The sequence below is a fragment of the Benincasa hispida genome, chromosome 10, assembly GCF_027475165.1.
Source record: "Benincasa hispida cultivar pf3 chromosome 10, pf3_genome.v1.1, whole genome shotgun sequence".
Taxonomy (NCBI): Eukaryota; Viridiplantae; Streptophyta; class Magnoliopsida; order Cucurbitales; family Cucurbitaceae; genus Benincasa; species Benincasa hispida.
Window position 1 is genome coordinate 2,876,301 of NC_143487.1, and position 72,089 is coordinate 2,948,389.

A 72,089-nucleotide genomic window follows, 5' to 3' on the forward strand; every position below is an offset into this window, starting at 1 on the left:
TGAACTCCAGAAATGGATAGGGTCGCTTTAGGTTTTGCCCCAATCGGATTTTTTCCTTTCAGATTGGCTGCTTGGAGTGGATCTCTAGGGCCTAAAATGGCGGGTCACACTTACGGGAGATTGTTAAGTAAGTTAATGATCTTTTGGCCAAATCAATGATGGCTAGTCGTTATAGGTGCAAGAGTCGTTCTGGTATTAATTATTGGTTAAGACCTTCTCAATTCAGATGAGGGATAATTGACCTCCCTTCGGCGGCTTTTGTCTAAACCTTTGAAGCGTCATTGCGAAACTAGATGTCACACGGGGTTCATATTAGTTTTGCTAAACCCTTGTTGGTTGTTGTTTTGTTTTACAACGGGTATTTGTTTAAAACCTAACGTAGGTCAATGTGTTTTTCTTTTCAGCAACTTGTTAGTATTTATGTTTAGTGCTTTTAATATGACCAAGTACATACAGTGGAAAGAATCATGTGAAACGTATTTCATGGCAAACGACCTCGAATTTTTTATGGTTGAGGAGTGTCCTTAAGTCTCGACCCTTGATGCACCGTGAAGTGTTCGCAATGCATATGAGGTGTGGATGAAAGCTAATTCGTTGGCTTGACTTCACATTTTGGCTAACATACCTGATGTTTTAGCCAAAAGGGTTGAGAACATGGTCATTGCACGCGAGATCATGGACTCACTATAAGATTTATTTGAATGTCAGTTCTTACTTTTTGAGCATAAAGGGATGGATGACGAAACCAATAGTGTCAATTGTTCTGAAACTGATCCCACTACTCTCCAAAAGAGGAGGAAAGACAGTAAATCTGATTTATTGGTCTTGGAGACGTGTTTGGTAGAGAATGATAATTCTGCTTGGGTTCTTGATTCGAGTGCTACCAATCATGTCAGTTTCTCTTACCAAGGATTCAGTTCCTGGTAAACGTTGCCACAGGGAGAGATGACTCTTAGAGTTGGCACTATTGAGATTGTTTCAGTTGTTGCTGTAGGCAGACTAAAGTTATTTGTTGACAAGAAACGTTATCTGTTACTGGATAATTTTTTCGTAGTTCCTCATATTAAGAGGAACTTAATCTCGGTTTCTTGTCTCATTGAACAAGGGTATATCGTCTCTTTTTCTGAGAATAAAGTGTTTATTTTCAATAATAGAATGGAGATTGGTTATTGTTCAATGGAAGGTAACTTATATATACTAAGGCCGTTAGTCATAAAAGCCTTGTTTAACAGTGAAATGTTCAGTACGGCAACAACAGCTAAAAGACCAAAGGTTTCTCCTAAGAAAGACGCCCATATTTGGCATCTAAGTTTAGGTCACATCAACCTCAATAGGATTGAGAAGTTGGTGAAAAGTGGACTTCTAAAGAGTTTAGAAGAAAACTCTTTGCCGGTTTGTGAATCATGCCTCGAAGGCAAGATGACCAAACGCCCTTTTACTGGAAAAGCTTATAGAGCCAAGGAAGCCTTGGAGCTTGTACATTTAGATCTCTGTGGTCTGATTAATGTTATAGCTCGGGGTAGGTATGAATATTTCATCTCTTTCATAGATGATTATTCAAGATACGGATATCTGTACCTAATGCAACATAAGTCTGAAGCCCTTGACAAGTTCAAGGAGTATAAGGTTGAAGTTGAAAACTTGTTAGGTAAGAAGATAAAAACACTACGATCTGATCATGGTGGAAAGTATATGAACCTCCAATTCCAGATCTATATGATAGAACATGGGATTGCGTCCCAACTTTTGGCCCCTGGTACATCCTCAGCAGAATGGTGTATCAGAAAGGAGAAACAGAACCTTATTGGACATGGTTCGGTCTATGTTGAGATATGCTCATATTTCAAACTCATTTTGGGATTTTGCAGTGCAAAATGCATGCTAAATCCTGAACAACGTTCCCTCGAAAAGTGTTTCTGAAACACCTTTTGAGTTATAGAGAGGTCGTAAAGGTAGTTTACGCCACTTCAGGATTTGGAGTTGTCCGGCACATGTGCTTGTGACTAATCCAAAGAAGTTGGAACCGTGTTTGAAGGTTTGCCTCTTTATAGGCTACCCCAAGGAACCGAGAGGTGGATACTTCTATGATTCGAGTGAGAACAAAGTGTTTGTTTCTACAAATGCTAACTTCTTGGAAAAAGACCATATGAGGGATCATAAGCCACGAAGTAAGCTCGTTTTGCGAGAGATTTCTAATGAGACTGAGACTCTTAGGGGTTTAATAAAAGTTGTTGAATTGGCTGACAGATCAACAAGAGTTGTTGAGGTCGGAACATCTAGTCAACCAGCTCAAGAGTTGAGACTGCCTCAACGTAGTTGGAGGGTTATGAACCCACCGGATCGCTGCATGGGTTTAACTGAAGCCCAAAATGTCATTTCGAATGATGGGGTCAAGGATCCGTTGTCTTTTAAGACAACAATGAAGGATGTTGACAAAGATGAATGGATTAAAGCCATGAACTAGGAAATGGAGTCTATGTACTTCAACAACGTGTGAAACCCTTCCCTACTTAAATAGGAAATAAAAGGGATTAACTAAATACAAGTTAAATCTTATGTCAAATAGTAGGAAAAATCTAAATGTTTAAATAGATTTGTTAAGTAGCTTTGAAATAATCCTTAACTAGTAAAAATTTGATTAAGTATGAATCTAAAAAGAACTATGCATTGGAGGTTAGGAAAATAGCTAAGTATTAGACAATGCGTTGGCCATTAGAATTTGAAAGGGTATTTGGGTATTGAAAGAGGCTGAAGTATGGCCTAGAGGAAAGGCTATGTGGGGATAAGCATGCGGCAACCGATGTTTGAGAGGTTAGTAAAGCATGCGGTAGCCTCAAAGTTGTGTGGACATAGGCGCAAGGCGCTGGAGATGCAAACGTGAGTTGAATGTGTATGCGGCGACGCTACACGATGGTATGCGGCAACAGTACCAGACGATGAGCTATGCAGCGATGAGATGAGCCATGATGGACGCATAATGGAATGTCTTACGTTGCTAAGACGATGAGCTATGCAGCGGTACAGAGGGTTGTTATGCGTTGACGATGTGTTATGCATTGGACATCCGAGGGTATGTGGGCGTATAGGACAAGACTTGAGCAAATAGTATGCAGTGGAAGAGGGTTGGTCATAATCCTAGTTGAGCGCATAAGGTGAAGGTAAGCCATGCGGTAGAGGGCATACGGCCAGGGATGAGCCTTGGGAGCATCTAGCATATGTGACCAAGTTGTGTTAATGGGATGCACAAGGTAAGGTTGCATTAATTGAAAATGGCATAATTGAGGTTAGTAGGTCCCGTATAGGGAAACATGCTAGGCGGCAATGGCTTGAAGGGCGTTTTGTGGAGATTTAAAGGACACCACAAGGCTGCAAAGATAGGATGGATGCATGCGCCAAGGGGTGGTGTCCGGACATAGGTATGGTGCACCAATTGGATGGACGCAAATGAAGTTGAATGGATGCATTTATGGTAAATGGCCGCATATGAGATTGAATGAACGCATTCCTTGTTGTCATCCGAACATGTGGCCTATTGGAAGAAATCTTACGCCTTAAGCAAATAAGGTAGATGCACGAGAAGACATGCAAAGTTAAGCCTTAATTGCTGGCTATGGAAGAGGAAGACACCTTAGGTTGCGTTGATAGTGCGGGGTAAAGACACATCAAACAGGCGATGGAAGAGGTTGGGAGTTGGCAGAATGTGAGGAATACACCTGGTTGTGATCAATAGAGAAGGTGTCGGGTAAAGAAGAGGGGTGAGATGCCTATAAAAGGGGCAGACGCTTCACTTCAATCCATAAATCATTTAAGTCCATAAAAACCACAAAGAAAGGGGAAAATAAGAGATATTCGTAGATTGAAGGCATTGATCGGGCGGAGGTACAAGTAAAGGTGCCAAGGAAAGCTGGGTGTACGGAAAAACGCCTAGGCTAACTTCAAACAAGAAGTTATTCCGAACTACTCGTGAAAATTAGGTGATTTTTGGACCAAAAGTTTCTAAATTAAATGTAGATTCAGTGTGAGGGACGCCTTAATGAAATTCTAAATCTAAGGCTATCAAAATTCAAGGAAAACCGAGAGGTGTTCACCAATAGGTAAACAGTCGAGCCAGGGGGGTAAACTTGAGACTCTGAACTTTCGCCAAGGAGTTTCAAGGCGAAACTTTAAGGTAATTTATTTAAGACATTTTCACACATTTTTGAAGAAGGAAATGTCTTAAGTTAAGGCCCGAAAGAGTGAGTAAACTAAGCTTAAAGTTAAACCTGAAATAAGGTCCAGCGAAAGAATAATGGAAACCGGGTGAACTGGGAAGAAATATCTCAATAGGTCACTGTGAGTGGTTTCTTCTTTTACTCTTTTAAGCATATTTAGAATTGATGTGCTGTAGTTTATATTATGAGGTGAATATGATATTGGGATGGTCAGGGGGTTTGTGGACCTAGAACCTGAGCTCAAAATAAATCCTTACAGGATGGTCAGGGGACCAAGAAGTCTAGTTCTGAGCTTTTGGGACGGAAAATCCTTGAATGAGATGGTTAGAAGGCCAACGAGCCTAGCTTCTGAGCCTATGAAATGGAGAACTATGTGCACATAGGTTGATATTTTAGATATGAAATGTTAACTATCTACCATGTGTGTAGGTAGGTTTGTGAAAAGCTTCATGGTATGTGGAGGTTTGCATTGGAACCTCGTGATAATGCTTGTGATCTGTAAAAGACTTGTACTTGTGATACCACTCACTGAGCTTTGAAAATCTCATGGTTTGTTTTCTGTGTTTCTTTCGCAGGTAGCAGAAAAGCCCAGGTTGCAAAGTTGGTCAAGGTCTGCCACAAGTTTAGAAGTAGTATTAAATGAAATTGGTAGTCGGGGTAGTGTCTCCCATGTAAATGTAACATGAATTTGTAAACTTGTTTCTAAATAAAGCATGTAAGACTTTTCCGCTACTGTATGTAAATAAGGTTATAAAAGTAAACTAGTAAGATAATATCAATAAAAGGTAGCTTTAGTTAATATCATGCCTCTCCTCGGGCTCAGGAGTGCGGGCTCAGGGCGGGGTATGACATAACGTCTGGGAGCTTGTTGATCCACCTGATGGGGTAAGACCTATTGTATTTAAGTGGATTTATAAGCGAAAGAGATGTGTAGATGGAAAGGTGAAAATCTTTAAGGCTCGACTCGTGGCAAAGGGTTATACCCAAGTTGAGGGAATTGACTATGAGGAAACTTTCTCACCTGTTGTCATGCTTAAATCTATCAGGATTCTCCTGTCCATAACCATAGTCACATTTAATGATTATGAAATATGGCAAATGGACGTCAAGACTACCTTTCTTAATGATAATCTTGAGGAGACCATCTATATGACTCAACTAGAGGGGTTCATAGTTCCAGATCAAGAGCAAAGAGTTTGCAAGCTTAATAGGTCCATATATGAGCTAAACCAAGCATCTAGATCATGGAACATTAGATTTGACACCACGGTCAAATTGTTTGGCTTTGATCAAAACGTTGATGAGTCTTGTGTTTACAAGAAGATCATCAACAACTCAATAGCTTTCCTAGTATTGTATGTGGATGATATCCTACTCATTGGGAATGAGTAGGGTATCTGAATGACATTAAGAAATGGCTAGCTGCCTAGTTCCAAATGAAATATTTGGGTGAGGCACAGTATGTTCTAGGGATCCAAATCATTCGGGATCGTAAGAACAAACGGTTAGTCTTGTCTCAGGCATTGTACATCGATCAAATGTTGATCAGGTATAGGATGCAGGATTCCAAGAGGGATTTATTAGCCTTCAGGCATGGAATCGTTTTGTCTAAGGATTAATGTTCTAAGACACCTGAAGAGGTTAAGGAGATGAGACGGATTCCCTATGCTTCAGCTGTAGGAAGCTTAATATATGCAATGTTATGTACCAAACCTGACATTTGCTATGCAGTAGGGATTGTCAGTCGGTATCAGTCCAATCCAAGATTTGATCACTGGATGACAGTCAAGACAATCCTGAAGTATTTTCGAAGAATGAGGGACTACATGCTCGTGTATGGAGATAAGAATCTGATCCTTACAGGATACACGGACTCTGACTTTTAGACCATTAGAGATTCTCGAAAATCGACATCGGGAAAATTTTCACTCTGGATGGTGGGCTGTAGTGTGGCCAAGCATCAAGCAAGGATGCATCGCAGACTCCACTATGGAAGCTGAATATGTAGCCGCTTGTGAAACAACTAAGGAGGTTGTTTGGCCAAGAAAATTCCTTTCAAATTTGGAAGTTGTTCCAAATATGGATTTGCCTATCACTCTGTATTGTGATAACAGCGGGGCTATGGCAAATTCAAAGGAGCCTCAGAGTCATCATCTGGGTAAGCATATAGAGCGAAAATACCACTTGATCAAGATGATTGTACATTGCAGTGATGTGATAGTCACGAAGATTGCATTGGAGCACAACGTTGTTGATCCCTTTACAAAGGCTTTCACGACTAAAGTGTTCAAGGGTCACCTGGAGTGTCTGGGTTTACGGGATATGCGGCATCTTGTCTCGGGCAAGTGGGAGATGATACTAGGGTATGCCCTAGTTTATTGTATATTGCACATGTTTTATAATGTATTGACATTAGTCTCCCGAGGCATTAGGACAAGTTGGAGATTGTTGGGATTAGTGTCCTAATTCTCCAAGAGTCTCATTGTTTGTAATGATACACATTGTTTTATGAATAAAATAACTGTTATTTCATTCCGGCATTTACTCATATCCAATAAACAAAGCTCCATGGTTATCTTATGTAAACTTAAGCATGTATATGTGACATACAAGTGAATCATGACTTAAGTGATAACCTAAATAGGTTTGTAGTATAAGGATTAAGGTGGGATACCTGATTCTGATAACACTACGGATACGACTCGCTTTGTAGAGGTTTGCAAGTGTTATAAACTATTACAGATGGTAGATCCTGACCATTCATGTGGTGATGTACGAACGAGGGTGTTCTATACAAAGAGTTTGTATAAGACCGGACCATGAGATGGCTAGACTCTGTATATAATGTCGTTGATACTAGAGACTTACATCTAACCTAAACGACCATAGGTGACACGACCTTAATCTTGAGTGTTTTAGGAACTCCTGCCTTTGAGGGCAGTCCTTTGATTAGTATGGGTGAGAGTGGCCAGATTACCAACTCAACATGTCTACCTTTTTGGGAACTTATCTGATCTGGGAGCTGGGAACTCACTTACACAAGATGAAATTCACTCCTTTCCCAAAGCAGGGATAAGTAGAGAGATTGCTCCCTTAAGGGCTGATTCTAGGGCTTGAACATAGTGGTCATAACTTCTCTTTGGAAGAGAGTACTTAGTCATAGTAGGATTATGATTTATGGTCATTAGAGGATTCAGTGGTACTTAAGGAGTTAGATGTAACTACAGAGGCATAACGGTTATTGGCCGAGCTGTACTTACGAGCGATCTATGAAGGGTTGTCGCACGGTTGATTGGTTAAGATAGACACATAATATATCTACGGTAAGGAGTGTTCAGTTGTCGGTCTTTAGTGGAGTGCCCTATAGTTAACGGATGGTGGATCTCGTGACTAAAGAGTTTAGTCAGTTATTCACGTACCGTTGGAGCTTCGAGCTACAGGTCCATAAGGTCCCCTTGGTAGCTCAATGGATTCAGTTGATGACCAGTTCTTGGTGTTGATTTGAAATGTTTAAATTGACAAGAGGTAATTTGATTATATATGATATGATCAGTATGATGTATGAGATACATCTATTAGAGGATTAATATAAATGAAATTTACATTAAGTACCACGGAATAGAAAAAGAGCTATGGTTTATATGTTTCATGAGATGAAATATTAAAACTATAGGTTATAAATATAATATGGTAAGTTAGTTATTATTTATATTTATAATAATATTAATTATTGGATAATTAACTCTTTTTCTTTAATAACCAATTGAGTGGGAGGTTATTGAAGGTTTCACGGTAACCGTGAAATAAAAGGAAAAATGCTCTCCTAATTTTAGTAAGCTTGAGATTTTGTGAATTTGAGATTTCCACTCTCGGAAATATTCTCATGGAAGTTGTCAAGTAAATAGGATTTACTAAGCGATATTGTTAGGCAATTTTTTATTGTGGCAGACGTAATGCCACTGCAAAAACTGATGATGTGTATGATATGTGTTGCTTAATCACGCTTCTAGATAATATATGCGATATTATGCTTTAAAATAATGTATGTGATGCTGCTGAGATGTACTCCTAATATGCATTCATGTAGTATGTGCGTGTCACAAGTTTTCTTGCGTTGGAACCAAGTATAATTCCACCGCAAGTTTCTCAGAGTGATCTGAGGTCAAACACGGGGATTGTGATGCTAGATGCGATATTGATGTGATACATGTGACCGAAAACAAAATAATATTGTGTTGTGTTTGAAAAATGAAATGCGGCGACAAACAAACAAACAAATAAATAAATGAATAAATGTGAAGTTTTGCAAGTGTATGGGGGAATGCAATGGCAAGTCTTGTGAAAGGTATGAGAATGAGAATGGGTTGGGGGAAAGGATATCGCAAGTTTGTCAATCCTGTTGAGGACGCAACTAAGGTTCCGCCTTCCCCTTGCTTACACCTCTCAGTGATCGGCCGCGTTCCCATATCTCTATGGTAAACAGGGATGAACGTTACGAACGCAAGGTTATTTCCATCTCTGAAAATACTTTTTGCTTTGATTAACGCATTCTATCAACCTTCTTTTGAGAGGTGGATTGATATCTTCACTTCTTCTCTCACAGGTGAAGATGTCGTTACGCATGCGTTAGCTAAACTTAGCTGACTTCTTCAACGTGGATTAACTTACTCGCCTAATCCTTCCCCCTTACCCTAGAGGATTAGTTACACATGGTGCGAGAAATGGAAGATGAATGAATGGTGGTGAAGAGAGATGAGGATGAACATGATAATGATATTACGAATAAAGATAGAGCGTTTGTTATAGATAGATGAATGAAAGATCATAAATGAATAACAGTTGATGAGCCGAAAGTAAGAATAAATGAGGACAGCGTGTCAATGTCTTGACACGGATCCCGATCGGAGTTGTTTTGCTTGCCGACATGTAGGAGGAATAAGATGGAGGACTTCTTTCTCAGGATAGTTCCCCAGGTAGAAATGACCCTTGCATAGAGCTTCTCTTCGAGATTGTAAATGAATTTTCTGGCTCCTGAGACTCCATTTCGGACTTGTCTCGTTATCTCCCAGACTCTCTATGAATGTCTCTTCAGACCAACCTCCTTTTTTTGGTGTTGATGTAGCTATTTATAGACCTTAGCATCTCCTTCGTCAGTGGTTCCGCTCTGAAAAGTTACTTTTTCTGTTAAGGCTTGGTGGAAACGTCTGATCTGCTCCACATTTAATTTGTCAGATCGTACAATAGAAAAGTTGTACAATTTCAGAATTCCCCACGAATGCATCGCTCTTTTTATCCATGATCGATCGCCGCATGCGGTGCAAATGCGTTGCTATTTTTGTCCATGATCAATCGTCGCATACGATACGAATGCGTTTCTCTTTTAGTCCTCAAGCGATCGTCGCATGCGGTGATACCTGTTTCCTGCAAAACAAAGACTTGGAAATCCCTTTTTTCCATCGCAATGGGGTCAGCGGGTGTGCTTCCGACATTTTAAAACTTTTATGTTTCTAAGTCAATTTCTATATTTTCGACCCAACTTTTTCCTTCTTTTTGTCGCATATTCTAAATAAGATGATATAAATAACTTGTATTTCTACAAGTTATCAGACAGTTTGGATGAGGTAAACGATCGTGGAGTGTTAGTAGGTGATAGACACTCAGCTAAGTGGTGAGCTAAACGATCGCATAGCTTTTCCTAAACGATTGGGCATCGACCTATACGATAGGTTCTGCCATCTCCCACTTGCTCAATCGTTTACAAGATTATGTTTCCTCCGTTGGTCTGCCTCAAACCAAGTCCACATAGAGCCCACCCTCTGAATTATCACACCGAGAATACCATGGTAGCCTTCTTGTTGATGTCATACTCAACTCGACATTGTCAAGGTTCTGTGGAGGCCGTTCGTGTTGTTCAGGGTGTTTGTGACCAAGGCGATCGTTTAGTTCAAGTGCGCGGTGTTCATGCAATGCAGTGGTCGTGTTGGACGAGCGTTCAGGTGTTGTTTTGTTCAAGCGTTCATGATCAAGGAGCTTTGTGATGAGTCTACAAAAGTGTGTAGCTTTTGTCCTTGATATTTTGTATTATCATGCTGTAATTTTTGTAATTAATGCATAACCGTATGTTTCAGTTTAAGATTGTAATTGTAAAGTTCATATACGATTGTAATTTGGAATGATCTTTCCGCTGCTCATGGAAATCCTCGTGTTCAATTTTCTTCACTCGTGCCCATAAGGGCGGTTGATAACGGGCAGAAATGCACGTTATTACAGCTCAAATAAGTAAAACAAAGAGGGAATGTGACGGTAAAATTATACAAAATCATGTCCAAAAGCGTTAAACCAAGAATATTGTGATCGCATGGGCCCATCGCATAAAAGTAGCTAATTTACTTATTTTATGCAGGAAAATGCGTTGGCACAAAGCAAATTGCGATCAAAGGAATTCGGCGACCGCGCGCATTAAAAGATTGCAACCGCAAAGCCATGCGATCGTATGCACTCGCGAGAATCTGCTCGAGAAGGTGGCCGCATAAAGACGGTGCATCAAGGTGAAAGCATAATAAATCATGATGGGACGAAAAACTGATGATGGTCGAATCCGAATTTAGTTGACAAGCCGTTAACGACACACTGTAGCAAGTACATTCAACATTTCGGTGACAATTAATCGGCGCATCAGACAGAAGATTTAATGACCTCCCGTCATTGCAATCATTAGAGGAAAAGCTTCTTCACCTTGAGCTTTATAAATACCGAAGGCTACCACCGATAAATGAGCTTAGCCAGATAGTTTGGCACACATAGAAGATAGATAGCCGTAGTTGTTCATAGTTATTTTTTACTTATAAGGTGGAGGCGAGTGAAGGGAAGAAGACGCCGAGAGGACATTCCTGGACAGCTCGGAAGACTGCCGAGAAGCGCTAAAAAAAGGAGAGAGGGCCAATACTTGCGGAAGCAAGGACAATCATCTAAGCAGAGTTGGAAAGAAAAGATAGTGTAAAGGCCACGGGAAGCAAGACATTGCTACCAGGCTTCTTATTTCTACATTCTATTGTTATTCTATATTCTGCATTTAATCTATAGATAATGGAAATCTTAATTCAACTTATGCTCAATCTCTCTATATCCTGCATGAGTAGCTAAAATTTCGAATGAGTTGAGAAGTACTTAGCTAGCATGACCTGATATCTTCACTTTATGCGATCATCTTGTCTTATGTATGCGTCATTCATCCTTTAGAGATGCTCGGGAGGGTGGTCTAAAGATAGAATCTAGGCTTGGGAAAGTCAGATTAGAATCTAGGCTCGGGAGAGTCAGATTAGAACCGCATAAGCAAGAGATAGAAACTTAGGAATAAGTTCTGTTTGCTATTAACGCATCGCATGCACCTTAGAGATAGGATATGATAGTATGTGGTCACCTTGTGTATGTGTGCATCATTCACCATCGCATAGACAAGAATAGAGGCTTAAGAATAAGCCATATCGACATTATCGTATACATCGCATGCGTCCTAGAAATAGGAATTATGGCATTTGCATTGGAAGATGATTTGCTGTCATGTGTGTGTAGCATGATCGCATAACTTGAACGCAATCTTAGGAAGTGTTAGCTAAATCCCTTCTCAACCCATTCACTGCATACTCATTGTTCTTCTCGTTTTCATCAACTCTTTACCCACATCCATCCCATAGTATTTACACTTAAACAAAACACCAACCAAACTTATTTGTTTTTGTCACTACAAAGGAATCAAAACTTACTAACGCATAGTATCTCAGTAGTCCCTGTGTTCGACCCTCGACTTACCAGGAAACCTAGTAAGATTTATACTTGAGTTTTACTAGGAAAACTTGCATGTGCAACGCATAAACCATCATCCCAATTATACACCATTATTTCATCACATTCATAACGCATCAGCGATCCTTTGATTTATATGGGTGAGAGTGGCTAGATCGCCAACTCAATAAGCCTACCATTTTAGAGATTCGTCTGATTGGGGAGTTGGGATCACAGCTACATAAGATGGAATTCACTCCTTCCCCGAAGCGGGGTAAGTAGATAAATTGCTCCCTTCAGGGTTGATTCCGGGTCTTGAACAATGTGACGCTACACCCTCTCCTAGTCCGAGAGGGGTTTAGTCATAGTGGGGTTATGATCTATTGTTTATTAAAGGGATCAGTGGTACTTTAGAAGTTAGATGTAACTACAGGGGCAAAAAGGTAATTTGGCCCAACTATACTTACGAGCAATTTGTGAGGGGTCATCGTACTGTTGATTAGTTATATCCCATGGACATAGAAATATATATAGTGCGAAGAGTGTAGTTGTTGATCTTCAGTGGAATGCTCGAAAATTAATGAATGGTAGATATTGTAATTAAAGAGTTTAATTAATCGTTCACGTACAGTTGGAGCTTCAAGCTATAGGTCCATAAGGTCCCCTTGGTAGCTCAAAAGGATTTAGTTGAGAATCAATTTCATGGTTAATTTGAATTGTTCAAATTAATAAGAGGGAATTTAATTAAATATGATATAATTCAATTAATTCAATTATATATGACACAATTGTTATAATATATTTGATACATTATAGTTTATTTGGAGGAAATAAATATTTGAATGGGATTCAAATATATTTTCTATGAATGTGATTCGTAGTTTTTAAATTTAATATAAATATGATTTATATCAAATGTCATAAAATAGAGAAAAGAAACTATAGCTTATATTGTATATGATACAATATTAAACTATAGGTTATGTGTTATATTTGATATAAAATATAGTTTAATATAAATATAATATGACAAGTTAGTTATCATATTTATTTATATTATTTTATTATTTTAAATAATAACTTCCTATTTTCTCTTCAACCACCTTAGTGGGTAGTTATTCAATTTTGTGGCAAAAAGAAATAAAAGAAAATTTTTTTCTATTCTTCCTCTACGTTTTTTTACACAATTGAAAGGCCTCTACACGATTGAAGTTTTTTTGCTAGACGATTGAATAGCAGAAACGTTTTGTGTTCTTCAATCTTCTTCTTCCTCCAAACTCAAAACAATCTCTTCTAACCAAAATAGTCAGAGCTCATCCCTCCTGGGTTCTCACCCTGAGAATACCAAAGGTTCACTGTGGAAGTGTCTCCGTTTGTTTAGTGAAATTCTTGAAGAAGGTCTTCAAGGATTGCCGTGTTTGAGGCTCGTGATGACAAAAGGTTCTTCAAAGGTAATATCTCTTGAATCTGTTTCTTGTTTCAAGCATGCTATAATTTAATGTGAATGCATATCTTGTATGTTTACTGTAAATTTAGTTTTTAAAAAAATGGAATTTGGACGATCCGCTTCTGCTCAAGGATCTCTTAAAAAACGAGTTCCCTCAGTTACAATTGTTGTAAAGTGCTACAAATGACCTAATCCTGATCATTCTATATAGACATGCGAGTGGGGATATTCTATACAAAGGAGTTTGTGTAAGATCGAACCATGAAATGTTTAGTCTCATTATATAACACCATTTATAATAGAGACTTACATTTCACCAGGATCACCATAAGTAACATGACCTGAATCCTAAGTGGGTTGTGAACTCCTGCCTATGAGGGTGGTCCTTTAATTTATATGGGTGAGAGTGATCAGATCGTCAACTCAATAAGCCTACCATTTTGGGGATTTGTCTGATTGAGGAGCTGAGAACACAGCTATACAATAAGGAATTCACTCCTTCCCTGAGGTCGGGGTAAGTAGATAAATTGCTCCCTTAAGGTTGATTCCAGAGCTTGAACAATGTGGCACCACATCTTCTCCTGGCCCCAGAGGGGTTTAGTCATAGTTGGACTATGATTTATTATTCATTAGAGGGATCAGTGGTACTTAAGGAGTTCGATGCAACTACAGGGGCAAAACGGTAATTTTGGCTCAGTTGTACTTACGAGCAATTTGTGAATGGTCATTGTACTATTGATTGGTTATATCCAATGGACACAAAAATATATCTGTAGTGCAAAGAGTGCAACAGTCGGCCTTTAGTGGAGTGCCCGACAGTTAAGGATGGTGAATAATTTAATTAAAGAGTTTGATTAATTATTCATGTATAGTTGAAGCTTCAAGCTAGGTCCATGAGGTCCCTTTGGTAGCTCAATAGGATTAAATGAGAATAAGTTTTTGGAGTAATTTGAATTTTCAAAATAAATGAGGGATTTAATTATATATGATATAATTAAGTTATTTTAATTATATGTGATATAATTATTATAATGTATTTAACACATTTGTGAGAGAAAATAAATATTTGAATATGATTCAAATATTAATTATATGAATTGGATTCATATTTGTTAAATTTAATAAAAATGTGATTTATATTAAATGCCATATGTGAGAGAAAAGAAACTATAGGTTATATATCGTATATGATACAATATTAAAACTATAGATTAAATGTTATATTTGATATAACATATAGTTTAATATATATATCATACGATAAATTAGCTATCATATTTACATATATTTTAATTGTTTTCTTTAAATAAATAAATTTTATTATATTATTTATTAAAATTAATTAAATTAAATTAGGGAGAAAGTTTCTCTCCACATATATAAATGGATGGTTGATATATATATATATATATATATCTACGGGCATTTGATAGGAGAGAATCTATTTTTTCATCCTGTAAGTAAGGAAGTCAGAAAAAATATACGTTATTGAATAGAGAAAAAAAAATTCTCTCGGTAATTTTCTGTGAAATTCCTTTCCCTCCCCTCTTCTCTCAGATCTTTCCCTCATTATTCCAAAAATAATCAGACCTAGCACTCCTAGGTTCTCTATCTGAGAATACCAAGGTCACCATCATGGTAGTGCCCGTTGCCAGTTCGAGGGATTCTTGAAGATTTATCTTTAAAGGTAAGGGTTTTTGAAACCCTAAGTATTTTTTTTACTGAGCATGTTGAATTCTTTTGTAAATGCATAATTAGTCTTTATTTATGTAAAAATTCGGATCTGAAAAAAAAAATGAAATTTGGGACGGTCTCGCTTCTGCTCAAGGTTCCCTTCAATGAGATCCTTCATTGTCACTCGTCGCAAATCCATCAAGTCCTTCTTGACCCCCACCTAAACTGGACCATGAACAACATTTTCTGGTGGAGGATAGGGTGGGTTTACATACCCATCTATCAAAAGGTTCAATGTACGACCAAAGTAGGTCTCTTCCTCACTGATCAAGACGACGTCATTTATATGAGCATGAATGTAAACAACAAGAAAAAAATTAGAACCCCAAACCCTAAACGCCATACCATCATATAGAACTTAATATAGTGCGACTTACCACTTAAGACCCAAAAACTTGTGTGCAACTCCATCGCATGATGTGTGGTATTGTATCGGCAGAAGCCTATTCGATACCCATCCGCTAAGGGGCGAAACTGTCTCGTATTCCCAAATCTATCAATTCAAAAAAAAAAAAAAAAAAAAAAAAACACCACCAATAAGTGCATGATAAAATTGAAGTACCAATAACAATTATGATTAAACGAAATTAAAGAACCTGGAAAGCAAATGGAAGCCCGTATAAGCTGTATGAATCAAGTGACTTACTATTCACATGCTTCATCTTGTACATTGCAACTTCCCTTTAATTGCACCTTGTAAGCTACTCAAAGTTTTCGTAAATAACATGTTGCCTCAATCATAGCTACAAAAATCCTCCTACACATCAATCAACCCCAACATGGTCCAGTCCATGTATTGCCTCCGTTCCCTTTCCATCTCATCGTAGCCAAATCTATGAAATAGAATATAGCCATCTTCACCGCATCCTCGTCACTCTCGAACTCATAATCCAAAAAATCCTTGTCCAACTCAGTCCCATTCATGTTGGACCTATCGCCCAAGTACAACTTCCTAAGCCTAAGAGTTTCATCCTATTCAAACTCAACTACACTCCTGGTCCCATATCTCAAACCCGTCACTATATCAAACTCCTCTCGCCCGAAAGAAACCTTCTTCCCCAGTAACTTAAAGCTAATAACGTTTTCCCTATCCTCTTGTACTTCCCTCGAAAGAATATAATGACACGGCTACCTATTAGAAACCAACTTAACATCCAGAAAATGACCAAAAACAGTATGCCTAAACATGTATAATTGGATAGGTGTTAATTTGTTCTTAATATTCGAGAATGTTTTCATCATATGAGAACAACAAGTCAGATTTGCCGGAAAATAGCCAGAAGTATAGATGTTAGGCACCAATGTCATCTGTCATACAAACCATAAACCAGACATTGAACTCGACATTCAAATAGGCAAAACAACAACAAAGCATATACATAAATTTGGAATATGCCTTAGATCTCGGTGTAAAACTTGCCTGAGATCGTGTGCTAATAATGAAAAACTCGAGCAATTTACACTGACACGTGCCACGAGATTAGGGTTTTGGTCCTATTCTATATAAGATCTTGAGGACGATCTTAGGCCACATTTACCTCGAGATCGTATGCAAAATGCCTAAAAATGGTCGTCCACCAAATCTTAAGACACATTCAAACTATCTATGACCCACTTCATCAAATCTCGGTCAAGATTCAAATAGATTTCAATTGAAATAAGATGAAGTATCCAGGATGTGTTTTAAAAAGTCACATAGGGGGAAATGAAGAAATATAATATGAAAAGAGAATCGGATTCTATTTGTACTGTATCTGAGATGAATCTTGGCCATTCCCGCCTTTCAACTCCCCGAGACTAGACTTTTGGATCTTATATTTATAGATGAGTAAAATAGACAAGTAAAGAAACCATCAATAACATAAAACATACAAAAAAAGGGACCAAATATTGAAAGAAAGATAATATCCAATCCATATTTGTCATATATTTCAAATCGACTCTTTAACCCTAGCCAAACTCTAATTTAAGATGAAACCATAGACTAAACGAAGGAGATAGTGAAATATATCTACAATAAGGAAGCTTCAGGATACGAATAACCGTGGAGAAGAAAATTTCAAAGTGAAAGTAGGGATATCTGAGGCGAGGTGAGGAGTTGGAATGACTTCCGTGTATATGAAGGATTTTTTAAAGCAGGGGTATTTTCGTCATTTCAAATGATTGGATAATTTGAATTCATAACGTTTCAAATCCAATCTCGGGTTTGATCTCGCCCGAGAAGGCCCAAAAAAAACCATTCTAACGAGTATTCAGAAAGCGTGCTATTTTGAAATGTGAAAAGTAAAGGGGATTATTTTGAATAGTTTTCCCTTGAAAATAGTAAAATATGTATTAATGATAATAAAACCCATGAACTATCTCAAATCTTAATATTGTTCTTCATTCAAATCCAACAAAATCAACACAATTTCTTCTTCCACAATTTACAATTTATGAAAATACTTCGTGATTTCAGTTTATGATTTATGAAATTACCAAGGAAAAGATGATTCATACGAAGAAGAAGAAGAAGAAGAAGAAGAAGAAGAAGAAGAAGAAGAAGAAGAAGAAGAAGAAGAAGAAGAAGAAGAAGAAGAAGAGGATGAGGAAGAAGAGGATGAGGAAGAAAAGGAAGAAGAGGAGGAAGAAGAAGGAAGGAAGGAAGGAAGGAAGGAAGGAAGGAAGGAAAAAAAAAATCAAGGATTGCTAATCCATACGTAGTGAATGAAAACTAAAAAAATCGAACTCCAAAATTAGAACCACACATCAGAAAACGCTTCTGAAACAAAACCCAACTGCTAAACAAAATTTGTCCACACCGGAGACCCATGTGGCTAAAAAATGCTCTGCAAACTAGAGATCCCCACGTGGATAATGTCTCTCAACCGAGACCACCATCGCTGAATACTCACGATCTTTCGAAGCCCTTACACCGAGACCCAATTGGACGACATCAACTTCAATCTCTCTCTCTCTTTCTCTCTAATTTCTTCTCTCTTTTGTGTTTCATGATGAGTGCCCTAAAGTTGGGAAAGTTCACATATTTACGAAATTGTCATCAAGCTTAATTACTTAAATGCCCTTATGTTTGAACCATCTAAATATCTTCTTATTTTCTTTATTAATATTTTCTCATATTTACAAATTTTGAATAATTGATAATATGGTTGCTAAATCCTATATTTAATTTACTATTCAATTCAACTTCCCTTTTTAAAATAAGTAAACATTGTAAGGTTAAAGAATAAGTAGAGAAAATGAACAAGTTCATGAGATAAGACAGTTATTGCTTCTAAAAATATTTGAGAGTTAATCATCTATTACAAAATTTGTTGAAATCAAATTATATAAAGATTTGAGTAATCTCCTATGATTGTACAAGCTCTCGTTTGATCTTTGTAAAAATTTTGATGATTAAGGAAGATGTGGCTTGCAAAAGATAGATGTGGTATTTTATGCATAAATTAAAGACTATGATGTAACAAGAGTTTGGAGAATGAAGTTGGATCACCTAAGTTCTTATTTTCGCTCCTAATTCATCATCAGGCCATGAGTGTGTGAATTGCACACCCCTAAGTTGAGAAGGTCTACCTCGGCTTATCCTTGATCGTGGTTGAGGTGGGCTCCATTGACACTTTGACCCATGGTTCATCTAGTCTAAAAGTCTATGGTAATTTGATAATGAATTTTGTTTTTGTCCAAGAGAGATCAAGTAATACCAAATTTAATATTTTTTTTTGTTAAAAAATAATATGTTTTTATCTGAGTCCAAATTTACCCATAATACATCATTATTTTTTTAATAAAAGAAAATGTTTATCTTTTAACTTTTCTTCTATGCTATTTGATACAAATTAAGTGGTGAGCAACATGAATTTGTTGTCCCACACTTAGCATGAAAAATATTGTTTAGAAAAATAGTATACACTGTTGAAAGTCTGGTTTTAATTTTTTGGTAAAAGGGTGAGAGCTACTCAAAAGTATTTGAATAACATCACCCAAGATATAAAGTTATTTATTAGCTTAATACAAAAAGGAAAAGAAAAAAAAAAATGCTATCCGTTAACAAGAAAGCATTGTTCAAAAGAATATTCCACCCTGCTAGAAAGCTATCTATACATATATAAAAAAGAAAGTCATTTGCGTCCTTGGGAAAAAGAAAGTAAAAAAAGAAAGCTATCCACTACTATTATGACCTCATGTAATATAAAAGGAAAATTGATAAATGTGTGGAAAATGATTTTCTTTTACTCTTTGGTTAATTAATAGTCAAATTCATCTTGATTGGACCTACTTATATAGCTTTAATAGCTATAGTTGCTTGGAATCATATAGAAGGTGAAAAGAGAAAAAGTGTTGTGGTAAAGTAATCATATATAGTATGAGTAATTAAGTGCGTTATTTCAGGTAAAGCTAACAATGGAGAGGCAAAGCATGTGAGAAAGCAATGCATTTTAATATCAAACTTTGGATTTCAATTCTCAAATATATATGTGTGAATTATCGGATTATATATTCTTCATTAAAAGATCAAATTTTGATATAATAACCTTCCATAATACTATATTCTAAATTTTATTTTTTTTGGTTGATAGTCGCTCGGTAATTAGTCACTACCATTAGAAGCTATTAATAGATTTTTTTTTTGAACCACATACCTTATGGTTATTAATACACCAATATACCAATTAACCTATGAGCGTTATGACTAGTTTAGTTGTGATTGATAGATCCAAATACTTTCAACTACAACCCACAAATTATTTACATAGCAATGATGAATTTGTGTTTACTATTTAACTTATTATATGAAGTTTGGGACTTGGTTGAGAAAAATGAGTAGGTAAAAAATAGTTTAGAATTTATGAGATTTAATCCAACTATAGGACAATATTAAACTTTTTAGAAGGGATATTTTTAAATATAGAGAAATAAACTAAAATATGACAAAATTTTAGAACTATCAAAGATAGATACTGATAGACACTTATAGACTTCTATTAGTAACTATCAATGTTGATAGACATTGAATATGTCTATCATTGATAATTCAAAAAAATTACTATATTTTGTAAATATTTTCGACAGTTTTATCATTTGAAATAATTTTCCTTTTTATAATCCTATGAACTAAGTTGAAAACTGAAATTAAAATTCAAACAATGAAATTAAAGTTTTTAAATCCATAGGAAAAAAAAACCAATAAGCCTAGACTAAAGTTAGTTGGTACGGTAAAATAGAACCATAAGAACCCCGAGTTGGAAAAAAGGGCCATCATTCTTGATGGCTTTAATTAATCAATAGTCATTATCAATGTAACGAGCTCATATTTAACATGAATTTCTGAAATTAACCAATAATTAAAAAAAAATGGTTGCAACTTTGGAAATCTATAATACATTAGATTAAATTGTGTACTTGCATAATGTTGTTGATTTCCTTTCTACTATTGTTTTACTTTCATTTATTTGATAATTGGCTAGTTCTGTCAGTATCTCACATTGTGACATTATTTAATCAGATTGCAACAAAATCTGAAATGAATTATTTAATGAACTTGCTTTGCATTATAACGACAGTTTCAATACATGAGATATGGTAGACCCATTGATTATTTGATGCCTATGATGCATTTAATTTCTTTAAATCTAACTTACACCTTCCAATTAACCCCACAAAAAAAATGTCTTTTTTCAAACATAGATCATAATATTTAATCCAGAAGCTCTAAAAAAATGACAAAGAAAATAAAGAAGAGATTTTTTCAATGAAATGAGAGTTCTTGCCCATCTGTTTAAGCGTTGGCAAGTTTCTATTTTTATGGGTTAATGCGGCTTAAGAATGGAGATTATGAATTGAAGCGCGTTTGTTCTTGTTGAGGTGAGTGGAAATGGGGAGCCGTAGGGGCAAAAGCCTAAAGTTATTTAAAGAAAGCGAAAGGAGGAAGAAAAAAGGGAGCCGTCTGGTTGAAGCTCCCAAAATTAAAATTAGTGATAATTACTCTCTTTGTTTTGGTTTTGGTTTTGTTTTGTGAGTCTCTGCCTTGAATAATTTCTTTTATCTATTCTTCTTCTTCTTCTTCAATCTGCAACGTTCAACTGCTTTGTTTTGCTTTCTTCCACAATGAAAAAGGATCGGCCATTGTAGAAAAAGAAAAGAGAGAGAGAGGGGGATTCTGTTAAATGATTCTCAAATCTTAACTCCTCTCCAATCCAAATTCCTTCTTCCCTATTACCGTTTTCTCTCTTTACCCAAATCTTTCTTTGTTTCTGTTTTCTGAAAAACGTTTTTGGGGGGTTTCTTTTATATTCCCAAGAAAAGAAAGCAAAAAAAAGGAGGACCCTCTTTTTTTTTTTTTTTTTTGGTTGTTGTTGTTGTTGTTGTTCTTCCATTGGCAGCCATGACTGAGGTTGTTCTTCATTCCCCTTCCCATTTTGCTTCATCCCGCAGAAGGGTTTCTTCTTCTTCTTCCTCTTCCACGGTTACTGTTACATGTCCAACGCCTCCCAATGATGGATCTCTCCCTGTTAACATGCATCCTCAAACACCCACTTCCCCTTCTTCTTCCTCTTCTTCTGTAGATGGCGATGGGGATGTTACTGTGATAGAATGTGAAGTGGAGGAGGAGGTGGGGAAGGACCGGTTTAAGCAAAGAAGAGATCAGCTGTCGTTGTTGGCTTTAGTTGTAACCCTTTTCAGGAAATCTTTAATTGCTTGCAAGAGTGACAGAAGAGAGCTTTGTGCAATGGAGATCGGTTGGCCGACTAATGTCCGTCATGTTACGCATGTCACTTTTGATAGATTTAATGGATTCTTGGGTTTGCCTGTTGAGTTCGAACCAGAAGTGCCTCACAGGGCTCCAAGTGCTAGGTACATTTTTTTAAGATTGCTTGCAGAATTTGGTAATGAATTTTGATTTTGTTTGGCCTTATGATTCTTCTTTATACACTGATTCTTTATGCCATTTTGTTGGTTTTGGTTGTGTGATTCTTGAAGTTTAGTATATACTTTCATCTTTGCAATTTTGAAGTTTGGAAAGTCGTTCTAGTTGGTTGAGGTTCAACCCCCAAAACTCTGATTGCTGTCTATTTATCTATCTGAATAGCTATCTCTTTCGTCTGTTGTGAATGTCTGATGCCTTCTTTCTTAATTTCCTTTGAGATCAAGGATTTGTTGAGTAATGTTTCTGTTCCTGGATTTGAGGCATCATGAAAATGGACTCGTCATGTTGCTCCTTAATATTACATTTTTTATTCATGTCTCTGTAAGTAAGAAATAAGAATTGACGAGTCCTGTAGCTTCACTTTCTACCAGAAATGGAGATGAAAGAGAAGAGAAACATGAAATTTTATTTTCCAATGAAATGTATCCTAGAAATTCATTTAAAATGTAGGAAAATCTATTACCACAAGGTGTCTACCCCCTCCATCAAACCCCCTTGGATGCCTGGATAAACTATCATTTTTGGCTTCTCTCTTGCATCCAATGGTATAAAAGTGCCAACTAAATTATTCCAGCCTCATCAAATAGTTTCTCCAAATGTAGAGCCCTTTTCTGTTTTGGTCTTCTACATCACATCTCATGTGAAAAGAAAAAAAAAAAAAAAAAAAAAGCTATTTGCTGCATTTTTGGTACTGTTCTCCTGCCTTAATACTTGATGTTTATAGAGTGCGTTCTTGTTGCTTGCATATAATAGGACTTATTTCGTTGAAATTAAATTTGTAGTACAACTGTGTTTGGGGTTTCGACGGAATCCATGCAATTGTCTTATGACTCGAGAGGGAATAGTGTGCCAACGATTCTTATACTAATGCAACACTGTCTGTATGCTCAAGGTGGCTTGCAGGTACATGCACTTTATTTTCATTTACCCATAAGTCCTTTTTAATTATAAATCCAAAACATTGGTTCAGTAATGCCACAAAGGCCTAGTGAAAAAGAAAAAGAGAAAACTAAAAATCTTCCGTCTTTTTTCGTGATGGTGAAGATAGGATAAACTTTCAGATCTAATGCAGAAGGTAGTTTCCAGTTTTCTTCTAGCTTTCCACTGTGCGCATGCTTGTTAATTGGTCCAGCCTAGTGTCTACTTCTGATCTGTCTTTTTCACCTCTTCAGGCTGAAGGCATTTTCAGAATTAATGCAGAGAACAGTCAAGAGGAGTATGTACGTGATCAGTTAAATCAAGGAGTGGTACCGGACGACATTGATGTACATTGTTTAGCTGGCCTTATCAAGGTTATCTCGATTTAATTAAGACTCAGATAAAACCGTGGAATATTGAATTTGAATAATGCTGTTGATTTGTGTGTGAAACTTTGTTATAATATTCATAGAAATGCTTATGAAATGAGAAAATTGTATGGGTTCTTGTTCCTGTTAATTAAGAAAATGTATTGTGTTTGTCACCAAGAACATGGACAACCAGCCATTGGATATGATGGTCCGGTGTTCGTACCCCTGTAAAATACTTGCTCACACACCCATTCAAAAGCACATACTATATTTAGCTGGATCCCTGTTTCTTCTCTTGCAAATTTTATGCAAGAGTTGATTGAGTAATCTTACTGATAGATGTTGAAAATATCATCATTGTGGATTCTTTTTTCTGAGCTGACTGCCTTAAGAAGGAATGGTCTTTTTGCTTTCCTCCAATTGAGTATGTATGGTTCATTTGTGCCTCTAGGCTGTCTGTTCTCATCTTCTGTGGAATATACCTTTTCTCTGTTTCTTCAATATACATATTGTAAGTGTTTTGCTGAGTGGGATTGTTGGATGGTCTTTTTAAGTTTTCTCTTCCTCCTTATATGGTACCGAAGGGGTCTCTTTTCGCAAGACCATCAATCATTTAATCTTACTCAACTGTAACCTTGTAACTCATATTCAGTGAAATGCATTACGTTGAGAAAGTGAATAATATTCTATACAAAAATATGCATGCATTTTCTAATAGTATGACATCATAATTGGATTAGAGTTGGATTGGTAGAAGAAACAAAAATATGACTTTAAGACTAAATGCTCGTGTTGGCTATAAATGTTAGTTTCTTTTACAAGTAATGTAGATTTTCATGTGTTCAACTTTTACTTGTTAAAATTCACAGGCTTGGTTCAGAGAACTCCCAGCTGGGATTTTGGATTCTCTGTCGCCCGAGGAGGTCATGGAGTGCCAGACAGAAGAAGAATGTACTGACCTAATAAGGCATCTACCTCCTAGTGAAGCTTCTCTGTTGGATTGGGCAATCAACCTAATGGCAGATGTTGTTCAGCAGGAACATTTCAACAAGATGAACGCTCGCAACATTGCTATGGTTTTTGCACCGAATATGACTCAGGTGAAATTCAAATAGCTTATGTTAGTTGAGTCCAATGTCTGGAGACAAGAAATGTTGTTTCTAACTTGTGAGTCTACGTGACACATCTTGAAAATTTGGTATCTTCTTCTAGCTTCTCTTTTTATTTGCAAGATTTTCTTTAATCCTTTTTGGAGGCCTTTGTTTACCTGTCCAAAACTGACCCTGCAATGCGTTCTATAGTTCCGACCTAATGCAAGAATGCATAACTCATAAGTTTGCTTTCCCGATTGTCAAATTCCTGTTTACAATCGTTGGTTGCTTGATCCATCTGACAATGGTTCTGCGGCATTCTTTTCATGCAGATGGCCGACCCTTTGACCGCTTTGATGTATGCTGTCCAAGTAATGAACTTTCTCAGGATGCTCATCTTAAGGACACTGCGGGGAAGGGAAGACTCCATTCTCGATTCTGCTGCTACACATTTGGAGCCACCTGATGAAAGTGGCCACCAGAGTCCTTCACAGCCCTGCCTTGGAAATACCGGCACTGTATTTCAGGTGGCAGAGCAAACCGTGCCTGAATTTTTTGCAGAACCGCCTGTTCTTGAAATGTATTCCGACTGTATCGAAGGTCCAGATTTTTCTGATGGAGATGTTTTTTCTTTAAGCCATGTCAAGAAACTGTTACCTAATCGGTATGGAGATTTTCTGAATGCCCATGAAGACAAAGAAGCTGTTGCAGGCAATGACATGAATGCAGAAGTTGTAATCCAAACTGATAAGAACAGGACCGATCTATCAAATGTTCAAAATCTGAAAAAGGAAACTAACAAACTAAATAACCAGAACTCTGTATTCCAAGTCTTGGCACCGGTACCGGTAGAGAAGCGGCTCGGCAATCTGAGTTGTATAAATTCATGGACAGAGCGAATTGAAGCATGGCGATAAATTGGTAAACCTGTTAACAAAACTTGCTGTGCTATATAAAGATACACTTCAAAAAGTTTGTTGAATACGCTGAGCTGACCCCAGATGAGGTTGCTAATTTTTACATATGTTTGGGTTAACTTGGTGGTTTTGCAACTGAGCTTCAAATATGGATGGCGTTAGCATAACATAATATGATACTCACTATGTGGTTTTACGTTTTTTTTTTTTAATTTTTCCCGAGTAAAATGGGCACAAGAATTGCCTCAGTAATATTTAACAAGTAAATAATCAAAATTCTGGGCATCTGCACATAGCAGGTGGCAAATTTTTATGTTAAATAGATAGAAGAATCGTGAGGGGATGCAAATTAATTATCTGGTGCAGATAAAAAAGAAACTCCCAACACTTGAAGGTTATAAGATTTAACCATGGTTGCTGGTAATTTTAATTTTAATTTAGTCTCTTATGGGATGAACTAGAACTCAAAAGAGAGAGAGAAGTATAAGAGGTTGAGCAGGGAAAAATGAAGAATTTAAACTTCATTTGATAATGGTTTCATTTTTTATTTTATGTACGGTTCCTTTTGCATTTTTTAAAGAAACAATGTCAAAAACAAAAATAAGGTTTTAAAACCTTTTTTTTTTTCCTTTAAGTAACTAAAAATTGTGCTTGTAGAATTTTCATATTTCTTAAAGTAAAGATATGAATTTTTAGCTAGAGTTTTTTAGTTCTCCAAACTTGAATAGATTTATGAAAACACTCCTAAAAAGATGACAAGACAGAGAAACTAATGATGAAAGCGATATTTAGAAGTTTGATATAAATAATAAATATAAATAAATTGTTATCAAAATTGACATAAGAGTGGATAACAAAAAAGAAATTCTCAAAAGCTAAATTCACACAAAAAATCCAATGGTTTATCAAGAGCAAAAAAGGAACATGTTGGGCGTAAAATGGGTTTCTTCTCTCTCTATCCATCAAATATACCATAATTTTAAAAACCCCACCATTTCTCTGCCATATATTAAAAAAAATGTCAACTTGAGTAAACTATAGGTTATAAATGATTCGTCTCAGAATCATAAAAATCAAATAGGCACCCACAATCAATAACAAAACAAGCAATTTAACAAGAACTTGAATTGGGTGTGCTAAGAACACTGAGGAATGATTCCCAACATGCAAATGAAACAAAAATAGCAATGATTTGATTGTTTTCCTCTCTAATCCTTCTAAAAGGACATGCATAAATTTAATTTCATAAGGCAAATAACATCCAGAAGCCACAATATCTGAAATTCAGGAAACCCAATGACGTGTTAGTTTAAGAGCCAGCGCCAATGATCTGTCCATTGGCATGTCTCCATCGGCGGTAGATTTGAAAGCCAACCATCCATCTGGGCATGTCATGTGAGAAGTATCCTTTGGAATATTCCCTATTTCATTGTCAAGTGGCAAATAATACACCACCAAGCAGAGGAAGAAGAAACATTATCAAATCCTCTCTGTTCACATGCTATAACCTCTAGAAAAACACATCATCACCTAACAAAATAAAGAACTTGCTATGAAATCGACAAATAAATATAAGTAGAAAAGCATAAATAATAAGAAATCGACAGTGATTTACATGAAAAGATAGTTGCGTCTACAAGCAGAGAGAGAACAGTTTACTATTAGAGAGAATATCCAGAATACAGATTATCGTTGTTTGAAGCGCCAAATAATAGATTCATGGCATTTTGATTGAACTTTTTTTAACAATGAGATTTCACTTGTGGAAAATAAGGATTAATATTGTATCCATTTGAATTCAACAGTTTCAATTATCAGAGAAATCAACTTTATATGTTTTGCTGTTCATACAAAAACACTAGCTATTTCATGCAAACGTTTTGGCTTTACATATCCATTAGATTATAGCAACATGAAAATGTTATCAACAGGGATATGCTAAATTTAAATGTCCAGAGGAAAACATATTATAATTTCCAAAACAATGACAACCACCAAATCCGTGCTTGTCATTACAACCACCCGTCTATATTCCAATCCAAGAGACGAGCAAACAAAGGCAAAAATCAGCTGGCCTAATTAATAAGCCTTACCTTGATTGTTTCTACACATTGCCAATCTCGTGCATCCTTACCATCTCACTTACTCTCTTCAGTCCACCTGCAAGAATTCATTTCCTTTGAGTCTTGGATTTTTATCTTTCAAAGCCAGCAATCCCAATTCTAGAGAGCCAAGCCATGGCTGTCTGTAAAAGCCTCCAACACATCTTTGAAAAGCAGTTGCCTGAAAATCAAACCCTTCTTGAGTCAGTCACGTCATCATGGAGCCAGAATGTTAAACCTGTGGAGCAAACTGAAAGGTCTTCGTTCTCTGAGCTATTTGGTGATCTCTATTCCAAGGACGCTTTGTCTTCACCATTATTTGCTTCACTTCCTATATCGTATGACCAAAATCCATTATCTTCCATCGATTCAAGCCAAATGTCAACAAACAAAAGCCAGAATGAAAACGATAATCACAAAAAAGACTTCCCTTTTTCATTCCCTCTTGGAAACAATCATTCCAGCTTCAGCAAGATTGATATTGGCTTTTCCTCGGTGAAGTCAGAAAGTCTGCAACTTTGCACAGAGGGACTGGGGTCAGAAAGTTCGGATGATGTTGAGGACTTGCAAGTTGAGATGATCAATGGAAACTGGCAAATCAAAGAAGAGAAAGTGGTGAGCGCTTCTGTCAAGCATGTTGCAACTGGGACTTCAAGTGGCGAACTTAGGAGGTCGCGGATGAGTAGGCAAGCTTTCCCTCCACCTTTATCTTTCATAGGAAGGAGTGGAAAGACAGGGGTTTGTTTCACGTCCTACAGGCAAGATGGAAGATTTGTCTTGAAAGAAGTAAGAATTCCCACTCAGGAATTTCTACAAGCACGCAGAGAGGATGGGCGTCTGAAACTGCAAATTGTTCAATCCGATGACTATATCCTGGAAGAGGAAGATGAAGCGGATGAAGAGCAGGATGATGTAGAAGGGAATGAAAGAAATGAAGAAGAAACTGATGATAGCGGTGTTGGGAACAATGGTCAATCTTGAAATATAGAAGAAGAAACTCAGAGAGGGTTGAAAGTGATACTCGTCCTTTGTAGTTTTGTGTAAGGTTCTCAAGATTAGTTTTCCTTCCCAAACATGCAAAGAACAAGGGAAAAGGGAAAAAAAAGTGTAAAATTGCTGTCAAATCTTCTTTCTCCTTTTGTGTATTAGCTTGCACATTCATCGAGAAAGAAACATTGTATAACTGCAGCGATGGATCAGCTAAATATTCTTGGTTACTGGTAGAAAGGATGATGTTAGAGCATAACCTGAACCTGAAATATAGAAAGATCTTTTTTCATGAAAACAGAATTCTGACGTAGATAATGCTTCGTTATTATAGCAAATATAAAGACCATATGCATTCGGTATATGATAATTGAGAGTTGACATAGCTACTTTGCAAAGTTTGACAACAGAAAAGCTCACAGATAGATATTAGATACATGGAAGAGGAAGAGTTGCATTACACAGTTTCTCGAAACAGAAGATAAATAACCAAGCAAAGAAGTGAATAGGAGAATTTATCAAGATTCAGCTCGCTAGTAAGAAAAACTTTAACAAGAGACTCATCCAAGCTAACCATAAATTTATAATCACCAAGTACAGTGTGCATTATCAGTCAATCCTTGAATGGATACACAAGCTCCAAAAAGCAATTTCAGTTGTTGAACGATATTATGTACTCCAGAGAAACAAAATTCTATTTTCAATGCTCTAAATTTCATATATTCTAAGTTATAAATAGCTAATAGTTCAGCGAAGTTGAAAGATAAAATTGTCGGGAATAACAAACTTGTATTATTAGTACCGTTTCCAGTTGGTTAGCCTGTTATAGTTTTTGGTCGTATCAGTCTCTTGACACTCATTTCACACACATCGATTTATATTCCCTAGGAGTCATTCAATAATACATGCAAGCTTCTTTATGACATATTAAATGCTTAAAGCCAGTTGTAAAAAAAAAAGTAGAACCGCAAATACTATCCTAGATAGTGAAGGGTGCTTGATAATATTACATTCCTTGTTGAAAGCCTATGAATACTAGATCCATAGATACTAAAGCATAAACGGCTTGTTTTTCCTTCTCCGCGAAGTATAGCATGATGAACCCAAGTTACGACAGCTCCAAAGGGTACTAAAAAAGGGATTTCTCAAGGATTTAAAATCTCAATCGGGCCAAATACGTATGATTTCTACCGTAGGTGCCAAAGAAAACTGAAGAAAAGCAAATAGGAACATAACTTCTAATATGCTAAACAACATTTAGAAAGTTATTCCAAACAGGCTATTACATTCTCTTTGTGAAATAAAAAGATCAAGAAACTTCAACAGGATTTTTTATTTAAAAATTTTCTGCAGCTTTTCCCTTCTCACCAAGTACCTTATCAACGTTTGTAAACTTCTGAAGCACATCTTGCTGCCATCCCTGTTGCCATTTCTTTACTATCTTACCTGGAAGAAGTAGAACATCATTTCAAAGAAATGGCAACATAATATAGCTAATGTTAACATTTTCTTCATCTAAATGATGCACAATCCACATTAGATCAAGATTAAACTACAACACCACGGATTGTGGGTCCCTTTTCATTATTACAATTTGATATATTTGTAAGATAGAAAAATTAACATGGATGAAAAATACTTCAAACTTAACTAAGTGTTGCAATGGTGACCATGTACTTAAAAAGTGTAAGAACTTTAACCCTTTAATAAAGTATCATCCTTAATACCATAAAAAAGTTATCTCCTATGCATTTAATGAATTATAAAACGATGTACAATATGAATTTATAAAATTTAATAGAAAAATATAATTTATTACTATTTTAAATTTATGAATTTTTACAAAATTAGTACATTAGTGTTAAACTTATTTTGTGCAGCTTTTTAATTAAAACTAAGGAATTGTGACGATCTTTACATTAAAAAAAAAGAATTAATAGGTGAATTAACAAACCATAATTAAAGTAGAAGGATAAACCAACTTGAAGATGATAGTTTGTATTTTATCGGCAATTACACTCAATTAGAAAATTTCTTAATTATTTGATTATAACATATCTTTTTTAGTTCAACAATTGAAATATTCAATTTTGTAGTAATTATAACTTATATGTTTTTTCCTTTTACAAATAAGTGGGTATTAACGTTTGAATTCCGCACGTAGTGTGATGATCAATTAACAGCTACCCATGGTCAATTTGACCATGACATAAATTAAGAATCAAAATTAAAGTGGAGTTATTTAAAATGTTTATTTATCATGATCCAAGGGCAAAATTCGTAAATAGAGACCTGATAGGAGGGGGAATTCGTAATTTGAGTAGTGGGTGGGGGTTAATGGCCTATCCCTCAATAGCATGGAGCCCCAAAATCTCCATTGAAGAAGGAGTCTAGGGTTCGTTCCTCATATTTTCTACGATTCTTCATTTCAAGCTCTCAATTTCGGCAGACTTCTCTAAGTAGTTTCGCTAAATTTTCACAGAGAGCATCTTTGGTACTCTCTTGCTCCTTATTTCATCGTTTATGTCTTTCTTCAATCTATCTTTTTGTCTACTCTTCTCATGCGCTACTGTTTTCTTTCTTTCTTTCTTTCTTTCTTCTTTTGTTTACATTTTCATTTGCAACTCGCCGTCTTTTTCTGCGGTTCGCGTTGTTTGAAGTCACAACCTGCACCTTTCTGTTCTATACCCTGCATTTTATGGAACCTAGTCGGGTGGAATATTATTGGAATACTTATTCAAGTAATGTTAAATTTGGGGTTACAATTCAATGGAGAATGGGTTTTATTTTATCAAAGGATTTTGAAACTCAAAATCAGTTTTTATAAGAATGCTCTTGCCATACTCTTAGGAGAAGCGAAAGAAAATCATCCGAGGAATTACTGGGGCTTTAGCTTGGATTAGTATCCAACTGTTTCATATCTGAGACTTTGAAAATTTAACTTTTCAAGTAGAGATTGTATCAGACGGTAGGTGGTAATCTGCCTGTCTTCATGAGGTTTGATACAATATATTGTATGTTAGATGTAAGACACTAGTGTTCCAAATTGGCATTTGTAGGCTTTGACTCTTTTCTCAATTTGGGTAATTTCAGCTCTTCAAACCATGATATTTTGATTTTTGTAACTAATGTATTCCAAACTTGTTTAATTGGTAATGGGTGGGAAGTCTGGATTCTATGTACTTTAAACCATAAATAAACATATCAAGCAAATTACTTCGCCATGGGTGAATCCTTTTCGTCCATGCGTTGGCTAATAAAAAGTATTTTCAAAATAAAAAAAAAGGGTCCTTGGCTGATAAGCATTTTAACACAGAGAAAGTATAATACCATTTTTCCCTCCCATATAAATGAAGGAAAAAGGAACTATACCCATGGTTGGGCAGATGTCAAATTTCTGTCCATGGAACACAAATTCCAACGTGGTTTACAATGCACCCATGGCAAGTCTGTGTTATGAAATGGCCTAAGTCTGTGTCACAAAGTTTGTTATAACTTAATTGTATTTGTTATAACGTCTATGTAAAATATTTTAAGCGTGTCCAGTGCCCAAATTTTATTGGCACAACACACCCTTTGCTCATAGGCGTTGGGGGAGGGTATTCATAGGTTTCTTTTTTCTTTATGAAGGTCAGTTTTCATTGAGGAAAAGGGAGGGTTTGTGTAGGTTGGATGCCTAGACAATCCATGAGGCGTTCTATCCCTTTAATCGCCGACAATCAACTGGGAGGAGAATTAACATTGTGAATAAATGCTTCCAATTGTGTTTTCTGGAAAACTTTAAGGTTGTTTCATCTGAAATGATCACTGATTTTAGATGCATGCTTATTTTCTATCTTTTTTAGTTTTTACCAACTCATCTTACTCTGTTCAAGTAAGATGGTTTGTTTTTCAAAGAAACTTATGTGTTGCTTGTAAGATAAAGCTGAATGAGGAGTCTTTGTATCTGATGTTATTTACTGATTGTTATGATGGCTTGGACGATGATTCCCTCATCTGAGCATAGTTTCTTTATTCTTTGCAGGGGTACACAGATTGGTATGTTGTTTGGAACTGGTATATGTTTTTGTGAGATGGACAAAATTGATTCTCCATTTGTAGCAGCAGTCTCATTCCTTTTTTGTCTAAACCTTTTGTATCAAAATAGTTCCATTGGATCTCATATGCTACTTTGTGTGGCATGGTTATGTCCTTGCATTAAAGTAAAGCATTCAATTGTCTCCATAATTTATTCTGCTGTCATTAACATTAGTTTCGTGAGATATTCAGAAAATGATACCCCTTGAAAAAAGATGTAGAAAGCTAATTTGTCAAAAGAATTTTTTTGGTATTGCAATCATTCTGATTTCAAGACATTCATATCTTTATGTTGTTTTGCACCACCTCCGTAATTCTCATTGTAGTCACTGAGAGACTCATTAATCGGTCTCTTTCATGCTACTTGTGTTATAAACATTAGCCCTCTAGAAAAAAAAGTCTTTCACATTTCAATCCCCTTGAGTCTATTCTCATGACAACTTTTCATTTCAGCTTCATATTTTTCTTCTCCATTTGGCCTTTCTTTTTGTTTCCTCCTCTCAGTAATTTTTTAATATCTCCCCATGAATTCTTCTGGCCTCTGTGCCTCCTTCACAGTTACTTGCAAGCTTGTTTAATTAAATAAGATGCCAAGGGGAAAGGGAAATGCTTCATCTACTGCTAGACCAGTTGAACCTGAAAAGCAGAATGAACCTGAAAAGCCAGGTGACTCTGATGAGAGGGTAGATCTTGAAGTTGATAATGATCCCGAGGAGGTAATGGAAGAAGATGTTGAGTACGAAGAAGTAGAAGAGGAGGAGGAGGTGGAAGAAATAGAAGAAGTTGAGGAGGAGGAGGAAGAGGAGGAGGAAGAGGAGGAAGGTGAGGAAGAAGATGTTGAAGAAGTGGAGGATGATGGAACTAACGAGAATGGAATTAATGCCCAAAATGAAATAAGTAATGATGAGGATGAAAAGAAAAAACATGCTGAGCTTCTCGCCCTACCTCCTCATGGTTCTGAAGTATATGTTGGTGGTATTCCTCAAGATTCTTCTGAAGAGGATTTGAGGAGTTTTTGTGAATCCATAGGAGAAGTTACAGAGGTAAGCTCGGTTATATTTATTCTATATCCAGATTATGGGCTTTTCACAGGGAATAATAGCATTTTGTTTCAAGCAGGTTCGCATTATGAGAAGTAAAGAATCAAATGAGAATAAGGGTTTTGCATTTGTTACCTACAGAAGTGTAGAGTTGGCTTCTAAAGCAATCGATGAGCTGAATAACACTGAATTCAAGGTTTTCTTTTTTACTTCTGTTTGTAGTCCGCACATCAATAAGTTGATAGATTAAGTGCAAAGTGGGAAGCTAATGTTGAAATATTGTAAATCCTTTGATTTTTTTGGAATCTCTCGTGCCTTTTCTTCCCATTATCATTTTTTGGTATATTTATCACCTGTTTCTTTGTGCTTATGCATGTGACATAGGGTAAGAAGATTAAATGTTCATCATCTCAAGCAAAGCACCGGTTGTTCATCGGTAATGTTCCCAGGAGCTGGGGTGAGGAAGATCTTAGGAAGGTCGTGACAGACATTGGACCTGGAGTTACTGCTGTGGAACTAGTAAAGGTTAGCATGACATGATTTTCATGTTCGATCTTCCTACATCCGTACTACATTATGTTCTTGTTCCATAATTATTGTACTACTCTTCTCTTTCCAAAGACTTAATAAGATTGTCGTACATAAACTACCGTCCAGTTTCTTAATTTGATGTTGCACAATTTTTGGTTGCAGGATATGAAGAATACTAGCAATAACAGGGGTTTTGCTTTTATTGACTATTATAATCATTCATGTGCTGAGTACTCAAGGCAGAAGATGATGAACCCAAAATTTAAGCTAGATGATAATGCTCCAACTGTTAGCTGGGCAGACCCTAAAAATGCCGATTCATCTGCTGCTTCACAGGTATTGCTTGAGGAATTTCATGTAAAATAGTAGCAAATGAATTTCATGTAATTATTTATAAACTCCTAATGAGTATGAACTATCAAATACACGTATATTTGTTCAGGATTTCATTATTTGTGACAACTCTTATCTATATATGTAAATTTATCGACAAACAAAAGCCAAATGGTCAACTTAATAATTTCATTTTATATAGATTTTCTGATCTAACAACTAATTAGGGTCATTAAGGTAGTTGTCTCAATTTTTTTCCCTGATAAACAAAAAAACTAATGTAAAATTTGTGTGACATGTCATAACTAGTCCTTTGCACCTTATAGTTTGTTTTTCTATCTATGGCCTTTAGTTGATTATTGACTGAAGATGGCCCCTCCCTTTGCACCTTAAAGTTGGTTTTTCTATCTATGGCCTTTAGTTGATTATTGACTGAAGATGGGCCTTGTTAAGTTTTGTTATATTTAACTTCAGACTTTATCTTTGAGTGGTCTGTTCTCAATAATAGATTTTTTCCTATCTTTTTTATTAAAACAGGTGAAGGCTGTTTATGTCAAGAATCTGCCAAAGAATGTAACACAGGAGCAGTTGAAAAAGCTATTTGACCATCATGGGAAAATTACAAAAGTGGTTTTACCTCCTGCAAAGTCTGGACAAGAGAAGAATAGAATTGGTTTTGTGCATTTTTCAGAAAGGTCCAGTGCTATGAAGGCTTTAAAAAATACTGAAAAATATGAATTGGATGGTGATCATTTCTCCAGAAGCTCTTCTAAAATTTTTCATTTTTCCCATCACCAAAGTGAGGCTGGTCTTTGATATCCATTTTTTTATGCTTATATATTAGGTCAAGTTTTGGAGTGTTCTCTTGCAAAGCCACAGGCGGATCAGAAGTCTGGAGGATCGAATAGCCAGAAGTCTGGATTGCTTCCTAACTATCCACCTCGTGTTGGATATGGTTTTGTTGGCGGTGCTTATGGTGGTGTAAATGCAGGATATGGTGCTTCTGGTTTTGGTCAGGTAAAATGTTTGTGCATTTGTTTGTCTTCTTCATGGGTTCTGAATTGGTATGCTGACGTCTTGATAAGATCAACCTAGTCATCTCCTTCCCTTCGTCTAGAGAAGTGGCTAGTTGGCAAAGAGTATATTTATAATTTGGAGGAGCTTATAAGAAATCAGTCGTTTTGTGAATGTTACTTGCTAATGCAAGGATACAATACGGCACTGGATTTTGTCCTTCTAGTTCATTGGGAGAAACCAATTGATGTTCTTTAGATTGTTCCAACTGAATTTTGTGGCTTCCTTTTAATTCGTTGGCTTTAGAGATTTTTTTCCCCCTCTTCCGTAAGAGATTTGGAAATAAAAAATACCTCAACCTGATGACTATTAATCGACTTGGTAACTTATCCTCAGCTTAAATTAGACTGATTTGGCTGTTGCATTTACTTCTGTGCCTTGGACGTATGATTTAAAGCACCTTTTACTTTTAGAATTAGAAATGAAAAATCTGATTGAATTGCATTTGAGCTGCAGCCTTTGATATATGGAAGAGGACCAACTCCTGCTGGCATGGCAATGATGCCAATGTTGCTACCTGATGGACGGATTGGCTATGTCTTGTAAGCTCATACATCTTTTTCTTCACTTTCTACCTATATTATACCTGTATAATAATCTGATTGTAGTGGAATATTCTTTTATTTGTTTTACTCCTGGGATTTTTTTTTGTAAGTATAGGTTTGGCTTGAAATGGAATGATATAAATCCTATTAAAAGAAGTCCTCTTATGAAGTTTTGCCGTTTTCTTTTGAAGCTTCTGTCCACTTCATTTCTCTAGTTGAGGCTATCTACCATCCATATCTTTAGAGTAAATTGCTGCATCTAATAGTTTAGCTTCTGCCTGATGGCTTATGCCGAAAGCTCTATATCTCCTTGCAGGCAACAACCAGGATCACAAATGCTTACTCCTCCACCACATCCAAGAAGTGGTGGTGGCGGTGGAGGTGGTGGTGGTGGCGGAAGTGGCAGTAAGAGTGGCGGCAGTTCTAGTAGGGGGAGACATTCACATGACGGTGGCCATGGTGGCCATGGAGGCCATGGTCGCAGGTATCGCCCATATTAGTTCTTGACGTTGAATGTGAACGAACAGGAAGGTTTCAGCCGGAGGCCCCCCTCCCTCCACCTAACATCGTGATGATAGATTCTTCTTCAGTATTGATAAAGTGGAGCTAGCTAATTTATGGGTTTGTAATGTGTTTGTTAGTTTTTATCAATACTTAGGTTACAGTTCAAATTAATTAATGTGTTTTGCCTTTGGTTTTGTTCTTTTTCCATCCCACTTTTAGACCAGAAATACGTTTATTCTGTGGTAAAATGATATCAAATTTGAAAATGAGTTTGGCTTACGTGGTAATAATCCCATCGGTGCTAAAAAAAAAGCTACGTTGAACTGAGAAAAGGGCGGGGCGTTTGGCCTAACGAGCCTGGAGTTAACTTGATGGAAGAAGTTCGTGGGTTCTACTATTAAAGAGATATCAATAATTCTTCCTATTGTTTCAATGGGCTAACTTTTTGGAGTTCACTATTCTATTTATTGTCTCAGATGTTTCTTGTGAAGGAACCTCTGAAGCAGAAACGTGAGGATAGATTCCAATTTTAATTTTAAACAGAATGTAAATTACAGTCATAAAATTATATAGAAAAAGAAAATTTACGGCATGTCACAACATAACAATAGAAAAGGAAATTAGAGAGTTTCAAGAAATTTATACCTTTGAAGATTTTTTTTTCACATGATTCTTTTTCTAAAACAGTTACGATCAAAATTGATTTTCAAATTGTTACGCCCACCATTTGTGGGCTTCGTAACTTTTGGAGAGTGGAAGGAAGAGGAGTGGAGAGATTTAGCAGAGAAATTTTGTAGAGATCATAGAGAGCTTTATAAAGAAGGAACTTTGAAGAAAATCATCCTTCTACTTCACTACATGAGAGTTGAGAGAGAATTAAGAAGAGGGAAATCATTTCCTCTCTTTATTTCAAAATTAAAATTAATTTTTTTAAATTTAATATGAATATATATATATATACATACTATGTATAACATATAATTTATAGTTTTAATTATCTCATTAATGGCATTTAATATAAATCTCATTTATATTAAATTTAATTATATGAATCAAATTCATATAATTAATATTTGAATTATATTCAAATATTTATTCTCTCAAATAAATTTTATACTAATATATCAAATATATTATAGTAATTATATATTATTAAATTAAACTAAATTGATTATATTACATATAATTAATTTTCTCAATTAATTTGAGCAATTTAAATTAATCCAAAATTGATTCTTATTAAATCCATGTTGAGCTACGGAGTGGACCTCATGAATTTGTAGTTTGAAGCTCAAATGGTACTTGAATAATTAATTAAACTTTTAATTAAATTATTCAATATCCATTAATTGTTGGACACTCCAATAAAGACTGACAACGGCACTCTTCGCACTATATAAATATTTATGTGTCAATTGGATATAACCAGTCAACAATGCGATGATCTTTCACAAAATATAAGTATAGTTGTCAATCAGACGAATTTCCAGAATAGTAGGCATATTGAGTCAGGGATCTAACCACTCTCATCCATGTAAATCAAAAGACCGCCTTCATAGGCTCTTCACAACTCACTCAGAATTCAGGTTGTCACCTATGGTCATCTCGGTGAAATGTAAGTCTACTATTAATGGCGTTACATAAAGAGAATAGTCATTTCGTGATCCGGTCTTATACAAACTCTTTGTATAGAATACCTCAACTCACATGTCTCCACATGAATGATCAGGATCTACAAAACAGTCTACAAAATAGGCTGTATCCGTAGTGTTATCAGGATCCATCTACTATAGACCGTTTTATCATTTAAATATGATCCATCTGTATGTCTTTACATACATGTTTAAATTATATAAAATAACTTAGGATTTCATTTTATTAGATTGAGTAAATACTTATAAAATTACAATTATTTTATTAATAACAATTGATTTGTACAATATTTACAAACTACGAGAATACGATTTATGACATCAATCCTAACACCTTGGACAGGTAAAGCTAAATATATTTAATTATATGCATGTAATAAGATAACTTTCAAAATTAATTTTAATCAACTGAGATAATATTATTGAAGGTAATTATTGAAATGATCCGTTTCGACTATGAAAAGTGTTAACTAACTTTTGAAACTAAATTGGATTTTTTTTTTTTTGGTTAACTTCATGAATGAAAAAGTTTTTATACGTATGGATTGCTTCAAGTGAAAAATCTAAACAAATGCTTGTCATTGAGGGCATAAAGTTGAAATTGTGAAAAAGAAAAATAAATTGGAACTGAAAGGAGGAAAGACGACAACAGATATGATTTATACCATAATCCCAAATTTGTTCGTACATTAAGTTTCAGACTGAATTTTGTGATAAACACGAAAAGAGAACAATCTCAAACTTTAAATCAAAATCAACTCCATACTTCGGATTATTTTGACAATTTAACCTATTATTACATATGTAACTACCCAATAAAACAACAAAGATTAAAATCAAAATGTTAATATCTCATTCCGTCGGTGAAATAGAAAAATTCCATGATCCGCAAGTTCACAATAGCATGCGTACTAAACATTTTCTGGATTTCAAGTAATGAACAAAAGAAGGATAGAGAAATGTCCTTAATGTCTTTGCTTGACAACATAACAAAAAGAAATGCAGTAAGCAAATGAACTAACAAGGTCTTGGGGGGAACTCTCTGACTACCATGTCGACAAATAGATACAGAACTTGCTAAAAGGTGCAGCTGCCCTTCACAATATACAACCTAAATAAATCTTCCTTTCTAGAAGATTTGTAAACCATCGCAAAATCAGTTCTTTGTATTTTGAAAGTAAACAACGTACAAGTGTGGTAGAATAACCTCATTTTGAGTACCTTATTAGTGAAACAGATCATGTTTCTCAGTCATCACTAGCGCCATTTTCATCTTCGTTTCCGTCTTCGTCATTATCATCATTTCCAACCCCATCTACGCTTTCTCCATCTGTACCTTCAACTGTTGGCTCTTCTATCTTCCTCTTCTTTTTCACTTCTTTTTCTCTGGATGCAGCTGCCTTCTTTCCGGCATTCTTGCGTCTGAATTCTATGTTCAGCCAAGTAAAGGTTGCATAATGAATAAAATCATTATAAAGGTTCAGCTAGCTTATCTTAATACTAATCTTAGATAAGTATGAACATGAATTTGGCGACCATGAGATAGAAAATCACAGCCGATGGAGATTAATATTGCTTTCTGCATACAATTTAATATCACATTTCTTTTCCATTAAACAAGCACAGCAATCGTTCAGATTTCAAATGAAATAGCTTTGACATTATAAGACATACTATCACATGACCAATTACCCTCTCTCACCTAATAATAAAGCAAGCAACAATGACAACACAATGCAAATCAAGGGAACGAATAACAAAAGTATCCACACATTGAACTTGTATTGCAGGATTAAGAATTTATGAATTTTTCTACATATGCATTAAGAAAGCATCTCTCCATCAAAGAATGTAAAGTGTGATCAGACTCAATATCAATCCTCATATATCCAACTACAAATGAAATTAGAAATAGTTTAAGTAGGTTGTGAAATACCACTATTCATGAATTCAATAAACAAGACCTCGTTTTACACCCCATCAAACAGAAATTCTTGCTCACTTTCTCTAAGTACGTACTTCTAAAAGAAATCCAGAAAGTAAATCCCCAACTCTTACTCATCGCTATATAGCAAAGCTTACAAAACTCAATTTCTCAATAGCATTTGTGGATCCAAGTAAATAAAATGACATCAAACCAAAACTTCCAAGGATTCATATGCACTTGAGGATTAATTTTGTAGGAGCTTATTCAAGCTAATAAAATCATACAATCCTTCAATAAAATGCATGCATGAGTTCTTTGAGCTCTACTCCAGCTCTCTCAGAATCGAATTTCAATCAAGTAAAACTAAGTAAGGGAATTGAGATGAATTTCATGCAGCCTTCTTATATTACATTCGTAATTCAACTACAGAAACTAACGGCAGAGTCATTCAGACTTACATTGAATATTCATTTGCTATCCACTTTTCACATTGAAAAACGTCTGTCCTTATTAGTTATTCCTATCACAGTGCCAAATTCACTCATCTTGTATGTTTGAACTGATGAGGATTGGTCTTATAATGTTAACGTCCTCTTTGCATATGGCTTCATTTAACCGTGCAATATCTCACACTACTGATGTGCTCACTGAAATTCATCTAAAGTAGAGATTGAACGTCTAGCAATACAAGGCATTTTAGGCAGGGAAATCACGCAAGCGCATAAAGACTAGATCATGCTACCATTAACATAGTAAAATACGGGTACACAGAAAACTTCATTGCTAATAAGATTCACGTGTTTAACTATTGCGCAACTATAAAGCAGGTCGAAGAGAAGTTTTATACCATCCTTTTGAACAATGTCTAGCAAATGAAAACTATCAGAACATAGTTCTCCAATTAAGCGTGCAATTTCAGGCTCCAATGAGAAATGGTTTTTTTTCTTAGAAAAAATGTAAACACAGCGGTGGAAAGCTTACTCACCATTGAGGGAGGCCTTAAGAGGCCTAACCAATTCGGGAAATTCCATATCTTCTAAAGCTTTCAATACATCTTCCGCCTTAATCGTCTGCCTCTTTGATTCCTTGCATATATCATTCGACCTGCTTAGGAATCTACCAGTTAATACGAACGCAAGAATTAACTAATACATAACAACATTTTCATAAACGCTAACGGCATAACAACAATAGATTTATCGCTTTAATCTGTTTCGCTTTCGTTTTAAAGGTACACAGCAGAGAAACAACGAGCCCTAATTTCGAACATCATAGTGGCTAGAATTTCATTAGGGCAGATTGCGGAGCTTACGTAGCGGAGAGGTAATGGATGAAGATTCGAGCGCTTTCACAAAAGGCAAGAAGCGAGTCTTTGTTGACGGAGATGTCCTGGTCCCGAGAGCACTGAGAGAGCTTCTCTTTGACCACTCGGCGAACTATAGTCTTTGGAAGCTCTTCAATGGCGGCACCTATTTTTTTCTCCATCTTTCTCTACTCCCTTAACGATGCGTGTATTCTTCTTCTTCTATGGTTCTTCTTCGGCGTAAAAAGTGCCAGCGGCCTGCTCGAATCTGTTTCCCGCCATTAGTATCGTTCTGGTAGTTTCCGGGTTACGGCGGCCCGATCGCTTTTGTGGGCTTTCCTTTTTCTTGATCTTCTGTTATCTACGTAAACCCGATAGCTTAAAGAAGACGACATGTCGTCCGCGCTCTATTGGATGTTGTTTTAGATGCAAGTGCTTGTGGCGAAAATGGGGGAAAAATTTACAAAATGATCCAAAGACAACAAACTTTTCTACCAATGATATCTTCTTAAAAACTTTTCTACCACTAACCTTTTGCCCATGCGAAATTCTAAAATTATCCCCAGTTTTAAAAAGCCCTTAGACTGTTTGCGTGCCTCTACGAATACTTTACAACGATAGATCCCTTCATTTCCTTATCAAGCATTTCTCTTCGAAGAATTTTCTCTCAAATTTGCTCTTGTTTTCTCTTTGAACTTCAGCTGAGAACTCCTTGCAGGTTTCTCGCCAACCGTCTCTACGCACTTGCCACCGTCATCGTGATTTGAAAGGTATGAGACTCTTCTCCTTGAAGAATGCATGTTGATATTCGAGATTTGACTATCTTTTAGGGTATAATCGCGTATTTGTTTGTAATCGATCGTTGATAGAATACTAAGCAATTGGATAGAGAATACTAAGCGAGTGTTTAGAGAATATTGAGCGAGCGTTTAGATATTACTAAGCAATCAGATAAAGATTACTAAACGATCGAATAGAGAATATTAAGTGATTGTTTAGATATTTATTGTGTGATCGTTTAGGTTTATATCGTGCGATCGTTTAGCTAACTGTTACACGATCATTTAGATATTTATTGTGTAATCGTTTAGGTTTATATTGTGTGATCGTTTAGGTTCATATCGTGCGATCATTTAACTAACTGGTACACGATCGTTTAGATATTTATTGTGTGATCATTTAGGTTTATATTGTGCGATCGTTTAGATATTTGTTATGCGATGCAATCGTTTAGTTTTTGTTATGCGATCGTTTAGGTTTTGTAAACGATCGTTTATATTTTCTAGATGATCGTTTACATTTTTTTGTAATGTACACGATTGTCAGATTGGTAAGATGGTCGTCCTTCTCGAGAAATATTTCCTTGCTACAGTCGCTTGCCAAGTCCACAAAATTGCCCCCATGATTAAGAATAAATTGACAGAAGAACAGATGAGACTGTATAGGAAAACAACCTTTGGTCTACTGTTGGATATAGATATCGTTTAATGGACAACTTTTGCACTAATTTCTGTTAAGGGAGGTAATAGATGCGAACCCATACGTTATATCATTCAACATTCTAAGAAAGAAGGTAACATTCTTCCAAGAAGATTTTAACTTGATAACTGGATTGTGGTCGACCAAGGAAACAGTAGAAAGAGAAACAAGCGGTGAAAGGTTGCGAGAACTCATTCTTGGACCGAAGGGCTCAAATGGAAAGGATAGTTCTTGCAAGGATGTGGAGACCGCATTCAAGAACTTCAATTTTACTAATGACGAAGATGCTATCAAGGTTGCATTGGCATTGTTTATTGAAACGGTGATGATTGGAAAAGACAAAAAACCCAGTTCGATATGAATATATTTGGGATTGTCGATGACCACGAAGTCTTCGTACATTACGACTGGTCTTCTCTCTTTTATTGACATACATTAAATAGCATGAAGACTATCATGCACACGAAGAATGAGGCATATGATTCAAAGAAAGCAAAAAATAATCACCATGCCTCACATTACTGTATAAATGGATTCGTACTTGCTTTCCAGGTATGTACTTTTGTTTCTGATTCACTTTAATATACATTGAACTTGTGTGTTATGTACGTGTAACAAAGTTTCCATATCATAGGTTTGGGCTTACAAAATTTTATGTCAAACTCTTTCTTTAAAAGCATATTGACTTGCCCCAACTCTTCTTTGGAACTTCCAGCCAGCAACATATCATCTACATGAAGGAGTATATAAACTGGATCCTTGAAGTTTTTAGAGTTTGCATACACACACCAATCATAGGAACTTCTCTTGAATCCCATTTTAGATATCACTTCATCAAATCTGTCATACCAACACCTTGGTGACTGCTTGAGCCCATAGATTAACTTATTTAGTAGACACACCAAGTCTTCTTCTCCTTTCTTCATATACCCTTGAGGTTGCTTCATGTAGATAGTTTCATTCAACAATCCATGTAAGAAAGCTGTCTTCCCATCCAATTGGTCTAACTCTAAGTCCTTTTGAACAACTAAGGAGAGAAGTAGCCTACTGGATGTGTGTTTCACCACAGGAGAAAAGACCTCTGTGTAATCAATTCCTTCCTTTTTGTGAACCCCTTTGCAACTAGTCTTGCCTTGAATCTAGACTTTTGTACCCCTGAATTTCTTCTTTGAATTTTTAAATCTACTTACATGAAATAGGTTTGTACCCTTTAGGCAAAGGTACTAGCTTCCAGGTATCATTTAGGTTGAGAGACCTTATTTCATCATTCATTGCCTCAATCCACTGTTTAGCATCAGGGTTGTTTGTTGCTTCCTCAAAACTAGTGGGTTCATTGTTGCTTAATGAATTGCCAGCACTTAAAGTAACATTAGTAAAGTCTGATTCTAGGTATCTTGCAGAGGGCACAATGGTTCTCCTAATTCTATCTCTTGCTAAGGAATAATTTTGTAAATCTATATGTCTCTACTTGTTCACTTGACACAATTTCACTAGTCTCAGTAGTGTCATCACCTTCAGTGTCTAGATTCTGAGAAGAAGAAGAAACTTCTTGATCATTTTGAGGCTCCACCTCAAATCCTGTGCTACTGTTCTTGGACATAGATGTAGATTGTTGCTCGGACATCATAAACATCTCATTTTCTCTGAACACAACATCTCTACTATTAACATATCTTTTCTCAATAGGATGCCATAGTTTATAACCTTTTACTCCAGGTGTAAAGCCTAGAACCATGCATTTGACAGCCTTTGGTTTCAACTTACCTTGGCTTTGATGCACATACCCTACACACCCAAACACCTTCAAGTGTTCTAGCTTGGGAGGCTTTCCTGTCCACCTTCCTTCTTGAGTTTTCAGCTCAGTGGACTGATGTGGACACTTATTTATAATCTAGATCGTGTAAGAAACTGCCTCAACCCAATATTTCTCAGGCAAAAGAGCATTGGATAGCTGACATCTCACTCTTTCAAGCACTATTCTGTTCAATCTTTCAACATCTCTATTTTGTTGAGGTGTATACCTCACTGTTCTATGCCTCACAACTTTTTCCTGCAAAACAAGTTGAACTCTTCTCCACAAAACTTTAAACCATTGTCAGTTCTCAAGTGTTTAATATGTTTAGAGGTTTGCTTTTCAATAAAGGTTTTCCATTCTTTGAATCTCCCAAACACTTCATCTTTGGTTTTTATAAAATAAACCCAACTCTTCCTTGAATAGTCGTCAACAAAAAAAAGAAAGTACCTTGCTCCACTTAGTGAAGAAGAGTATGTTGGCTCCCATAGGTCAGAATGTACATATTCAAGTATCTATTTGGAAGTATGTTGTCCTTTAGGGTAGCCTTGCCTTTTTGTCTTGCCAAGGATGTAATGTTCATAAAACTTCAAGTTGTCTCCAATACCTTTAGGAAGCATCCCTTATTTTGAGAGAACTTGTAGCCCTTTCACACGTCATAGCTCATCTTCTGTGGGTTCTTCATCAGTAGCCATCAAGGCTGAATGTGCCATTTGCACATCTTTAATGACATACAAGCCATTAGCTTTGGTTGCTACCCACACTACTTTTGAGTCTTTAATTATCTCAAATGTACCTCCAACTCCTCTGTATTCACAACCAATGGAGTCAAACATGCCCATTGATAAGAGATTTCTCTTTAATGTAGGAACATGCCTCACATTCCTAATCAACTTCACTGGACCATCTTGCATCTTCAAAGATACAGACCCAATTCCAACAGCCCTGTAGCTATTGTTATTTCCCATGTAGATCAGCCCTCCATCCTACTTCGTGTAGGTATAAAACCACCCTTTAAATGGTGTCATATGGACTCAACAGCCAGAATCTATCACCCAATCTTGAGTCTCTATAGAATTTTGCTCTTCACACTCTTCAGTTGCTGCCAAGGCATCTGAATACACAATGGAATATTCCCCTACAACAGCCTCTGTCCATTTTCCTCCTTTGTTCTATTGGTTTAACTTCCTCTTCAAGGCATAACAATCTTTCTTCATGTGTCCAAATTTGTGGCAAAAATGACACTTGATCTTAGACTTGTCACCACCATTCTACTTTCCCTTTCCATTATTCTTTGTTTTCCCTTTTGAAAACAAACCTTCTCCTCCTTACTGTTCTTTCTTACTCATTTGTAACTTTAGTTCTCTAACTCTTATTGCTGAAATTATTGCTTCTGTAGTGATTCTTTCTCTACCATAAATCATAGATGTTTTGACATCTTTAAATGATTCTGGTAGAGAGTTAAGTAAGATAAATGCTTCATTTTCTTCCCCAATGTTGTCTCCTATTGATCTAAATTCTGATGTCAGTCTCTTGAATTCATTCAAATTATTAGTGAGGGATTTTGTAGCATCCATATTGTATGTGAAAAATATTTCCTTCAAGAAAGCTTTATTAGGCAAGTCTTTGTTGAGATAAATCTCGTTCAATTTGTTCCAGAGATCATAAGCAGTAGGCTGGTCAACTGTCTACCTTAAAACACTATCTATAACATTCAAGACAATAATTCCATAAGCATTTATCTCTATTGTCTCTTTCTCTGCATCTGTGAATGTTTCAGGGTATTTTGCTGAGTCTGTGATGGCCAGAAGTGTCTTCTGCTGTCCCAAAACTGCCTTGATCTTTGCTTTTCATAGTTCAAAGTCTGTCTTTCCATCAAACTTCTCGATTTCATACCTGGTTATATCCATTCTTGAACTTTAAGATTGACTTATCTGATTCGAAGTATGCAAGAATTCAAATCTTGGATCTGTCTTGAGTTGTTTTCCGAGCTCTGATACCACTTGTTGCCACAGATAACTATGATCTACTTGTTTGCAAGCCAAAACTACTCAACATTAACAGTCAAGTCCACTTCAAGACTTAGGGAAGATTGTATGCTTCAAGCTTCAAAACTCTTCAATCATTTACCTGAATGCAACTCAATCGTGTAGACGAAGCTCCAAAGAACTAGACGATAGTTCAATTATGTAAATGATATTAAGAAGCACTAGACGATCATGTAGTCGATAGTTGTGAAGAACTAAACGATCGTATAAATGATAGCTGAGAAACTACTTGATCGTTTAGTTCCTCTTACATCGTTTACACGATCGTTTAGCTCAGCATTGCATCGTCTATATGATCGTCTAGTTCCTCAGCTGTCGTTTATATGATCGTTTAGTTCCTCACAACTATCGTCTAGTGCTTCTTAATATTGTTTACATAATTAAACTATCGTCTAGTTCTTTGGAGCTTCGTCTACACGATTGAGCTACATTCAAGTAAACGATTGAAGAGTTTTGAAGCTTGAAGCATACAATCTTCCCTACGTCTTGAAGTGAACTTGACCGTTAATGTTGAGTAGTTTTGGCCTGCAAATAAGTTAGATCATAGTTATATGGGGCAACATGGTGACATGGCTTTGCGCCTTCTGCATCAGACTTGGCTTGGCGCCTTCCACATCAAACCTAACATCATGACTTGAGCATCTGACTTGACATCATGAAGCCTTCAATCTTAAGTATGATGTAGCATTGGCAAATCCTTTGCACTAGAAATTGAAGAAGCATTGACAAATCCTCTGAACTTGAGCTTGCTGAAACATCGATGAACTCTTGGAAAATAAGTTTGATAAAACATCAACAAATATTCAGACATAAGCTTGATGACGCATCGACGAATCCTTCACACTTGAGCTAGATAAAAGATCAATGAATCCTTTGCATTTAAGTTTGATGAAGAATCGACGAACTCTTCGAATATAAGTTTGATAAAGCATCGACAATTCTTCATACTGGAGCTTGATGAAGCATCAGTGAACTCTTTGAATACAAGTTTGATGAAGCATCGACGAATTCTCTGTACTTGAGCTTGATGAAGCATTGGTGAACTCTTCAAATATAAGTTTGATGAAGCATCAGCGAATTGTCCATACTTGAGCTTGATGAAGCATCGGTGAATCCTCTGCACTTGATTTTGAAGATATGTCATTGAAGCCTCCACACTTGAGCAAGTGAAGCGAAACCAACAATACCATTTTTTGAAGATGAAGCAAAGCCATCCATACTAAACTTGAAGATAAAGTGAAACGGATTTCGATCTTGAACTTTGAAGATGAAATTTCGTTTCAAGTGAGCAAAGCCCCAATGTTGAAGATGAAGTGTCAAAATTTAGGCAACAAATGCCTTGAACTTGAAGTAAGCAATGCCTAACACTTGAAACTTCTTTATTTAAGATAGCGATAACAAGATTGATCTTTTTTTTTTAGTGAAAACCTTTTTTTTATGCATTTTATTTGTGTAGTCTTATGCGAAGTAGTCTATTTCTTCAATTTACTGTATCCCTCTTTACTAGGGATGGACATCTTAAATTTGTTACTCTGCCACTAATTTGTTGGGATGACCCCATTAAGGATGAAAATCTTCAATTTGGAGTTTCATCTTCCCAATGCCATACTTCTTCTCGGGATTCGTATGTACAGATCCTACACCAGCTGCCAACCTCTGGGCAATCCTGTCAAAGACTTTGTCCACCATTTGAGGATCAGCTCTAACTTGAGAGGTACTAGACTCTCCCTCAGATGCAACTTCCTGTACTACTGGTTCTCTAACAGGATCTTGATTCCCTTGTACTATGGGATCTTCAGTAGGGTCACGATCACCTTCCACCATCTGTCGAGTCAGTCTGTCACTTCCTCGAGGCATGCTCCCTATGACATATACATTATTAGGTTCATAACAACATTTACATGCCTCTAGTCTAATGCATGACTCTATTCCCAAAATCTTGTGCTCTGATACCAACTTGTCATACCCCCTCTCAGATTACCCTCTTAATCAGAGAAGGAATGTGAAAACAATAGTTGACAACCCTCTTATGACAACTACTATCCAACTTGATCCTATGGACCTGTGTTCTTAGCATCTATTGACCTGATAGCAGATACATAAAATCTTATAGCAATTCCATAAATAATCTCATCTATCACTTAGCTATATAGGTGCTGTAGGATTGTATCAGCAACAGAGGAAGTACAAGGATCATCTAAGTACTCTAATTCACTAATTTTGGCAAAATATAAAGCATGTTCTTGTAGAAAATAAGTGAGTTTCAAGAAATACCTCTTGTAGAACTTCTTCAAAGCTCCTTCTCCAGCTGCTATCTTCTCCGAATCTGATTGCAGACCACCTCAAGATCTTCCCCACTATTCTCTTGGTGCTCTAGATTGAGTTGTGAGACTCAAAACAAGCTTGAATTAAAGGATGAAGAAGAAAAGCTCACAACAATAATCTTGGTGAAGAACCCTTTCTTCAAACCGAATTTTCTCTAAAATTCTCTATAGATTGCATGCCTGATTTTTACTTCAATCTCTTCATTATATTGCAGATCAACATGCAAAGGAGAAAGTTGCATGAGTTGTAGCTCATGCTTGGAGAAGACAAGGCAAAGTGAATACCATTTGTGTGAGCTACTTAGAAGATGGATAACGGAAAACAAGCCTTTTCCATTTTTGTTTTGTTTTCTCTTTTTCAATTTTATCTCAAAAATCAAAATTTGATTTTAAAATTGAAAAATAAAATTAATTTCATAAATTAATTTTAAATAAAACTTAATTAATTTAATATCAAATATTACATTAATTTTTACACAAATCCATCTTTATATATTTAAATCATATTTAAATATATAAATTCTCCTATTCCGTTTAATTCTCAAATTAAACATGTAATTATATCTCATATAATTACTAATTTCCTTAATTCTAATTTGAACGTTTCAAATTAATTTATCATGCTATTTTAGAGCTAGTCCATTACGAGCTAGTAAGGGGACCTTGCGGACCTACAGATCATAGGCTCCAACGATCCGTGATTAATTGGCTAAACTCATTAGACCAGATTAACCCCCATTTGTTAACTAATAGGTCACTCCACTAAAGCCTATAGTTGCACTCCCTTCACTGTAGATATATTATGTCCACATGATTTAACTATAATCAGCAAGTCGACCCTTCACAGGTTGTTCGTAATAACGACTGGGTCAAATATCTGTTTTACCCCCGAGATTAAGTCTTATTCCTCAAGTCCCTATTGATCCTCTAATGAACAATTGGTTTGTGATCCAATCACTAAACCAAACTCTCTCAACCCAATGAGAGGGTGGGGCCCCTTGTTTAAAACCTGGATTCAGTACTTGAGAGAACAACCTTTCTCATATCCCTAAATTGGATAGGCGTGAACTCCATCTTGCACCCTATGTCCCCAGTTATCTATTTGGTCTTACCCTTAAAATGGGAGTCTTATTGAGTCGGTGCTGTTGAGCCAACCCTCACCTATGTAAATCTAAGGGCAATCCCGAATAAACAAGAGTTCATAGTTAGCTTAGGATTAAGATCGAGTTACCTAGGTCATCTAGGTGAAATAGTCAGTCTTATACAGTAAACAACGTTATAAAGTAAGAGTGACTTATTTCTTGGTCCTGATCTTATGCAAACTTGTTGCATAGGATGCCCCCACTCCTCATGTTATAACATGTACAAATTAGGATCACATCGTATGTAGCACTTTACAACTCTTTGTAACAACTACAGAGCAAGCCGCATCCAATGGTGTTACCAGAATAAGGTACCCAACCTCATTCATGTACCATAGATCATTTTGACTATTTACTCGAACCCGATCCACTCTTATGTATCCACATAAAGTTCAAGTACTAATACAATAGTCATGGGTCTTAGTTTATTGGATTTAGACTTTCATACAATTTGATTATAGAAAATGTTTATCATTTTACAAACTGCGAGTTTTAGGACATAAAACCCAACAGGTGCTACTATTCCAAATATTCACATCCATTTACATCACAGTTATCCAGATAACAAACATTTACATGTATCCCATTTGACTCCAAAATTCTACCCTGAATCCCAAGACGTGCACAGATAAAAATTAGGGTTTTAAACATGACAAGTGAACTACCTAAACTTTCAATTACTGGAGAATTCCGATAGTGACTAACTTGCAATCTACTAGGCTTTGGGACGTCAACTGCTAATTGGGGAGAGAAAATATTTAAAAAAATGAGCTTAAAATACCCAATAAGTGACTATTTGAAATAAAACATGCTCTTAACATAAATAAAATAAACATGGTTCCTCATAAAAAAATTTACATGATCACCTCCAGGGTTTGAAAATAAAACTAGGAACACAGAGACATATCATCGGTTAAACATTAAAATGAGGCTCATTATTATTCTTGTAAGCACCTCTACTCCTCTGTCTAAATATATGGGAGAGCTCTTTTGTTCAATCCCCAATGACCTTAGTTATGAGAGAGCCATTTTTCTTAATCTCATCAACATCAATAATATGGGGCATACGTGCACGTAAAGCTGGATTAAGTCTTGATCACTTTACCATACATTTGGTGTTGAGGATCCCTAGTGTAACTGAAATCTGGGTACCTTACCATACCTTCGGTACCGACATTGGAATATGATTTATACAAGACACAAAACATTTAAAACATACTACAAATATAATAACAGAATATTCATGTGAGTTAGTCATACCTCATAAGTTTCATGTTATCGCATAGTGCCTTGTAAACAGTAGGTATAAATCATAGACATAAGCTTGCTAAAATCACATGCTAAATTCACATATGCAATCCCATTTATTTGAAACATGGATCATACGACCAACATGTGAGTAAAGCATGCATCACACTCAGTGCGTCTTATGCACATTGTCAATGCTTTGCGCATCATCGCATATCATCGGTTGGCCAGCTTCTTGTTGGCTTTTTGGCTCTTAACCTCAAATTAATTAATATTTTGATGATAACAAACCTGCTTTTATTATTGATAATTTAAGTGTTTTGAATTATCTATTGCGTAGAGCTCGAAACAACGATTTCAACATAACTTGAGTTGCCCAAATTGAAGCTCAAACGAAGAAGATATAGGTAAAACAAGCTTAACAGAAAAATCCCAAGCTAATGGTGTGACATAAGTTTTCTCATCATAGTAGATAAATTGAAAGGTGCCACTTGGAGCAATGGATGAGTGACACATGGTGGGCTTTTATCTTTGGATTGTTTTAAAAAGAAAATGAATTTAAAAGGAAAATGAATTTAATATTATTTTATGTTTGTGTCTAACGGTTAGTTTTGGACACATGGTGGCCATATGCGTTTTATTTGGTTTTAAAAGATATATATTATTATATTATTCTTTATGGTTCAAAATATTCACCATTGATTTTTATTTTTCAAGATCCAATGATCCTAATTAAATGTGGTTTACAATAAGTTTTCTTCTCTATTTAAACACATCTTTTTCTCTAAATTAACATAACAATTTTTTTATCATTTTCAATCATCCATAACTCATTAAGTCACCATTGTTACTCTCTCTCCAAACTTCAATTATCTTATTTTCATCTTCTTCTTGAGAGAGATATTTTATGTTGTGAGCATTGATTCATTGAGTGCAACAACTTGTAAATCCACTCTATTGAGAGAGTTGTAATTGTGCCCTTTATTTTTACAAACATTTTGTAAGGGTTGCTCTTGATCCCAGAAAAAGAGTTGTTGCCACAATTTAATCTTCAACCGTGGAAAGGATCGGATTCGTTCTTGCTCCCAAAAAAAGAACATTGTAGCGGTTCGACTCTAAGCCATGGAAAGAGTCAAGTTCATAGTGACATACCCAAGAGGAGCTTGGGAAGTGGATGTAGGCCGGTTGTGCTGAACCACTATAAAATTCCCGGTGTCAATTTCTCTATCCTTCTCATACTTAATTTTTCAATTAATTTGTTATTATATTTTATTGCTTGAAATTAATTGCAATTTTTGTTCTTGAAATTAATTTTTCATATTGGATTAATTTGATTGGTTGTTCTTGAATTTCTACATCCATTATTAATCTTGTTATGAGAACTGATTCGAGTACTTTAAAATTGTATTATTAACTTCTTGATTATTTTGAGTTGAATTTATTTGCATGAATTTATTGTTTAAATTACCTATTAGCAAAAAGTTTGTTAATTTGTTTAATTGGACTCACATTAGTAAAAACTCTTAATTAATTTAATTAAACTCTATTCACTCTCCTCTAGAGTTTCCATATCGATCCTACACTGCCTGCTTATTAATCCATAATATCATTTTAGATTTCAATCTTCCAGATTCTATAACTCTAATTCCAACCATTAACTAACTTGATTTCTTTTAGTGAATTTTCTCATAAACATCTTAATTCTCTTACCTTATAATTTGAGTGTCAACTTCCTTTGGATCGATTGGAAACCCTCAACTCTCTCTCCAAGCTTGCTCGAGGGTTCTTCAACACTTCTTGAGCTTCAGATGGCAACATCTCCTTTTAGGAGCAATTTTTTTTTTTTTTTTGCAAAACAGTCTCCTTCTTTACAAGGCTTATTTATACTTGGCTTGCATAAATCATCTAACTTAATTAAATGCCACCTAGCATGCTAATCTACAATTAACATTTTTAAGACTGTCATGTAGCCCATTTATTAACTGATTAAGCTGAACTCTTCAGCTCAACTTCATTGCATGGACTTGTGGCCACTTAACCTGGTCATTGCTTACTTCTATTCACCATCACATCCTCTAAATGTCATCTTCGATGCATTGATCCATACCCATCTCGTTTGTCAACTTAGCCTTCACCATTTACATACGAGATTGGTCGCAACTTTCCCTATACCACTCTCGACCATTCTTCCTCATCCAAGAGCCATTTTACTTCTTCCATGACCTCCCATATACCACATAGCTATACTTAGCCATAATGTCCCCTTCTTGGACTTCTAGCTGCATAGTTCAACAAAACTGGTCACATAGCGTGTTGTAGCTCCATCGCATAAAAGCCTCTACTTTCCTCTAAGTGTAACTCATCTCTACTTCACCCGAGAGCTTAACATTCTACACTTAGCGTATTTTTTCTGTCCTCTAAGCACCCGAGAGCATCACATTCCAACACTTAGAAATTTTTCCTTCTTCTTAACATGTACATACACACTTATTATATTTTCCATATTATTTCAACTAATATAAACACCATAACTTCATGCATCCAAAAGCTTAAACACATCATTAGGACTTAAGTATAATTAATCAGTAAAGCAAATTTAGGGGTTTACATCAATTCTTCAAAACTCAATCTTCAGAGCTTCCTATTTTTAGAGCTTCCAATCTCGCCCTCAAATGAAAGGTGAGAGTCTTTATTTATAGAGATTTCTCATGGGCTTTATATAGGCTTGGGCTCAATTGTTATTAGGCTCATATATTAAACTTGAGCCCAATCTTTAATTTGGGACAAATTTTCACCATGGGCTTGAATTAGATTGGGCCTGAGTGACTTTAATTACTCGACTCAATCCATTTTATAATTTGATTTTCATAATGGGTTTGGACTTTCATTGTGATGACGTGACAAAATTTAAGTGGCTGAAATTTCTCATTCAACAACATTAACTAAGCTCACTTTGGCTATTAAATTCAATCTAGCAACAATTTTATTTGTTCACATGAAATGAAGTCTCGTGTTTTGTTGTTAGATACAATTTTTAGTATTAGAACCATCAACCATGAAATGATGGGATCTACAATAAATTTATAACTATTTTAAATTTTATATGATATTTCATTTTTTTTTTAAAAAAAAAGTATGGGAGAATTAAACCTCTAAACGCAAAGTTGATAGAACAAAATTTATGTCAATTGAGTTATACTCACGTTGACAAAATGAAATGACCTATAATACAAATCGAATTTGCGATTTTTTTAAAATAATTGTATAAATAGCTTATATAATTAGGTTTAAATATCATTTTGATATCTAAACTTGAAACCGTATTTTTTCTTTTACTTCCTAAGCTTTTAGTTAAATTCTATATTGGTCCATACATGTTTAAATATCTATTCAAGTCCTTGAACTTTTAAGAAGTAACCATTTTGGTTCTGACATGTATTTTGATTTCAACAAATTAATAATAACATAGCTCAAAGTATATATTCTAACACGTAAACATGGACACCTATTCAAACTACATAGGTTAAAAATGAATAGTAAGTGAAATTTTCCTTTTAATAAAAATGTAGTGTAACAGTAACCAAAACCATTTTATTAGAAAAAATATTATTTTCCTAAAAAAAAGTTAGAGGGATCAAATTAGTTGCATTTTTTTTTAGAAGTTTAGAACTAAAATAGTCGTTAGAGTCTAAAGACCTACAAATGGTCTATTTCTCATACTTCTTTCTCCAAAGTAACTCATTTTTTCTTAATTTTGGAAAAAGAGAAGGAAAAAAAAAACCTCAAGTCTTCGATTGATCCCATATTTCCTAAACCACAATAATTTTATATTTCTTTCAGATCATCAAGGTCCCATTTGATAATCATTTGATTTTTGGATTTTTGTTTATGAAAATTAAGCCTATAGACACTACGTGCACCTCTAAGTTTATTCCTTTGTAATCTATTGTTTACCAATGATTTAAAAAATCAAGTCAAATTTTTTAAAAATAAAAAGTAGTTTTTTGTTTTTGGAATTTAGCTAAGAATTCAACCATTGTATTCAAGAAAGATGCAAATCATTATAAGTAATGAGGAGAAAATAGACTTAATTTTTAAAAACTAAATATCATAAACGAAATGGTTACCAAATAGGGCCTAAGCCATTGAGTCTTTGGATCCGGTGATAGGAGATTGCTAGAGAGAATAGGACTAGTGTCGATGCCAAAAGATGGATCAATCGTAGACTTGTTAGAAAATTATCCAAGTGCCTACAAGACAAAAGAGATTAAGCATTAGTGTGTGTGGTACTTAAGTTAATTTCAGGTTTGTGAGTAACTTGACAATAGAAAATAGTAGGTATTTAGGTGTACCTTTGACCAATGACTTTGGTAATTTATATGGGATAGTAAAGCGTAACTGACGTTTAGGCTTATAATATCCCTTTTAAATTCTTAGAATCGTCGAGTTGATGCTTGGTGGGCAGTTACACCATTACTACAACTAATGCTTAAGTGCACCACTCACTTAAATTCTCAATGCTTCCTTTATGACCTAGTTGAGAATTTGGACAATTTAATACTCAATCCACTAAGAGGTCTCTCATGGGTCCTTTGAGCTCTTCTAGGCTCTTCCTATGGGTCCTTTCAGCTCTCTTAGGCTCTTTCCATGGGTCCTCTAAGCTCTCTCTAAGTGTTCTTCATGGATCCTTTAAGCCACCACTAGGTTTCCCATGGCTCATCTGAGCTTCATGGGGCTCTCCTCATGGGTTGACTGAGCTCCATTAGGTTCTCATCGTGGGACCATTGAGCTCCATTAGGCTCTTCCTATGGGTTCTCCGAGCTCTCCTAGGCTCTCCATGGGTCTTATGAGCTTCACTAAGCTGTTCTCATGGTCCTCTAAGTTCCACTAGGTTCTTCTCATGGGTTATCTGAACTTCATTAGGCTCTCCCCATGGGCTCTCTAAGTTCTCTTAGGCTCTCCATGGGTCTTTTGAGCTCCACCAGGCTTTTCTCATGAATTCTTTGAGCGCCACTAGGCTCTCCTCATGGGTCTTTTGAACTCCACTAGGCTTTCTCATGGATTCTTTAAGCTCCCTCTAAGCTTCCCATGAGTTCACGAAACTCATTCTAAGCTTCCATGGATCCACTGCTCTACTAGGCTCTTCTCATTGGACCAATGAGCTCCACTAAGTTCTCCTTATGCTTTCTCTAAGCTCCACTACTAGGCTTCTCTAGACTCCTTATGCTTAGACTTCTCTAGGCTTAGGCTCTCACAGGCTCCTCATGCCAAGGCTTCTCTAGACTCAAGTCTTAATTTCTAAACTCCTCATACTTAGACTTCTCTAGGCTTAGGCTCTCCTAAGCTCCTCATGCCTAAGCTTTTCTAGGCTCCTCATGAGACTATAGACTTCCTATCTTTCTATACTCTTGGACTTGACATATCTCCAAAACTATTTTTTTTTTAGTTTTTAAAAAATATCAATAGAAAGTTGGATGATAAGAGATAAAAATTCAGGACTGTAATTAGTGTTTACAAGCTTGAATTCTAAAAAAACAAATGGAGACTAAATTGTTGAATATTATTTCCTGCTATGGGCTAAATTGTTACTAATGAGAAAGCAAAAAAAAATCTAAATTTAACAAATTAATTTATAATTAAATTGTCAGTTTTATGAAAGTGTTTTAAACCTAAATAGTGTACTGAGACACCTAACTATTTGGAAAAAAAATCAACATAAACATAGTTCAACTAGTATAATGACTTATATTATTGACATCGAGGTCAAAAGTTCAATTCTCCCTCTCTAAACATTGTAAATAAATTAAAAAAAGAGAGATTTTCATGGATAAAAAAAATGTCAAACTTTTTATAGAAATAACAAAAAAAAAAAAAAATACTGGTAGATACTAATAGAAGTATCAATAGTAGATTTTATCACTAATAGATATCGATAGACTTCTATTAGTCTCCATCAAAGAAAATTAAATTTTGTTATTTTGTGTAAATAGTTTTTTTTTCTTTAAATTTTTGAAAACCCCAAAAAACAAACTATTGGGGAAAAGAATCTAAATTTTTTTTATGTAGGTTTCTTGTAAAAATCAACTTCCGAGTGAATAAGGAGTAAGGAGTAAGGATGATTTATGGTTCACGGAGTTGGTGTTTGAGTCATTGATTTTGTTTATACTGACACCAACTACCAAGGGAAGCCCTTCATTTAAAGCACAGACACGCCATTATTATTGTTATTATATGTTTCAAAGTTGGTCTACAAATTAAGCCCATTTTTGCAGTGCAAGATATTTTTCATTTTTTATGGCTATTACAAGCTTGGTTACAGCAGCGTTTCTCTTGGGAGTGGTTGTTGCCACTGCCAGAGTTGAACTTTCAACGACTACGCACGTTCTTAAAGGAAAGGTCCTTTGCCTTGACTGCGATGCTGCCTATGATCTCTCTGGTACGCTCTTTTACTTCTATATACAACTTACTATCTTCACTTTTCTTTTCTATATTTTTCTTGCTTTCCGTTTGTATTTTGTTAAGATTGTTGGACGCAAAACAAACAAGGTGGGGGTACTTGTCCCGCTTTCATGGCCTAATTACAAGTTAAGTTAACCTACTTTTGGATTTTAATCATTTTAGTCTTTTCATTTTCATTTTTAAAAGACCCTAATATTCATACATTTTTATAGTTCAATGACTTGAATGAATCAAAGTTAAAAATATAAAGACTAAAGAATAAACTTTTTGAAAGTATAAAGACCAAAACCTAATTTTTTTATAATTAAATTTTATTTAGTATGATGAAGATGTTAAGAATGTGTCAATCTAATTGAAATATTCAAGTGTACATATTCACCCCTCCTTTCTTGTTAAAAAAATAATCACATTTTATTTTTTTTTGTAATTTATTTTTTTTTTAGTGTTTTCACCTATGGATTTATTTAATTTGTTATCTACTTTTAGGTGTGTTAATAATACAAGCCAAAGTTTTGATAACTTGTTTATGCTTTTTCTCTTTTTTTTCTTTGACTAAATATTCAAACGATTGCTTAAAAAGAATCAAATTGGTGATAAAGAAATGGCAAGAAAACAAGCAAATTTTCAAAAATCAAATGATTATCAAACATGATTTAGTCTCCAATGACTAGAAAAGTAGAAAATTGATAGTTTATAAGTGAGAGATCCTACCTCTTTAAGGCTTTTTGGATGATTTGAAAAATAAAACTATGATGGTGCATGACAAAGTGAATAATATTATAACATAACCCATACTTGAGTGCAATTTAAGCTCCAAAGTCCCATGCTTCCCCTTCTTCTAGACACTAAAAAGAATAATTTTTTTAAAAAATTATGTCAATTTTTAATTGGGTGCTACATGAGCTGCATCAATTTTTTTTTATGATATTGTGAAGATATGTAGAAGATCATTGTCCCTAACAATAACACGAGAGTTAAAGTTAAAACTTTGTGCCTATAAGAAAAATCCTCAAATTTTGATCAAGGTAGATGGTCATTTTTAGAAGATCTAGCTGTATGTTGGAGTTTAGTCTCAAATTAGTTAGGTAGGGGTAAAAATTGTAATTTAGTGTATAATAAATAATCCTCCACTTAATAGTCACAATTTCAAAATTTTGGTCCTGTTTTTCGTTTGCTTGGGGCGTGACGCCAATAATGTCGTTAGGGATCGTGGTGATGGCAAAATGCGAAAAGGTTAGGAAGGTAGTTACAGCAACTACAGCAAAAGATGGGGGCTTCGAGGCGGAGCTGCCTTCAGATGATTGCGAGGCCAGGCTCGGTGGTGGTCGGAACCAGCTCTACGCCGCCAGAAAAGACATGGTGGCCGGAATCGTGAGGGGCGTTGGTGGGTCCGACGACGTCTACGGCATCGCCACTCCGTTGGCGTTCTGCTCTTCTTGCCGGTGCCGGTCGATCGGCGCCAGTGAAGCCGAGAAATATTGCAAGGCCGCCGGCGGAAAGTTTGGGTCGTCCAAGACGTTCAACCTCCCTCTGCCGCCTGAGTGGGGGATGGCCCCTTCTAGCTACTACTTTCCTTTCTTCCCTATCATTGGTATCCCTTAGATATTTAATTTCCATTTTTCTTTGCTTTTCTAGTAGTGTATTGTTGATAATGATACGTATGTTTGTGTGTATGGTAAATTTTAATCTTGAATTAGTTTAACTTAAAAACATTTAAATGAGTTAAACTTCAATGTTCTCATAATTTGGTGTCTCCTATCTACGATTTTTTTTTTTTTTTTTTAAACATACTATATGTGGTTAAGCTATAGTTTCGATTTGGCTTAATATGTTTTTTAGGCTCCGTTTCATAACTTCTTTTTTATTTTTTATTTTTGAAAATCAATATTTCTTTCAATTTCTTTCAATAATTGCATATTTACAATGATTGAATTCTTAACCATTTTTTTTTAATTTTTTTTTTTTTAAAAAATTGGAAATAGAAGTAATATCTATAACCTTAATTTAAAAAACAAAAAAAAATTAAAACCCAAATAATTACTAAATAGGTCCTTAATTTTTGTTTATTATAACTCTTTATTTTCCTAATTTTATAACTAACACCAATTTTTATAGGCATAAGCACATCACAAACACAAACATAACTTAATATTTAAGATTATTCAATGCATGAGATCGTTTTAGAGATGTCCAATTTCTCCCCGGGGACGGGTCCCGCAGGGATTCCTTGATTAGGCGAGGAATGAGGGAATGAGTGGGAGGAAATTCCTCGTAAGCTAAATGGGGACGGAAAATGCATTCCTTGTCCCTGCCCCAGGCCTCGGCCTCGCCTCATTCCCTGTCCCTGCCCCGATTAGCTTTTACATATTTATTTAGTATAGTTATCTAATATTATGTTATTATTATTATTACATTTAAATAGATAATGAATATGTTTAAATTTAGATTATATATGTGAATAATTTGATTTATATTTATTTCTTTCTACTAAAAAAATTAATTAGCTTTTTTAGGACAAAATTTGAGTAATTTATTTTGAGTTCAAATTGTCATTCAAAACTAACTACAATAAAGTGATAAAGTTAATTATTTAACTAAAATTTGCTTACATTAGTGATTTAAATTAATTGACTTTTTATAAAAAAAAATGTAATGGGGAAAAATTCCCCGGAGAACCCGATCCCCACGAATTCTACACTGAGAATCCCGCCCCGATCCTCGTGGGGAATTTCACGGGAATCGGGTTCCCCGCGGAAACGGGGACGGAGATGGGGAATGACATCCTCGACCCCCACGCCCCATCCTGTGAACACCTCTAAATCGTTCTTTGCTTCACATGTATAATAATATTTAAAAAGAAAACCAGAAAAGAAAAACGATTACATTAATGGTCAAATTTGTATTCATGATATAAAATTGTTAAAATTAAAATTTTTAAAGACAATAACAGAAAAAAAAAACACAAAAGGAAGAAACAAAATGTATCTAATTACTCCCGTAGGATTTTTGTTTTGTTTTTTATTTTTTTTTATGTTTGGTAAAACAAATTTGAATTAAATCTATTAAAATCACTTTTAAAAATATATTACTTTCACACGTTTATTTTAAAAAGCAGCATCCTATTAGTTTTTAAATTATTCTAAAATTAAGTAGATTTTTTAATGAATATTTAATTTTCAATTTTATACTTTAAAAATAAGATTTATTTTATAAACTATCTATTTCTCACCTAATCAAATCTATTTTTTAATTTTCATGAATTAAATGCATCGATATTTAAAAAAAGAATACCACATTGTTTTTTTTAAAAATAGAGTTATATCCTTAATATTTAAAAACTGATTTATAACAAATAAAATATATCATTATAAACAATTATTTAAAATTTTAAATTATATAAAAAAAGTTATTTATAAGTCTATTTTAGTTATTATATCTAAAATAAGATGTTTTTATATTTATTTACCAAACACTATAGCTTACTTTTTCAAGTTTAAATTGAAATTTACCAAACACCAATTTACTTCAACTAGCCGCTAATTTTTTCAAAAGCTATAACAACCTCAAACTAAGCCTGAGTACTATGACTATCACATACAACTATGTAAAAAGAGATAAAAATGAGAAAAACTTAGATACTACCACAAAAATGAGTATAACTCAATTGACATAGCTAGTGCTACACTTAGATGTTGTGTCCAAACCAATCCATTTTTATCATACTTTCATGTTATGCAATTTATTAGACTTGTTGGTTTACTTTTCTTGTACTTTTTGTTATAAGTTACTCATTGTCAATTTTCATATGCAAGGTGATAATCACAAAAATGATTATAATATATTATATGGGGATAAGACTAACCGTCATACCCACATACCGGAAGCTGCAAACTATGAAGTCGTTGTTGTCCCTTATTACTTTTTAGCCTACATCAGTTATTTTCTCAAACATGCTTTCAAATGTTGGCGAAAACATTTTTCTCTAATCCCCTTTTCTAAAACTAAAATAGGGGTAGAGTGTAAGATACGCTCGTTGTGTCATTGATGATCTAAATTCAAATTAGTTGACTTGTTTGTAAGCGAGGACTAACGTCAATCGCTTTGTAAATGTGTCAAAAATACAATTATGACAGTGCAGTCAGACAACTGTCCAATAAAAAAATATCATCAATCAAATATTTTTTTATAATTATTTTTGTGTAAAAGAAATGAAAACATAGAATTAGTGCATAATCATAGCTTGATAAGATTAAGAACGGGCCCTCTCGGAAAGAGGTTTGTTGACTGTTCTGGCTTGTTTTTATGCATTTATTTGTTATTGAAGTTTTTTCACTTCCTTATTTTTAAATAATTTAATTAACAATAAATATAATGAACTGGGCCACGCGCCACGCGGTCAACGTACCACGCCCTCTCCGCGCATATTCCTCGCTTTCTACGCATTGTTTCCTTTTACTATGGATTCCGTAAAGCAGATATAATTTAAATTAGGTAAAAAATAAAAGCACCATTTTCATCGAACTTCCTAAAATAATAATAATAATAATATTTTCGTTCTTGAAAAGAAGTGGATATGTTTCCATAATTTACTAAATAAAGGTTCATATAGACTACTTTTTTCTTTCCAGAAAACAAAAAAAAAAAGCCAACAATACAGTAAATTAAATATTTATTTAAAAGTCTTAGGTTAATTTGGATATTTGAGTAATAATTGAAATAGAATAAGTTCTAATGTAAGGAAATCGAAATGACATTTTAATCTTAAAATTAAGTTAAATACTAACTTAATTCTCCAAGAAATGAAAGAATAAGAAAATCGTTTAGTTTTCAAATTAAACTTTCAAGTTGTGTCTATTAAACTTGAATTTTAATATCAATCTGATTATAATCATTTAGGTTACGTTTCTTTTTAATTTTTAGATTCCAATAAAATCAGGTAGACTTTTTAATTAATATTTAGTTTTTAATTTTAGACTTTAAAAAAAAGATTTATTTTATATATTTATCTATTTCTTATGTAATCAAATTTATTTTCTATTTTTCATGAGTTAAATGTAATTTTTTTAAAAAAAATATACCATATTCATTTTTTAAATAAATTTTTTTCTTAATATTTAAAAATTAATCTATAAGAAACAAAATTGATCATATTAAACAATTATTTCAAATTTTAAATTAAAAAAATTAAGAAAAAAGTCGATTATAAATCTATTTTAGTTATTATATCTAAAATGAAATGTTTTTGTATTTATTTATCAAACAAATAGCATAACTATCAGCAATTATTTTAAAAAGCTATAGCAGTTCCAAGCGGAGCCTAAAACATATATCATCAACTACAAGATTAGGTACTAAAATCTTCTTACCCAAATACTGCTCTTTCTCTCTTTTGTATTTTTATTTTAATGAGTGTCTAATGTATTTTTAAATTTATAATTAATTATATGTATAATATAACTCTAAAATTTAAAAGTAACTAATAATTTTTGGATTTTCAAATTCGTGCCTAATAATATATTTTTATTAAATGATTTTTTTAATAAAAAAAATCACTCCCTTAAATAGACACAAATTCAGTTTTCCCCCCTAATACATTGATGAATTTTAAATTATACAATTCAAAGTTTGAAATTTCATAGAATTATTAAACACGTTTTTTATGTGAGGAGACATACAAAACATAAAAACCTCTTTTTAGGAGTGTTTTTTAAAAATAAATAAATAATGTCTCTCTTTTCTATCTTTCTATTTGTCTTTTTTTCACAGTCTTGCATAAACTTAACACTATATATTATAAATATTCTAAAATATATGTAATGTAGAATCTTAAAGTTCACTGTCTTACAAAATCAAATGTCAATCTCCTTAAGTCCCATGTGTCACTTTATATGTTATCGAATGTCTCATACTTATATATTATTAGTGTCTATGTAATTCTACCTCATATTTGTCATTTTACTTATAAATAGTGACGTTTGGAGGATCTTGAAGATGTATGTATATTTGTGAGAATTCCAAAATGTTTGGAGAAAAATTTCATACAATTTTAATTCCCTATATTATGTTATTTTATTTTAATATATTGTTTTATATTTTCTCGATATACGTATTTCTGTGGTGTGCTGTTTTGCTCTTCAATTTTACAATACGTTATCAGCACGAACTCATATCGTTTCCTCCACCGAAGGTAGGTCCTAAAGGTAGGTTGTTATTTTCCTTCTTTATTGTAATTAATAAATTAAATGTTACTTTGCATGTTTGGTACATATTAAATTTCTAATATAATTACAATGTTTTGTGATAGTGTTATTATGTCAAGCCTTACAAAACCAGAATTCGCAATCATTAATATTAATAGTAATAATTATTTGTCATAGCTTTGATGCTCAGATACATATGAACGTCATGAATCTTGGAGAAACAATTAAAGAGGGAAATACGACTTCAAGTCAAGAAAAGGCAAAAGCAATAATTTTTTCTTCAACATCATCTCCATGAGGGATTAAAAATGGAATTTCTAATAGTAAAAGATCCCCGCATCTTGTGGAAGAATTTGAAAGAGAGGTATGATCACTAGAAAACGGACATTTTTCCTAAAGCTCGTTATGAATTGATGCATTTGAGGTTACAAGATTTTATAGTAAACAACTCCACATTATTTAAAATTAGTTCAAATTTGTTGTTATACAGAGAGAAAATTAGATGCGAATATGTTAGAGAAGACATTTTCTACTTTTCATGTCTCTAATATGCTCCTGCAGCAGCAATATTGAGAGAAATATTTTAAAAAATATTATGAACTCATCTCATGTCTTCTTATGACTGAATAAAATAGCGAGTTATTGATGAAAAATCAAAAATCTTGACTAACTGAAACAACACCATTCTCTGAAGCAAATGACGTGAATTTTAATAATCGTGGTCGTGACCGTGGCAGAGAAAGAAATAATTATAATTTTCGTGGTGATCGTTCTAATCATCCAAATTTTAAAAGAATCACACGAAATGACGTTCATAAAGGAAAAGCTTCATAAGATAAGAATTCAAAAGGTGATGAATAAAAATGTTTCCGATGCGGTATGACTAGGTATTGGTCACGTATTTGTTGTACATCAAAATACTTAGATGATCTATATCAAGCTTCTCTAAAGAAAAAAGGAAAAAATGTGGAAGTAAATTTTACCGATCAAATGATATATTTGACCCATCCAGTATGATAAATTTGGATGTGACATACTTCTTTGAATCTCCTGAAGAGAAAATTGGTGCCATCGATGGAACAACAAGTGCTTCTTTTAATTTTGAGAATATCTAGGATTAATGTTATTTTTTTTTTCTACCTTTTATGTTTTAAGTTAAACTTTTGTATTTCAACTTTTGTCTATTTTATCGTAATTATTTTGTTTAATGAAGAATCATGGAGAGTTTTTATATGCTGAATGACTCACAAATAAGGAATGAAGATTTATGTTTGGCAGATTATGCAACTACACATACAAAACTTACAAGTAAATTTTTTCCAAACTGACAATGTTGGAAGCAAAATCAATACAGTATCAAGTTATACAAATTTAATTGAAGGATTTGGAAAAACAAATATTATTTTTCTTAGAGGAACAAAATTTACAATTGACAATGTATTGTTCTCTAATTAATCAAAGTGAAATTTACTGAGCTTTAAAGATATATGTTGTAATGGTTATCATATTGAGACTGATAGAAAGAACGAGATAAAATATCTTTATATTATATCTAGTGTCTCACATGAAAAACGTGAAGGGATTGAACCCCAATGCAGAAGCATTTAATCGTTTTTGTCTTTGAATCGGGAAGAGAAAAACTTAATTGATTTTATAGAAAATTAAGGTTAAGCATGAAGGAACAAGTTAAGGTCCTTGAATAGAAACGGGGATTGGACCCAAAACACAAATTTTACAGGTTCAAAAAGTTTATAGAAAAGTATAGAATAATATGCATTTAATCATAAAATACAACATGCTAAATAAACAATTAAGAAAAAGAAATAATTTAGGGTTTCATGAAACCCTTACATTTGAAGAATCTAATCTTCACGTTTTTCCTCTCTGCAAAAAAACCACGAACTCGAAATCCTAATTTAACCCAAATGGCCACCACCACTTTCCTCTCTATTCTTTGGGATGAAAATACAGGAGTTTTGCGGGCTCTATGATTTTGGAGAGGGAATAAGAATTAGAGATGAGAGGAGAAGAGACTAGAGATGTGGAGAGTAATTTTTTTTTTCAAGAGTTTTCTGTGTTAAATTTTTCTGTCAAACTCAAAGGAAGAAGATGATCATATCAATTCCTTGCACCAATATCAACTCCTTGCACCAACTCTCCATTTTCGCGTACTAGAGAGAAAAAACGAGAAGAGAGTTACAACTCCCTCTCAAAATTAATTTTCAACGAAAAACAAATTAATTAAAAAATAATTTTAATAAAATATTAGTGAGTGTATATATATATAATAACCACTTTATCATATAATATATATTAAACTATATGTTATATCAAATATAACATATAACCTATAGTTTAATATTGTGTCTAATACAATATAAACTATAGTTTAATTCTCTCATTAATGCACAGTATTTAATATAAATCCCATTTATACTAAATTTTATTATATGAATCCAATTCACATAATTAATATTTGAATCATATTCAAATATTTATTTCCTCTCAAATAAACTTTAAATTATAATGTATCAAACACATTGTAGTAATTATATTATATATAATTAAATTAAATTAATTATATCAATATAATTAATTTCCTCAATTAATTTGAACAATTCAAATTAATCCAAAATTGATTCTCATTTAATCCTCATTGAGCTACAGAGGAGACCTCATGGACTTGTAGCTTGAAGCTCCAACGATACTTGAATAATTAATTAAACTCCTTTAATTATATTATTCACCATCCATTAACTGTCGGACACTCCACAACTACACTCTTTGCATTACAGATATATTTTTGTGTCCATTGGATATAGCCACTCAATAGTGCGACGATCCTTCACAAATTGCTCGTAAGTACAACTAGGCCAAAATTACGGTTTCGTCCCTATAGTTACATCTAACTCCTTAAGTACCACTGATCCTCTAATGAATAATAAATCATAGTCTAACTATGACTAAACCCTTCTCGGGCCAGGAGAGGTATGGCGTCATATTGTTCAAGCCTCAAAATCAGCCCTTAAGGAGCAATTTATCTCTTTTCCTAACCTCAAAGAAGAAGTGAATTCCGTTTTGTGTAGTTGTGTTCCCAACTCCCCAATCAGACGAATCTCCAAAATAGTAGGCTTGTTGAGTCAATGATCTGACCACTCTCACCCTACAAATCAAATGACCGCCTTCATAGACAGGAGTTCATAACTCACTCAGGATTTAGGTCATGTCACCTATGGTCATCCTGGTGAAATGTAAGTTTTTGTTATGAATGGTGTTATATAATGAGACTAGTCATTTTGTGGTCCGGTCTTATACAAACTCCTTTGTATAGAATACCTCTGCTCACATGCCTCCACATGAATGATCAGAATCAGATCATTTGTAGCACTTTACAATAATTCTAACATCTACAAAGCGGGTCGTACTCGTAGTGTCACCAGGATAAGGTATCCAACCTTATCCATCTACTACAGACCATTTAGGTTATCACTTAAACACGATCCACTTGTATGTCTCTACATAAATTACAAACTACAAGACCCTACGGAATTTAGAGTATCAACCCTAACAAAGCATGCTTTAGAAAGAATGTGTGGAATTTGAGAGAAAACACCTTTTCGGAGAACGATTCTCCAGGAAATTCTCGAGCCTTCTTCTCTATGCAAAAGTCCCAAGGCTACAAATAGATAAACACCACCAATAGATTGTCCAACGATACTCAAGGAAGATAAATTGGATTGTGGGATCCAAATTGGCAAGGAATTGAAAACTTTGTGATAGAAGAATTTTCTCTGAGAGATTGAGAGAGTATTGAGAAAGAGGGAAAAATTGTGACTTCTATATCAATGTCAGAGCTCTATGCAATGTTCTGTTCTATATCAATATACCAAATAAAACCAATATTAAGTGAGGGGAGTTATCCACTCACCCACATATCCACTCCCCAGCAAACTACAGGGGAATTATTTCCTCATCGATTAATTTATTTAAATTATATATATATAATATATATATATCAAGTTTAATATATAATAAATAATTAAAGAAATAATAATAATTAATTATTAATTAATTAATATATACATATCACATATTTACTAATTATGCATTTAAATCATATAAAAATGTACATCTCTCTCTTAACTAATAACTCTAATATGAATCCAGTTGATATTGAATTAATATTTGAATCTTATTTAAATATTATTCTCCCATATCATATAGTTCTAATTATAAATCATGTTTATAATTAACTATATACTATACTGTATCATAATATACTATACTTTATATTAATCCATATTAATATAAAATTTACTTAAATAATTTGGTCAATTCAAATTATTCAAAAAATTAACTGATCCTTGTTTTATCCTTAGTGAGATAGTAGGGGACCTAATGAACCTACATATTAGAAGCTCCAATGATTCAAGATTAAATTAGTTAAACTATTTAATTAAATCAATCAACATTTATTAACTGTAGGCCACTCCACTAAAGACCCACAACTACACTTTTTTCTGTAGATATATTTATGTGTCAATGGATATAACTAGTCATCAGTATGTCTGAAGGAACCATTGAAGGTCCTTGAGCGAAAAATGGGATCGGACCCAAATCCCAAAATTTATAGAATTAAGGAGTTTACAGAAACAACAAACAATATGCATTTAATTGAAAAACACAGCATGCTTGGAGAAAACTAAAACAGAAAAATGGGTTTAGAGACCCTTACCTTTGAAGACCGATCTTCAAGTAGAATCCCTCGATAAAAAAGACACTACCACGAAATTTCCACTGTATTCTCTGGATGAGAATCCAGGAGTTTTGTTGGCTCTGGTTATTTTGGATGAGAGAATTTGAGAGAGTAGAGAGAAGGAGAAGATGGGGAAGAAATCTCATAACATTTCTATGATTTCTTTGTATTGGTCTCTGTCTAGGAAGCACATATATCATTAATTAAATTAATTATATCACATATAATTAATTCTCTCAATTAATTTGAACAATTCAAATAATCCAAAAATAATTCTCACTAGTCCCTATTGAGCTAAAGAGGGGACGTTATGGACCTGTAACTTAAAGCTCCAACGGTAAGTGAATAATTAATTAAACTTCTTTAATTAAATTATTCACCATCCGTTAACTGTCGGGCACTCCACTAAGGACGGACAGCTACACGCTTCACACTACATATATACTTCTGTGTCCATTGGATATAACCAGTCAACAGTACGATGACCCTTCATAAATTTCTTATAAGTATAGTTGGGCCAAAATCACCGTTTTACTCCTATAGTTACATCTAACTCCTCAAGTACTATTGATCCTCTAATGAACAATAAATCATAGTCAATTATGACCAAACCCCTTTCAGGCCAGGAGAGGGTGTGGCGCTACATTGTTCAAGCCCTGGAATCAGCCCGAGAGCAATTTATCTGCTTATCCCAACATTGGGAAAGAAGCGAATTCCTTCTTGTGTAGCTATGTTCTCAACTCCCCAATTAGATGAATCCTCAAAATGGTAGGTTTATTGAGTAAACAATCTGGCACTCTCATCCATACAAATCAAAAGACCGCCTTCATAGGCAGGAGTTCACAACTCACTCATGATTCAGGTCATGTTACCTATGGTCATCTTGGTGAAATGTAAGTCTCAATTATGAACGATGTTATATATGAGACTAGTCATTTCGTGGTCCGATCTTATACAAACTCCTTTGTATAGAATAGTCCCACTCACATGTCTCCACATGAATAATCAGGATCAAATCATATGTAGCACTTTACAACAATTGTAACATCTACAAAACGGACCATACTCGTAGTGTGACCCTACGAGCTTAACAATGTCAATCCTTCATAAATTTCTCGTAATTACAGTTGTATAAAAATCACTGTTTTACCCTTTTAATTACTTTTTTCTCCTTAAGTCTCGTTGATCCTCTAATGAATAACCTGTTTATGGTCCTACCATAAATAAATCCCTCTCGGGCCAATGAGGGGGATGGCCTCTTGTTCAAGACCCGGAGTCAGCACTTAGGGGAGCAATTCATCTACTTTCCCTGGGAAGATGCGAACTCTAACTTGTGTAGCTATGTTTTCAGCTCCTTAATTAGACAAATCCTCAAAATGGTAGGCTTATTGAGTCGGCGACTCAGGCTGCTTTCAGGTTTCACCAATATAAATTAAAGGATTTCCATAGACAAGAGTCAATATCTTATTTAGGATTGAGGTCGAGTTATTGATGACATGCAGAAATTTAAGGGCTATTAAGCAGAATACGCGGCAATTATATTAGGAATTCACGAGAAATTGAGCATGCGGCGTACAACATTAAGAATCTTAGCTAACCCAATATTATGCATTCAATGTTCTATTTTTGTAGCTAACGCAGGAAGTGGACGTAAACGCGAAAATCGGACCACCGGATAGACGATCGCATGCGGAGAAACTCTCCATCGCAAAGGCGAATGCATTCGATCAACACATGGATGTTGCGGTAATCAGCCGCATGCGTTCATCGCATAGGAGTTGCACTTGTCAAGCGATTTCGGTCATCGTGTAGAGTTGCAGTATTAAGTGAATGCAGTCACTAAATGATTGCAGCTACACGATAATGCATGATAAAGGGATCAACGTAAGGTTGGTGGAATGAACGCATCAACGCATCTACCTTGGGAAAATCAAAAGCTAATGTTGACATTTCAGCTACCACACCGTTAGCAGCAGAGATTCAGAAAGGACTAAACATGCCGAATGTCCGAATCAGAGCAGTCTATTAATGCTGTCGGTGATCCAGGCTCTATATAAAGGAGCCGATGAGCAGAATTTCTACTTGTCTAGGGTTTTCGCCCAAGGTTGAATCCAAGGTTTTCGCCTAGGGCAGATCCTTGTGATCCAGAAAAATGCGTGGGAAGACGCCTGAGAGTTCTTCACCTCCTTCATGCACTCCGAGTGACGACCGGAGCCTTCGACTAGAGCTAGATCTCGAGAGAGTCAGCTCCACCACCCATCCATGGCACCACCGGCAGCCTTGATGCACATCTGCTGGAAGCAAGTCTTTGCTTCCAGCCGATCATTTTATTTTCCCTTCTTTTTCTTATATTGTATTGTACTACATTTTGGGATTAAGGATTTAATACATTTTATGTTTAATACATTTCTATATTTCCTTCGACTCCATCTCCATCTTCTTTACTTAGCATCTTTAACCTTCATTTCATTACTTAGTGAGATTGCTTGAGTATCGCATACTCAGTCATGTAGATTAGCGACATGAAACAAGTAGCAAACCACCGAGAGGTGTGCGTTGCGTGAGTGTGTGAGTAAACTTTATTTGCTTAGTGTGAAGCTATAGCAACGCCTGTCTATAGGCCAACACAATGCTTGTCTAGGAGTAAAGTCAGCAACAACCAACTGCCCGGGAGGGTAAGTGGTTGGTCGCATTAAGCAATGTATGCATTCTTCACTAGAGATAGGAATAATCTTATGTCAACAAAGTTCATGCGGTTACCTTGTCTTATGAGCGCATTGATAATGGGCAGAAATGCACGTTATCATAGTGCTAAGTTCTTAAACAATGCTGGCTTGCGTTGATAAAACATGTTAAATTGCATCCAAAAAGCATCAGATTCATAATATTTTGGTCGCATGCGTTCATCGCATTAGAACACTTGATTTTTGTATTTTTGTGCAGAATATGCGATGACGCAAAGCAGAAATTGCGATTATAGGAAATCATTGGTCGAGCACAGCATTACCACAAGGCTTTGCGGTGATCGTGTTCGCAAATATTCGCCTGAGAAGGATTGCCGCAACTTGGTCAGTGCAACATAGTGGGCGCATCTAAGTGAAAAGCTAATTAATCATGATAGGACAGAAAGCTGACGATAGTCGAATCCGAATTAAGTTGACAGCCGCTAA

The 72,089-nt window shown here is 34.9% G+C and overlaps 5 protein-coding genes across 8 annotated transcripts; 4 read left to right on the forward strand and 1 right to left on the reverse strand.

Annotated features, from left to right (window-relative positions):
- The first annotated feature begins 20,833 nt into the window (after positions 1-20,833).
- LOC120089346 (Rho GTPase activating protein with PAK-box/P21-Rho-binding domain-containing protein) lies at positions 20,834-25,515 on the forward strand. Its single transcript, XM_090305837.1, has 5 exons — positions 20,834-22,026; positions 22,882-23,002; positions 23,272-23,391; positions 24,258-24,488; positions 24,812-25,515. The coding sequence occupies exons 1-5, from the start codon at positions 21,557-21,559 to the stop codon at positions 25,394-25,396; spliced, it is 1,527 nt and encodes a 508-aa protein (XP_090161963.1). The 5' UTR covers positions 20,834-21,556; the 3' UTR covers positions 25,397-25,515.
- Positions 25,516-27,350: 1,835 nt separating this feature from the next.
- LOC120089347 (uncharacterized) lies at positions 27,351-28,783 on the forward strand. The gene has a single exon (XM_039046784.2). The coding sequence runs from the start codon at positions 27,634-27,636 to the stop codon at positions 28,477-28,479; it is 846 nt and encodes a 281-aa protein (XP_038902712.1). The 5' UTR covers positions 27,351-27,633; the 3' UTR covers positions 28,480-28,783.
- A 2,032-nt stretch (positions 28,784-30,815) lies between these two features.
- Positions 30,816-36,855, forward strand: LOC120089345 (RNA-binding (RRM/RBD/RNP motifs) family protein). Of its 3 annotated transcripts, none has more exons than XM_039046778.2 (10): positions 30,834-30,979; positions 32,510-32,523; positions 33,121-33,605; positions 33,682-33,798; positions 33,987-34,127; positions 34,296-34,469; positions 35,004-35,211; positions 35,311-35,483; positions 35,997-36,082; positions 36,402-36,855. In XM_039046778.2, exons 3-10 carry the CDS (start codon positions 33,150-33,152, stop codon positions 36,583-36,585), a joined length of 1,539 nt encoding a protein of 512 aa, XP_038902706.1. In that variant the 5' UTR covers positions 30,834-30,979; positions 32,510-32,523; positions 33,121-33,149; the 3' UTR covers positions 36,586-36,855. The 3 variants fall into 3 exon arrangements, with proteins under 3 accessions (XP_038902708.1, XP_038902706.1, XP_038902707.1); XM_039046779.2 differs by having other exon boundaries at positions 30,855-30,979; positions 32,510-32,541; XM_039046780.2 differs by lacking the exon at positions 32,510-32,523 and having other exon boundaries at positions 30,816-30,979.
- A 2,216-nt stretch (positions 36,856-39,071) lies between these two features.
- NF-YB11 (nuclear factor Y, subunit B11) lies at positions 39,072-41,866 on the reverse strand. Of its 2 annotated transcripts, XM_039044669.2 has the most exons (4): positions 41,481-41,866; positions 41,154-41,272; positions 39,463-39,670; positions 39,072-39,370 (listed from the first exon to the last, which is right to left on the reverse strand). In XM_039044669.2, exons 1-3 carry the CDS (start codon positions 41,651-41,653, stop codon positions 39,489-39,491), a joined length of 474 nt encoding a protein of 157 aa, XP_038900597.2. In that variant the 5' UTR covers positions 41,654-41,866; the 3' UTR covers positions 39,072-39,370; positions 39,463-39,488. The 2 variants fall into 2 exon arrangements, with proteins under 2 accessions (XP_038900597.2, XP_038900596.2); XM_039044668.2 differs by having other exon boundaries at positions 39,072-39,670.
- Positions 41,867-57,738: 15,872 nt separating this feature from the next.
- Positions 57,739-59,707, forward strand: LOC120088711 (uncharacterized). The gene is made up of 2 exons (XM_039046140.2): positions 57,739-57,940; positions 59,168-59,707. The coding sequence occupies exons 1-2, from the start codon at positions 57,799-57,801 to the stop codon at positions 59,563-59,565; spliced, it is 540 nt and encodes a 179-aa protein (XP_038902068.1). The 5' UTR covers positions 57,739-57,798; the 3' UTR covers positions 59,566-59,707.
- The last annotated feature ends 12,382 nt before the right edge of the window (positions 59,708-72,089 follow it).

Bases quoted from the DNA above. Each gene is read 5' to 3' on its own strand.
- NF-YB11 (XM_039044669.2), bottom strand. From the start codon at position 41,653: ATGGAGAAAAAAATAGGTGCCGCCATTGAAGAGCTTCCAAAGACTATA. The intron at 41,273-41,480 runs GTAAGCTCCGCA...ATTCCTAAGCAG, and splicing joins ATCCATTACCTCTCCGCTAC to GTCGAATGATATATGCAAGG. The intron at 39,671-41,153 runs GTGAGTAAGCTT...GGCTGAACATAG, and splicing joins TCTTAAGGCCTCCCTCAATG to AATTCAGACGCAAGAATGCC.
- LOC120089346 (XM_090305837.1), top strand. From the start codon at position 21,557: ATGACTGAGGTTGTTCTTCATTCCCCTTCCCATTTTGCTTCATCCCGC. The intron at 22,027-22,881 runs GTACATTTTTTT...TTAAATTTGTAG, and splicing joins CACAGGGCTCCAAGTGCTAG to TACAACTGTGTTTGGGGTTT. The intron at 24,489-24,811 runs GTGAAATTCAAA...CTTTTCATGCAG, and splicing joins TTGCACCGAATATGACTCAG to ATGGCCGACCCTTTGACCGC.
- LOC120089347 (XM_039046784.2), top strand. From the start codon at position 27,634: ATGGCTGTCTGTAAAAGCCTCCAACACATCTTTGAAAAGCAGTTGCCT.
- LOC120088711 (XM_039046140.2), top strand. From the start codon at position 57,799: ATGGCTATTACAAGCTTGGTTACAGCAGCGTTTCTCTTGGGAGTGGTT. The intron at 57,941-59,167 runs GTACGCTCTTTT...TAATGTCGTTAG, and splicing joins TGCTGCCTATGATCTCTCTG to GGATCGTGGTGATGGCAAAA.
- LOC120089345 (XM_039046780.2), top strand. From the start codon at position 33,150: ATGCCAAGGGGAAAGGGAAATGCTTCATCTACTGCTAGACCAGTTGAA. The intron at 34,470-35,003 runs GTATTGCTTGAG...TTATTAAAACAG, and splicing joins ATTCATCTGCTGCTTCACAG to GTGAAGGCTGTTTATGTCAA. The intron at 35,484-35,996 runs GTAAAATGTTTG...TTTGAGCTGCAG, and splicing joins GTGCTTCTGGTTTTGGTCAG to CCTTTGATATATGGAAGAGG.